This window comes from Arachis ipaensis, chromosome B8, assembly GCF_059453495.1.
Source record: "Arachis ipaensis isolate K30076 ecotype BB chromosome B8, ASM5945349v1, whole genome shotgun sequence".
In the NCBI taxonomy this organism is placed as follows: Eukaryota; Viridiplantae; Streptophyta; class Magnoliopsida; order Fabales; family Fabaceae; genus Arachis; species Arachis ipaensis.
This window is the reverse complement of record NC_142443.1, coordinates 118488881-118560969: the sequence shown is the minus strand read 5'-3', so window position 1 is coordinate 118560969 and position 72089 is coordinate 118488881. Positions and strand designations below refer to the sequence as shown.

Genomic DNA, 72089 nt, shown 5'->3' with positions numbered 1-72089 from the left:
TGTCAGATTGGCTTTTTAACCAACAGATGAGACTCATCAGCCATAGGACAGGCATGCATCATATGCATCTATGTGTTTGTTTGGTGTGCTTTGTTTGAAATGCCTAACTAATTGCATAAACTACTTTCTACCTATTTATCTGTTGTATCTAAATCTTAATTGTCATTTCCTTGCGTGTAATATCTGTGTTTGAAACAAATGATTCCAGTGGTAGTTGGAAGGTTCGGAGGAGTTAGAAAGGGGAGTATTAGATAGAATGAAGATCCTTAGTTAGTTGCCTAACCTAATTTTGGTTTATCTATGTTTTTATAAGATTAAATCATATGTCGAAAGTTCTAGGATCGCCTTCGGCCTTCCCCACACATTATATGTTGGAGATGTGGGCACTGTTACCATGCTGAGAACCTCTGGTTCTCACCTTATACATATTTTGTGGTTTTCAGATGCAGGACGTGAGGTACCTTGCTGAGGTATTCTGGAAGCTTCTTACAGCGAAGATCTTTTGTATTTTGGACTCTACTTTTAGTTATTATGTTTTTATGTAGACACTTATTATTTTCACCAATTATGTATATGATGTATTACTCCTCTTAGAGGTTACTTTAGAGAATTCGGTTATGAAAACTGTATTTTGTGCAGATTTGGGGACTCTCTCTTGTACATATGTATATATGCTTATGTGCTTTGGCCGGTTTATCTTCACGAACCGAGTCAGAAGCTTTGTTATTTGTATCTTGGAACTCCTTAACATATAACTATGTTCAGCTTACTCTTATCTTGTTTCGGTTACGCTATTGTTGACGTGAATGTTGCGCCTTTTTGATTTAACGCTTTTGCTTTAACTTTTCATCAAAGGCTCCTAAATAAAACTTTTTTCAACTATATATATATATATATATATAATTTTACTTTTAGAGGTCGTAATACCTAACCACCTCTGTTTTATGACTTAAACATAAGACTCTGTGTGGTAGGGTGTTACATTGTTGGCAACAAGATGCACTTCTAGATGAAAAGAATGAATGTTTTCTTGAATATCAGCCGATTTTCATCTCCATCCACACTCATTTTCAACAATTTTTTTTTGTTAAAAATGATAAAAAAAATCGTTGAATCTTTCGATAGTCTCCTTTTGCTCTTCAGTAATATTTTTATTTATAAGTTTTTTTAGAAAACAATCTCCTATAATAGCACCGAAATAGGTTAACAACACCTAAAAATAATAACACAAAAATTTACCATTTGCATTTAAACCCACAACATCCCTTATCTTTGTAGGGATGATCTTGATATTCCCATACTGTGTGTTTAAGAAGATTTTATATAAATCGAAGGAACGAGCTTGTTCCATTAACAGATTGTCGGCGACATTTAAGCTAGGGATATGGCTCAAAGCACCATATCCCATTTTATCCACAAGAGCTTTCTTCTCTACACTTATTTTATTGAATATCTCAAATATTATTCTTGTAGAGCACCACAAATCGTGAGTTTTCTGCAAAGAATTAAAAAGTATGTTATATAATATATTTATGCAAAAACTGAGTTAATATATATATATATATATATATATATATATATATATATATATATATATATATATATATATTGGTGCTACTTTTTTGGATATTCTTTGTGACACCCTACCAGACAGAGCTTTACACTTAGGATGTAAAACAGAGGTGGCAAGGCACTACGACCTCTAAAAGTAAAACATATATATATATATATATATATATATATATATATAGTTAAAAAGGGTTTATATCTAGGAGTCTTTTGAAGGAAAGTTAATCAAAAGCGTTAAATAGAAAAGGGCATCACTCTCGTAAGCGATAAACGTAAACTGAATAGAATACGAGTAAAACGAAACATAAATACATAAAAGAAGCCTTTCAAGGATACAGATAATAAAGCTCTTTGACTCGGCTCGCAAAGTTTAAACCGGCTAAAGCATACATATATATATATATATATATACAAGATAAAACCCCAAAGGCCCAAAAGACAGCTTACAGAACTTGTTTCTCCAAAAATCGACCTCTAGGAGGGATATAACATGATATTTATATACACTGGAGATATTTAACTATGTACATATGTATCTAAACCAAAATGAAACCCCAAACAGGTAGAGTTCTTCACTTGCAGAAAGCTTCCAGTATGCCCCAGCGAGGTGCCTCAGGTCCTGCATCTGAAAACCACAAAATATGTATGGGATAAGAACCGGAGGTTCTCAGCATAGTAACAGTACCCACATAACTAACATATAAGGTCCCGGGAAAGCCAAAGGCGATCCTAGAACTCCGACACTTAGATTATAAAACTTAAAGATTTAACGCGGAAAACCATTAACGGGGGTGGTCCTCTAAGGTTCTAAACTTAATCAAAATGTAATAAAACCCTCAAATCCCCCGCCTTTCTGCCAATCCTCCAACTCCGGTGTACAGACAAGCAAAATAGACGAAACAAGCACATATAGAAAGCATATATAACAAGTAGGCAATTAGCAATTAGCATGAATAAACAACTAAGGAAGCCAAGACAATTCACACTCAAACAACACATACAAATACACATGATGCATACCTTTTCTACTGGTCGTGAGCTCACGCATCGGTTACTTTGCCAGAACTCGATACATCCGGTAGCTAACTCGGATATCGTCCTCTTAAAAACCAGTGGGCGATACACCACCACAAACCCCACTTGGCGGGCAGTACACCACCACAAACCTCGCAAGATCTTCAATTGGGAAAACAACACACATGTGGGTGGTAAACCATCTCAAACCCTACAAAGCATTTTCTTTTAAAAACATGTGGGCGGTAAACCACCACGAACCTCACAAAGCATTTTCATTTAAAAATATGTGGGTGGTAAACCACTATAAACCCCATATAACATTCACTTTGAAAAACACATGCGGGCGGTACACCACCACGAACCCCACATGACATCTCGACACTGGGCAACCGATAAACCACCACGAACCTTGCTAGGTCAATACTCAAAACAATTTCATTTTCAAATTCATTATAACTCATTCATTCATATCATATTCATCACATACATATCACCTTTCTGCACTTCTCATTTCCTAACTCATTATGTCTCAAGCCTTTTTCACTCCCAAGTTACGCTTCCTTTCAAACTTCATTTTGTCACTAAACACACAACCAAGGTTAAGGGGCTAAAAGAGTAAAAATAGAGGTTTAGAAGTTCGATATCATGTTTAAATCACCAAGTACATGTTGCTGAAAAATAGGGTGTGTACGTACGCACACTTGTGTGCATGCGCACACTTGTACAAAGTTTTAAAGGTATGCATACGCACCAGGGTGTGCGGACGCAATCAACAGCAAGCATGTCTATGTGTGTACGTACGCACCATAGTGTGCGTATGCACACTTGCTGAAAACCACAGGGTGTGTGTGGGCACACCACTTGTACGTACGCACAAGCCAAAACACAGCTCATGTTCGGCACGTGCGCATAGCAGTGTGCATACGCACAGAAACCAGAAGTTTTGGTTTTGCTGTAACTTTAAGAAAATCCAATTTTTGTACCCAATTTTCGACGTCCACAACTTCCTCTAAAAATTTCATTTTCAACAAAATTTATACCATTTTAAAGCTCTTAAGACCATCTTTAATTTGAAATAAATTTCATTCCAATCCAAAATTTGAGGCTCCAGTTATGGACCGTCAAAGTTCGTTAAAATCATGTTTTTCACAAAAATTCACAAGGATTTTAAACCTCAATTTTCACTACAATACAATTTCAATCCTGTTCAAAACTTACCAAACCATATCAAACCAAGCCCAAACATTCCTCACACACCAATTTTATCCGATATCACACCAATTTCACATATATAAAAACTCCACACAATAATTTATTTCCAACAACAACATAAAACATGCCTAATACCATCCTATATCATACCCCTCACCTTCATACAAACCAATTAGGTTCAATTCTCTTCCACACCACCCAACAATCATATAACATAACTCATTACTTTTTATCAAACATCATAATTATCATTGTTCAACACATACTCAAAGTCAATTCTCAACATTCCCATTTTCAATCCCAACAATCTAAAATTATGCAACACAAATCATCAATACCTTTGTCAATCATCAAAATCATCAATCATCACACAAGTTCATGATAACTCAACATTTACTTTAAGGTCACTAACCCCTAATCATATATGCATGCTTCAACCTATCTTATGATTATCTAGCCTATGTTTTCATAAGATATTACATTTTAGTTACGAGAAACCAAAACTATACGTTGGCCGATTTCTCGTTAATGCACGGAACACCTCACAATAAACCGCACCACAAGCTTCCAAGATTCCAAAACCTCAACAACGAAACTCAACCTCCAAAACTTGATCTCAAGCTTCCAAATCCTCACTTTGACTCCAAACAATAAGCAATTCTCAATCTAACATCACAATTATCACTATAATCAATATAAAGTTCACTAATTCCACATTTCACAAAGGGTTTGAGGGTGCTTACTGATAAACCACTATTTTATGGTTTATCTTGTGCTCAATTGAGTGGATTTTATCAATCTTTCATATACTTATTCATACTAATTGCATGGTTTTACTTTTTTCTTCCGGATTTTGTGCTATGATTGAAAACATGCTTCTTTGGGCTTTAAATTTGCTATGTTTAATCCTCTCTTATTACCATTTGATGCCTTGATATGTGTGTTAAGTGTTTTCAGAGATTACAGGTCAGGAATGGCTTAGAGTATGGAAAGGAAGCATGCAAAAGTGGAAGGAATACAAGAAGTTGAAGGAATTGCTAAGCTGTCCAGCCTGACCTCTTCGCACTCAAACGGTCATAACTTGAGCTACAGAGGTCCAAATGAGGCAATTTCAGTTGCGTTAGAAAGCTAACATCCGAGGCTTCAAAATGATATATAATTTTCCATAGTTGCTCTGAAAAAAGTGACGCGCACGTGTGGTTTCACGCACACACGTGGATCTGCACAAATCAGCGACTTGCAGTGGCAAAATTCGCCCCCGTCAATTTCTGGGCTATTTCTGGCCCAGTTTCGGCCCAGAAAACACAGATTAGAGGCTATAAAGTGGGGAAATCTATTCATTCATAGAACAACTTTCATAATTCACAATTTTAGGTTTTAGATGTAGTTTCTAGAGAGAGAGGCTCTCTCCTCTCTCTTAGGATTTAGGATTAGGATTTCTCTTAAAGGTTAGGTTTACTTCTTCTTCATTCCAGGTTCAATATTCCTTTAGTTTATGTTCCCTTCTACTTTTATTTATTCTAGTACTTTGGTTTATCTATTTCTCTTGGTAATTACTTATTTAGCCAAATTGTCTTATGAACTCTCCATGTTAGTATTGATTTTCTTAATTGATACATATTGAGGTATTTCAGATTATGATTGCTTTTCTTCTATTTATGTTATTGATGCTTCCAATTTAATTTATATTTTTCCCCTTTGCTTTGGTTAAGTAATTGGTGACACTTGAGTTATCAAACTCAGCTGTTGATTGAAAATTAGAATTTGCTGATTGATTTGGATCCCTTTAAAGCTAGTCTTTCCATAGGAGTTAATTAGGACTTGAGGAATCAAATTGATTAGTCCACTTGACTTTCCTTTATTTAGTAAGGGTTAACTAAGTGGGAGTAATAAACAATTCTTATCACACCTGATAAGGATAACTAGGATGGGATTTCCAGTTCTTATACCTTGCACTGGTGTTCATGATAATTAATTTACTTCATTATTAATTTATTTCCTTGTTCCCTATTTCAAAAAACCCAAAAATATACCTTTTCCCATAACCAATAATAAACACACTTTCCTGCAATTCCTTGAGAGACGACCCGAGGTTTTAATACTTCGGTTATCAATTTTATTGGGTTTGCTTAAGTGACAACCAAAACTTTTGTACGAAAGGATTCTCTGTTAGTTTAGAAGCTATACTTACAATGTGATTATTTTTATAAAATTCTTTACTGGCAGAAGTCCATTGGTCACTTACCTTTCTCACGCATCAAGGGAGCAAAATCCAATAATTTTCTCAAGTTATTTCAAGCCTATAACATCAAAGAATAAAAAATCTCAACACCCACATATTGAATTTTCGAAATTGGGGGGACAAAATTTGAAACTAAAAATGTAACCTCCATACCAAATTACTTACTAGGATTTGTAAAGGATTTGGAGACGATTGCGTGGCTGCTGACGGCTCGTCAATCGAAGTTCTGGATCAAAAGATATGTGAGATTGAAGGTGAGATTAGGTTTTTGAGCTCTTGCCCCTTCCCTTTCATGGAGTTTAGCGTGTTTTTGTTTTGAGGAGGAGGAAGAAGAGCTGAGCTTTCTTCATTAAATGAGAATTGGTTGGGTCTTGGGCCCATTATGGGCCCGGTTCCCTCGATTCGGCCCGTTCGGCCCAATCTTGGGCCAAATTCTTTAAAATTAGTGTCAAAATTTTTATTTTAATTAGCTCTATCTCATTAAACTATAAAATTCCATTTTCTAATTTTTCTAATTAATAATTAATTTATTAGCTAATTATTTACTAATTTTACAGGTTTTACATCTTACCCACCTAATTTAGAATTTTGTCCCCAAAATTTAACTACTTACGAATAAGTGCGGTTAGTCCTTCCTCATCCCAATTCAAATCCTCCGATATGCTCCTCCATTCTGACTTGACTCTCATGTCACTTTTACTAATGAAACCTCTTATCTTCGGAGTTCCTAAATATTGACACTGTCAATCCTAATTGAAGTCATTTGAAACAATATATCTTTTTTAATTAAACTGGTTCAAGTTCCAGGACATAAGTTGCATGGGGAAATATACTTCTGAATCTGCGAGGCAAGGAATACGTTGCGTAGGTTCAAAAGATAAGGTATTAAAATTGCTTGGTATACCACTAGTTCAATTTGTTCTAACACATCAGATGGCCCAACGCACCTCGGGTTAAGCTTTCATTAGGTTGATTGCTCATTTGTTATCAGTCATCGAAGTAGTTTTCAAGAATACATAGTTTTACCCCTTTTTGACTCTCTAGGTTCTCCCTTTTTCGTATTCGCATAACTTATCTATTGGCTTTGTACAATTATAATCTCAACTTGATTTTGCCTAATCTTTTCTTCGTTGTCTCGGCTCTCGACTTGGGACTTAGAATACTTATCCCTCATCTTCTAACATGTCAGATATCCAGTCACACGCGCTGCCATGTCATTCATCATTCCGGACCACTCAAACATATCTAATTAAAATCATAATACATCTTAATAATTCTTGGATGAATCGAAATCCACTCTTGATAGCCTCAGATAATGGTTTACGCCTCCGTTTTTGGCACTAGGCATATTAATCTTTTCTTATACTTCCAAATCCGTTTCCTCATTCTTCCAAGTTTCCTTCTTTGTCTCTCTCAATCTCTTCTTGATTCCTCTTTGTTTACCAGACTTCAACATCCTTGGTAGCTTTCTATCGTCATGTTACACTTTCCATATCTCATTTTTACTACATTTCTTAGTTGCAATGGATTTAGTCCGACACCTCCAGCTACACTCTCAATATCTAGCTTAGGCTCCAACTTACCTAGCATCCCTTCCTCCGGAATTTACATTCATGAATTTCTCAGAAATTTCTTGCTTAGGGCGTCCGCTACTACCTCCCGATGTTGCATCAGTACGCATCTTAAGTCCTCCAATAACACATCGCACTAATTTCCTAAATAGTTGATTAGGTTCAAGTGATACAAGCATTGGCAGTAAGGTTAATATTCCTTTCATTGTTTAAAAGCCCTCATCGCATTCAAACGTCCTTAAAAAAGGTACATCCTAACGTGTGAATTTAACCACAGGTAATACGGTCGGTAAGAACTAAAGCTCTAAAACTCCTCTTGATGCGCATATTTACACTCCTCATCTCTCATGTTCCGAATTCTTGATCTAAGGAACTAGCATCATGATGATTATATCAAGGAATTATACGAGGTGTCAACTAATTTCGAGTTGATTTCGAAAAGGATTTTAATCTTAAAAGTGATCAAATAACGCAATGGTGTTTACTAGATGGTGCACGAAATTGTGATCATCAATGGCGCCAACAACTTGGTACGCACAATTGTAATCTCAACTCTTTATCACAACTCCGCACAACTAACCAGCAAGTGCACTGGGTCGTCCAAGTAATACCTTACGTGAGTAAGGGTCGATCCCACGGAGACTGTCAGCTTGAAGCAAGCTATGGTCATCTTGTAAATCTCAGTCAGGCGGATTTAAATGGTTATGGAGGATTGATAATTAAAAGATGAATAAAACATAAAATAAAGATAGAGATACTTATGTAATTCATTGGTGAGAATTTTAGATAAGCGTATGAAGATGCTTTGTTCCTTCTGAACCTCTGCTTTCCTATTGCCTTCTTCCAATCATTCATACTCCCTTCCATGGCAAGCTTTATGTTGGGCATCACCGTTGTCAATGGCTACTTCCCGTCCTCTCAGTGAAAATGTTCTACGCACGCTGTCACCGCACGGCTAATCATCTGTCGGTTCTCGATCATGTTGGAATAGGATCCATTGATCCTTTTGCGTCTGTCACACGCCCAACACTCGCGAGTTTGAATCTCGTTACAGTCATCTCTTCCCAGATCCTACTCAGAATACCACAGACAAGGTTTAGACGTTTCAGATCTCAGGAATGGCCGCCAATAATTCTAGCCTATACCACGAAGGTTCTAATCTTAGATTAGAAACCCAAGAGATACACATTCAAACTTGTTTGCATGTAGAACGGAAGTGGTTGTCAGGCACGCGTTCATAGGTGAGAATGGTGATGAGTGTCACATAATCATCACATTCATCATGTTCTTGTGTGCGAATGAATATCTTAGAGAAGAAGTAGGCGTGAATTGAATAGAAAAACAGTAGTACTTTGTATTAATTCATGAAGAACAGCAGAGCTCCACACCTTAATCTATAGTGTGTAGAAACTCCACCGTTGAAAATACAAAAGTGATAATGGTGGTCATTGGCTTCGGCCCCAGAGAGGGAACCTGAAGAACCAAGATTGATCCGAAGATGAAAATACAATAGCAAAAGGTCCTATTTATAGAAAACTAGTAGCCTAGGGTTACAGAAATAAGTAATTAATGCAGAAATCTTCTTCCGGGCCCACTTGGTATGTGCTTGGGCTGAGCATTGAAGCTTCCATGTATAGAGACTTTTCTTGGAGTTAAACGCCAGCTTTTGTGCCAGTTTGGGCGTTTAACTCCAACTTTTGAGCCAGTTCTGGCGTTTTGACGCCAGAATTCTTAAGCTAACTTGGAACGCCGGTTTGGGCCATCAAATCTTGAGCAAAGTATGGACTATTATATATTTCTGGAAAGCCCAGGATGTCTACTTTACAACACAATTGAGAGCGCGCCAATTGGGCTTTTGTATCTCCAGAAAATCTACTTCGAGTTCAGGGAGGTCAGAATCCAACAGCATTTGCAGTCCTTTTTCAGCCTCTGAATCAGATTTTTGCTCAGGTCCCTCAATTTCAGCTAGAAAATACCTGAAATCACAGAAAAATACACAAACTCATTGTAAAGTCCAGACATGTGATTTTTAAATAAAAACTAATAAAAACATAATAAAAACTAGCTAAAACATACTAAAAATATACTAAAAACAATGCCAAAAAGTGTATAAATTATCCGCTCATCACAACACCAAACTTAAATTGTTGCTCGTCCCCAAGCAACTGAAAATCAAATAGGATAAAAAGAAGAGAATATACAATGAATTCCAAAAATATCTATGAAGATCAGTATTAATTAGATGAGTGGGGCTTTTAGCTTTTTGCTTCTGAACAGTTTTGACATCTCACTTTATCCTTTGGAGTTCAGAATGATTGGCTTCTATAGGAACTCAGAATCCAGATAGTGTTATTGATTCTCTTAGTTAAGTATGTTGATTCTTGAACACAGCTACTTTATGAGTCTTAGCCGTGACCCTAAGCATTTTGTTTTCCAGTATTACCACCAGATACATAAATGCCACAGACACATAACTGGGTGAACATTTTCTGATTGTGACTCAGCTTTGCTAGAGTCCCCAATTAGAGGTGTCCAGAGCTCTTAAGCACACTCTTTTTGATTTGGACCACGACTTTAACCGCTCCGTCTCAAGTTTTCACTTGACACCTTCACGCCACAAGCACATGGTTAGGGACAGCTTGGTTTAGCCGCTTAGGCCAGGATTTCATTCCTGTGGGCCCTCCTATCCACTTATGCTCAAAGCCTTGGATCCTTTTTATTTTACCCTTGCCTTTTGATTTAAAGGGCTATTGGCTTTTTTTGCTTGCTTTTTCTCTCTCTTTTTTTTTGTATTCACTGCTTTTTCTTACTTCAAGAACCAATTTGATGATTTTTCAGATTATCAAATAACATTTCTCCTTTTTCTATCATTCTTTCAAGAGCCAACAATTTTAACATTCATGAATCAACAATATCAAAAATATGCACTGTTCAAGCATTCATTCAGAAAGACTGAAGTATTGCCACCACATCAAAATAATTAATCTGTTATAAAATTCGAAATTTATGCACTTCTTTTTCTTTTTCATTAAAAACATTTTTCATTTAAGAAAGGTGATGGATTCATTTTTATTGCTTTAAAGCATAGACACTTAGACACTAGTGATTATGTAATAAAGACACAAACATAACTAAGCATAAAAAATTAGAAAAACAGAAAATAAAGAACAAGGAGATTAAAGAACGGGTCCACCTTAGTGATGGCGGCTTGTTCTTCCTCTTGAAGATCTAATGGAGTGCTTGAGCTCTTCAATGTCTCTTCTTTGCCTTTGTTGCTCCTCTCTCATGACTCTTTGGTCTTCTGGTGTTGTTGCCGGACCAAAAACATGGCACTGTTGTTGCCAAAAACAAAGAAGATGATAATTTATCCCCGGCAATGGCGCCAAAAACTTGGTATGCGAAATTGTTACTCAGGTTGTAAAATTTGTTGTTCGTTCTCTCCCTGGCAATGGCTCCAAAAACGTGTGCACAATACCATGGTCCAAACATAACTTCACAACTTCGCGCAACTAACCAGCAAGTGCACTGGGTCGTCCAAGTAATAAAACCTTACATGAGTAAGGGTCGATCCCACAGAGATTGTTGGTATGAAGCAAGCTATGGTCACCTTGTAAATCTCAGTCAGGCAGATAATAATTGATTATGGAGTTTTCGAAAATAAATAATAAATAAATAGAAAATAAAGATAGAAATACTTATGTAATTCATTGGTGGGAATTTCAGATAAGCGTATAGAGATGCTTTCGTTCTTCTAAACTTCTGCTTTCCTGCTGTCTTCATCCAATCAGTCCTACTCCTTTCCATGGCAAACTTTATGTAAGGGCATCACCGTTGTCAATGGCTACATCCCATCCTCTTGTGAAAAAGGTCCAAATGCTCTGTCACAGCACGGCTAATCATCTGAGGTTCTCGATCATACTAGAATAGGATTCACCCTCCTTTTGCATCTGTCACTACGCCCAGCACTCGCGAGTTTGAAGTTCGTCACAGTCATTCAATCCCTGAATCCTACACGGAATACCACAGACAAGGTTTAGACTTTTCGGATTCTCATGAATGCCGCCATCAATTTAGCTTATACCACGAAGATTCTGATTAAGAGATCCAAGAGATACTCATTCAATCTAAGGTGGAACGGAAGTGGTTGTCAGGCACGCGTTCGTGGGAGAATGATGATGATTGTCACGTTTATCACATTCATATTGAAGTACGAATGAATATCTTAGAAGCGGAATAAGTTGAATTGAATAGAAAAACAGTAGTACTTTGCATTAATTCATGAGGAACAGCAGAGCTCCACACCTTAATCTATGGAGTGTAGAAACTCTACCGTTGAAAATACATAAGTGATGAAGGTTCGGACATGGCTGAGAGGCCAGCCCCCAACGTTATCAATATGATCCTAAAGATGAACTAAAAATCATAAGATGCTCAAAAAGACTAGTAAAAAGTTCTATTTATACTAAACTAGTTACTAGGGTTTACAGAAATAAGTAATTGATGTATAAATCCACTTCCGGGGCCCACTTGGTGTGTGCTTGGGCTGAGCTTGAAGTTTACACGTGCAGAGGCTTCTTCTGGAATTGAACGCCAAGTTGTAACGTGTTTTTGGCGTTCAACTCTGGTTCGTGACGTGTTTCTGGCGTTTAACTCCAGACTGCAGCGCAGAACTGGCGTTCAACGCCCTTTTGCATCGTCTAAACTCGGCCAAAGTATAGACTATTATATATTTCTGGAAAGCCCTGGATGTCTACTTTCCAACGCAATTGGAAGCGCGCCATTTGGAGTTTTGTAGCTCCATAAAATCCACTTTGAGTGCAGGGAGGTCAGAATCCAACAGCATCAGCAGTCCTTCTTCAACCTCTGAATCTGATTTTTGCTCAAGTCCCTCAATTTCAGCCAGAAAATACCTGAAATCATAGAAAAACACACAAACTCATAGTAAAGTCTAGAAATGTGAATTTAACATGAAAACTAATAAAAACATCCCTAAAAGTAACTAGATCCTACTAAAAACATACTAAAAACAATGCCAAAAAGCGTATAAATTATCCGCTTATCATCTTCTCTAATTTCATGAAGGAGGATAGAATGTTCTTGGTGCTCCACCCTTAGTTGTCCCATGTTGGAACTTAATTCTCCTAGGGAGGTGTTGATTTTCTCCCAATAGTTTTGTGGAGGAAAATGCATCCCTTGAGGCATCTCAGGGATTTCATGGTGAGGAATTTCCTCATGTCCATGAGTGGGATCTCTTGTTTGCTCCATCCTTTTCTTAGTGATGGGCTTATCCTCATCAATGAGGATGTCTTCCTCTATGTCAATTCTAGCTGAATTGCAGAGGTGACAAATGAGATGAGGGAAGGCTAACGTTGCCAAAGTAGAGGACTTGTCCGCTACCTTGTAGAGTTCTTGGGATATAACTTCATGAACTTCTACTTCCTCCCTAATCATGATGCTATGGATCATGATAGCTCGGTCTATAGTAACTTCAGACCGGTTGCTAGTGGGAATGATTGAGCGTTGGATGAACTCCAACCATCCCCTAGCCATGGGCTTGAGGTCATGCCTTCTTAGTTGAACCGGCTTCCCTCTTGAATCTCTTTTCCATTGAGCGCCCTCTTCACAGATGTCTATGAGGACTTGGTCCAACTATTGATCAAAGTTGACCCTTCTAGTGTAGGGGTGTGCATCTCCTTGCATCATGGGCAAGTTGAATGCCACCCTTACATTCTCCAGACTAAAATCTAAGCATTTCCTCCGAACCATTGTAAGCCAATTCTTTGGGTCTGGGTTCACACTTTAATCATGGTTCTTGGTGATCCATGCATTGGCATAGAACTCTTGAACCATTAAGATTCTGACTTGTTGAATGAGGTTGGTGAGAACTTCCCAACCTCTTCTTCGAATCTCATGTCGGATCTCCGGATATTCACCCTTTTTGAGTTTGAAAGGGACCTCGGGGATCATCTTCTTCTTGGCCACAACTTCATAGAAGTGGTTTTGATGCACCCTTGAGAGGAATCTCTCCATCTTCCATGACTCAGAGGTGGAAGCTTTTGCCTTCCCTTTCCTCTTTCTAGAGGTTTCTCCGGCCTTAGGCGCCATAAATGGTTATGGAAAAACAAAAAGCAATGCTTTTACCACACCAAACTTAGAAGGTCTGCTCATCCTCGAGCAAAAGAAGAAAGAAGAGAGTAGAAGAAGAAGAAATAGAGGAGATGGAGGGGGCTTAGTGTTTCGGCCAAGGGGGTGAAGTGGTATGTATGTTGTGTGAAAATGAAGGAGTGAAAATGGGTTTATATAGGAGTGGAGAGGGGGGTATGGTTCGGCTATTAGGGGTGGGTTTGGGTGGAAAAGTGGTTTGAATTTGAATGGTGAGGTAGGTGGGGTTTTATGAAGGATGGATGTGAGTGGTGAAGAGAATGGTGGGATTTGATAGGTGAGGGGTTTTTGGGGAAGAGGTATTGAGGTGATTGGTGAATGGGTGAAGAAGAGAGAGAGAGGTGGGGTAGGTAGGGATCTTATAGGGTCCACAGATCCTGAGGTGTCAAGGATATCTCATCCCTGCACCAAGTGGCGTGCAAAAATGCCCTTTTCTGCCAATCCTGGCATTAAACGCTAGGCTGCTGCCCATTTTTGGCATTTAACACCAGCTTCTTGCCCATTCCTGGCGTTAAACGCCAGTCTGGTGCCCATTTCTGGCATTAAACGCCTAGAATGGTGCCAGACTGGGCGTTTAACACCCATTCTGCTACCCTCACTGGCGTTTAACGCGTATATTTACACTCCTCATCTCTCATGTTCCGAATTCTTGCTCTAAGGAACTAGCATCATGATGATTATATCAAGGAATTATACGAGGTGTCAACTAATTTCGAGTTGATTTCGAAAAGGATTTTAATCTTAAAAGTGATCAAATAACGCAATGGTGTTTACTAGATGGTTCACGAAATTGTGATCATCAATGGCGCCAACAACTTGGTACGCACAATTTTAATCTCAACTCTTTATCACAACTCCACACAACTAACCAGCAAGTGCACTGGGTCGTCCAAGTAATACCTTACGTGAGTAAGGGTCGATCCCACGGAGACTGTCGGCTTGAAGCAAGCTATGGTCATCTTGTAAATCTCAGTCAGGCGGATTCAAATGGTTATGGAGGATTGATAATTAAAAGATGAATAAAACATAAAATAAAGATAGAGATACTTATGTAATTCATTGGTGAGAATTTCAGATAAGCGTATGAAGATGCTTTGTTCCTCCTGAACCTCTGCTTTCCCATTGCCTTCTTCCAATCATTCATACTCCCTTCCATGGCAAGCTTTATGTTGGGCATCACCGTTGTCAATGGCTATTTCCCGTCCTCTCAGTGAAAATGTTCTACGTACGCTGTCACTGCATGGCTAATTATCTGTCGGTTCTCGATCATGTTGGAATAGGATCCATTGATCCTTTTGCGTCTGTCACACGCCCAACACTCGCGAGTTTGAAACTCGTCACAGTCATCCCTTCCCAGATCCTACTCAGAATACCACAGACAAGGTTTAGACGTTCCGGATCTCAGGAATAGCTGCCAATAATTCTAGCCTATACCACGAAGGTTCTAATCTTAGATTAGAAACCCAAGAGATACACATTCAAGCTTGTTTGCATGTAGAACGGAAGTGGTTGTCAGGCACGCATTCATAGGTGAGAATGGTGATGAGTGTCACATAATCATCACATTCATAATGTTCTTGTGTGCGAATGAATATCTTAGAGAAGAAGTAGGCGTGAATTGAATAGAAAAACAGTAGTACTTTGTATTAATTCATGAAGAACAGCAGAGCTCCACACCTTAATCTATGGTGTGTAGAAACTCCACCGTTGAAAATACAAAAGTGATAATGGTGGTCATTGTCTTCAGCCCCAGAGAGGGAACCTGAAGAACCAAGATTGATCCAAAGATGAAAATACAATAGAAAAAGGTCCTATTTATAGAAAACTAGTAGCTTAGGGTTACATAAATAAGTAATTAATGCAAAAATCTTCTTCCGGGCCCACTTGGTGTGTGCTTAGGCTGAGCATTGAAGCTTCCATGTGTAGAGACTTTTCTTGGAGTTAAACGCCAGCTTTTGTGCCAGTTTGGGCATTTAACTCCAGCTTTTGAGCCAGTTCTGGCGTTTTGACGCCAGAATTCTTAAGCTAACTTGGAACGCCAGTTTGGGCCATCAAATCTTGGGCAAAGTATGAACTATTATATATTGCTGGAAAGCCCAGGATGTCTACTTTCCAACGCAATTGAGAGCGCGCGAATTGGGCTTCTGTAGCTCCAAAAAATCTACTTTGAGTGCAGGGAGGTCCGAATCCAACAGCATCTGCAGTCCTTTTTCAGCCTCTGAATCAGGTTTTTGCTCAGGTCCCTCAATTTCAGCCAGAAAATACCTGAAATCACAGAAAAACACACAAACTCATAGTAAATTCCAGAAATGTGATTTTTAAATAAAAACTAATAAAAACATAATAAAAACTAACTAAAACATACTAAAAATATACTAAAAATAATGCCAAAAAGCGTATAAATTATCCGCTCATCACTAGAAAGCAAGGTTACGAAGAAGAGCACTAAACTCACAGTAAGTTTTAAAAATTCATGGATCATTTTGTTCATATCGCAACTTGGTCAAGCTCACCTCTGAAGGGACAGATTCATGTGCATTAGGAATGAAATTCAGAGAATGATCAAACCATCGTTCAGGAATAAATCTGAAATAGCACCCTGACACAACTTCTAGAAAAAGGGATGGGTTGAGTCATGAAGATTTATTGACACAAAGTCTATTGTAAAAATTAATTTGAACATTTAAAACAACCCAGTGATACGTGGTACGTTGATAGCCCGTACAAACCACCCCACGGCAAGGAAAGGGAATTTCAAGTTTAACCGCTATAAGTTAAGAAATTAGTATCTGCGCATTCTAGTCATTAGTAAAGCCTGACACTTTTAGCTCAAACTCCTCATCTCCGTCATAAGCTAAAACTAATTGCGGCATCCCAGTATCATAATAAGCAATTAAATATAATTTAGATTAGCAATTTCATGATTACCTCCACCTGGTGATTATGCCCAATCAGCGTCTTGAGTTCTTCTGTGGGAATAGTCCCTAGAGATATGACCTGGCATCCCACACTTGTAACACAGTCCTAAACCCTTTCGGCATGGCCCATTCGGGTGGAAACTTCCACACCTTTGACACCTAATATCCTCTGAGTAATTAGTTACTTGCTTCCCTCTATCATTCCCTCGGTAGCTACCACTCTTCTTAAACTCTTGGCCCCTCGGTGGAAAGTTTCTACCCTGATCCCTCCTAACAAAGGCTTAATGGTCATCCTTATCCAAAGCTACCTTTCTCACACAATCCTCAGCAACTCGGCTCTTGTTTACCAATTCAGAGAAAGTTTGAATCTCCATAGGCCTAACTGAGCTTAGAATGTCACTCCGGAGTCTTCCTTCATATTTGATACATTTCCACTCCTCAAAGTCTCTCGGAGCACCCTAAAAGATTTGGAAAAACTGGCATAATTCTTCAAATTTATTTGTGTATTCCGCAACAGACATTTGACCTTGTTTTAACTGCAGCAGCTCAAGATCTTTAGCATTTTTAACTGAATTAGGAAAGTATTTTTTGTAGAACTCGGTCCAAAACACACCCCAAGATATCGCAGCGCTGTCTGGTGGTAGAATACGTCATGTCCCCTGCCACCAATATTGGGCTTCACCCTGTAATTGGTAGGTCGCGAACTCCACCTATTGTTCCTCGGAAACCTGCTGAGCTTGCAAGGCCCATCCATTGCTTGGAGCCAATTATCAGTCTCAGTAGGGTTTGTGGTCCCCCTGAAGGTTGGAGGATGCACCTTCAGAAAAGTAGCAAGCGTCATTGATGAGGCGCAGAAGTTGGTGAATTAAAAATTATTAAAATAGTTACGTTGCAAGTATAGTTCTTAACTCACCGAAAATCTGCCTATCAATTTAGAAATATGTCACAGAGAGTTTAAATTAAAAATTACTGGGAGTTGGAGTTCCAGGTCGTCTCCCAATGAGTTGCAGAAAAGTGTGCTATTTTATTAATCAGATGTTCCAAGAAGTTGAGTTAAGTAGAGGGAAAATTAAATTGAGGAAATTTAAATAATATGAATAAAAGCCTTGACTGGGAGTTGATTAGTTGGAATCTCTATTGTTGATGGGATGATTTCAAGATTAATTTATAATTAATGGTTGTTCTGTTTAGTTATCCTTTACTAAGTAAAGGAAAGTTAAACAAGTTGGAATGCTAGATCTGTTCACGAGTTGCAACCCACTTAGTTCAAAGGAATTGGTGTTAGTGATTAGATAACAATCCAACAGTTAACCCAATTACAATTTTTCTTTCAATCCTTCCAACTCAAGAGTTCCTTTCAATCAACTCCCCATCAAGTGAGGGAACTACTCACTCATTGTAAATAATAAATCCATAACACATGAAAGGGAATTAAAAGAAGACATGATTATTGGAATGGAAAATAAATTAAAATGGAAGAAATAATCCTTGTATTAAATAATCATGAAAGTATTCAAATAACAAAATTGAACAAAGCAAAGAACATGGAAGAATAAAACCAAGTTAAGAGAACGAACTAGAATGACGAAGTCTTGATGAGGAAATAACTCTTCTCAATGTTCCAATGCTAAGACCAATTGAAAATTCAAATTCTAAAACCTAGAGAGAGAAACCTAAAGGAGTAAAACTAGATCTAAAAACTGTCTACTGTGTAGAATGAATGCTCTCTTTTGTTTCTGCATATTCTCTGGCTCTAGTCTGCTGTTCCGGGCCGAAAACTGGGTCGAAAATAAGGTCCAAAATCGCCCCCAGCGAATTCTGCAGATTATGCAGATCGCACATGTTACGCGATCGCGTCATCCATGCGGACGCGTCATTCGCGCTTTTCCTTGCCACGCGTTCGCGTCGTCCACGCTACCGCGTCGTCTGAGCTTTTCCAATCCGCGCGGCCGCGTGAGCCATGCGGCCGCGTCACTGCAATTTGCTCTCCTTTGCGCGGTTGCGTGAGTCATGCGACCGCGTCACTTCTCGCTGGTTATCTCCTCAAATTCTTGTGTTCCTTCAATTTTTGCTAGCTTCCTTTCCAATCTCCAACTCATTCATGCCCTATAAAGTCTGAAACACTCAACACACAGATCACGGCATCGAATGGAATAAAGGAGAATTAAAAATACATAATTAAAGTCTCTAGGAAGCAGTTTTCAAACATGTTATAAATTCAGGAAGGAATTATAATTTCATGCTAATTTAATGAATAAGCGGGTAAGGATCATGATAAAACCACACAATTAAACACAATATAAACCATAAAATAGTGGTTTATCAGTCATCGGCCCCTCTTCACCGTTGTTCCTATTCCCAGAATTCATTTAATTTCCCAACGCTTTAGCTGTCGCCTGCATAGCCGCAGCCATGTTTCCCAAGGCAGCCATAAAGTCCACAAAGTCATTTCCCTCAATTTCAGGGTTCGCATTACCTATTCTACCTCTACCTCACCCCTGACCGCGGTCGTGAGTCGCCATCTGGTCCTGTTCACACCAAACAAGTGTTATCAAGGTGATCAATCTCAATATCGCAAGTCTAGAGCTTTAAAGTTCCAAATGCAAGCTCATGAACATTCATGCCCCATATATCAGTTAGATATCCTAATTTAGCATGTATACACACATATAGAGTATGCATAGAAGCATAGTCAAATATATATATATATATATATATATAGTTGGAAAGGGTTTATATCTAGGAGCCTTTTGAAGGAAAGTTAATCAAAAGCGTTAAATAGAAAAGCGCATCACTCTTGTAAGCGATAAACGTAAATCGGATAGGATACGAGTAAAACAAAAGATAAATACATAAAAGAAGCCTTCCAAAGATATAGATAACAAAGCTCTTGACTCGGCTCACGATTTTTAAACCGGCCAGAGCATATATATATATATACAAGATAAAACCCCAAAGGCCGAAAAGATAGCTTACAGAACCTATTTCTCCAAAAATCGTCCTTTAGGAGGGACATAACATGATATTTATGTACACTGAAGATATATAACTATGTACATATGCATCTAAACCGAAATGAAACCCCAAACAGGTAGAGTTCTTCACTTGCAGAAAGCTTACAGTATGCCTCAGCGAGATGCCTCACATCCTGCGTCTGAAAACCACAAAATATGTATGGGATGAGAACTGGAGGTTCTCAGCATAGTAACGGTGCCCACATAACTAACATATAAGGTCCTGGAAAAGCCGAAGGCGATCCTAGAACTCCGACATATAAATTATAAAACTTAAAGATTTAAAGCAGAAAACCGTTAACGGGGTGGTCCTCTAAGGTTCTAAACTTAATCAAAATGTACTAAAACCCTCAAATCCTCCGCCTTTCCTCTAATCCTCTAACTCCGGTGCACAGACAAGCAAAACAGACGAATCAAGCACATACAAAAAGCATATATAACAAGTAGGCAATTAGCAATTAGCATGAATAAACAACTAAGCAAGCCAAGACAATGCACACTCAAACAAAATATACAAATGCATATGATGCAAGCCTTTCCTACTGGCCGTGAGCTCACGTGTCGGTTACTTTGCAAGAACCCGACACATTCGATAGTTAACTCGGATATCGACCTCTTGAAAACCAGTGGGGGGTACACCACCACGAACCATACCTGACGGGCGGTACACCACCACGAACCTCGCAAGATCTGCAACTGGAAAAACAACACACATGTGGGCGGTAAACCACCTCGAACCCCACAAAGCATTTTCATTTAAAAATATTCGGGCGGTAAACCACCACAAACCCCACATAACATTCTCCTTTAAAAACACATGTGGGTGGTACACCACCACGAACCACATGATATCTCGACACCGGGCAAGCGGTAAACCACCATGAACCTTGCCAGGTCAATGCTCAAAACAATTTCATTTTCAAATTCATTATAACTCATTCATATCATATCATATTCATCATATACATATCACCTTTTTGCACTTCTCATTTCCTAACTCTTTATGTCTCAAGCCTTTTTCACTCCCAAGTTACCCTTCCTTCCAAACTTCATTTTATCACTAAACATACAACTAAAATTTAGGGGCTAAAAGAGTAAAAATATAGGTTTAGAAGTTTGAAACTATGTTTAAATCACCAAGTACATGTTGCTAAAAAACAGGGTGTGTGCGTACGCACACTTGTGTGCGTGCGCACACTTGTACAAACTTTTAAAGGTATGCATATGCACCAGGGTGCGCGGACGCAATCAACAGCAAGCATGTCTATGTGTGTGCATACGCACCATAGTGTGCGTAGGCACACTTGCTGAAAACCACAGGGTGTACGTGTGCACACTGCTTGTGCGTACACATAAGCTAAAACACAGCTCCTGTTCGGCGCGTGCGCATAGTAGTGTGTGTATGCACACAAACCAAAAGTTCTGGTTTTGCTGTAACTTTGTGAAAATCCAATTTTTGTACCCAATTTCTTACGTCCATAACTTCCTCTACAAAATAAATTTATACCCCATTTTGAAGCTCTTAAGACCATCTTTAATTTGAAACAAATTTTATTCCAATCCAAAATTTGAGGCTCCAGCTATGGACTGGCAAAGTTCGTTAAAATCAAGTTTTTCACCAAAATTCACAAGGATTTTAAACCTCAATTTCACTACAATACAATTTCAATCCTTTGTAAAACTTACCAAACCATATCAGACCAATCCCAAACATTCCTCACAGATGAATTTTACCCGATATCACACCAATTTCACATATATAATAACTCCCACACAATAATTCATTTCCAACAACAACATAAAACATGCCTAATACCATCTTATATCATACCCCTTACCTCGATACAAACCAATTATGTTCAATTCTCTTCCACACCACCCAACTATCATATAACATAACTCATTACTTTTTATCAAACAATAAAAAATTATGCAACACAAATCACCAATACCTTTGTGAATCATCAAAATCATCAATCATCACCCAAGTTCATGATAACTCAACATTTACTTTAAGGTCACTAACCCCTAATCATACATGCATGCTTCAACCTATCTTATGATTATCTAGCCTATGTTTTCACAGGACATTACATTTTAGTTACGAGAAATCGAAACTATACTTTGGCCGATTCCTCGTTAATGCACAGAACACCTCACAATAAACCGCACCGCAAGCTTCCAAGATTCCAAAACCTCACCAACAAAACCTAGCCTCCAAAACTTGATCTCAAGCTTCCAAATCATCACTTTGACTCCAAACAATAATCAATTCTCAATCTAACATCATAATTATCACTATAATCAATATGAAGTTCACTAATTCCACATTTCACAAAGAGTTTGAGAGTGGTTACCTTTTTCATGCATCAAGGGAGAAAAACCCAATAATTTCCTCAAGTTAGTTCAAGCCTATAACATCAAAGAATAAAAAATCTCAACACCCACACATTGAATTTTTGAAATTGGAAGGAGGAAATTCGAAACTAAAAATGTAACCTCCATACCAAATTACTTAATGAGCTTTGTAGAGGATTCTGAGAGAAATGTATGGCCGCTGACGGTTCGTCAATCGGAGCTCCGAATCAAAAGATGCTCCGAATAAAAAGATATGTGAGATTGAAGGTGAGGTTAGGTTTTTGAGCTCTTGCCCCTTCCCTTTCATGGAGTTTAGCGTGTTTTTATTTTGAGGAAGAAGAAATGAGCTCTTTTCATTAAATGAGAATTGGTTGGGCCTTGGGCCCACTATGGGCCCGGTTCCTTTGATTTGGCCCGTTCGACCCAATTTTGGGCCAAATTTTTTAAAATTAGTGTTAAAATTCTTATTTTAATTAGCTCTATCTTATTAAACTATAAAATTCTATTTTCTAATTTTCTTATTAAAATTAATTTATTAGCTAATTATTTACTAATTTTGCGAATTTTACATTCTTTTTAGTAATTTTTGTCATTATCATTTTTGCTGTAAAGAATAAAAAATTTAGTTAATAGATAATATCATAAAATTTAAATAATAATGACACCGAAAATACTTAATGATAGAACAACATAAACTCAATTCAAAATAAGTACACAAACAAGACTCAATCAACCACAAAAATATCCAAATCAATTTTGGATAAGGAAAAGTCATCATTATGCCTTATTATAACAAATCCAAGTCAATGAGATCAAGTACAATACATTTAACAAAGAATAACACCGAAAACACTTAATGATGATATCACACAAATTCAATTCAAAACAAGCATACACACAAGACTCAATCAATTACAAAACATATCCAAATCAATTTTGGATAAAAAAAGTCATCAATATACCATAAATGACACCAAAATAACTACAACTGTCTTATATGACCTAATTATAACAAATCTAAGTCAATGAGACAAAGTACACCACATTTAACTCAGAATGACACCAAAAGCACTTAATCATAACAACATACAAACTCAATTCAACACAAGCACACAAACAAGACCCAATCAACCACAAAAACATATCCAAATTAATTTTGGATAAAAAAAAGTCATCAATATGCCTTAAATGATATCAAAACCACTACAACTATCTTATATGACCTAATTATAACAAATCAAAGTCAATGAGACCAAGTATACCATATTTAACTCAGAATGACACTAAAAGCACTTAATGATAACGACACATAAACTCAATTTAAAACAAGCATACAAAAAAATATAATCAACCACAAAAATACATCCAAATTAATTTTGGATAAGAAAAAGTCATTATTAATCTTAAATGACACCAGAACCACTATAACTATCTTATATGACCTAGTTATAACAAATTCAAGTCAATGATACAAAGTACACTATGTTTAACTTAGAATAACACCGAAAGAACTTAATAATGACAATATACAAACTCTTATAAAAAAATAATAATATACAAACTCAATTCAAAACAAGTATATAAACAAGACCCAATCAACCATAACAACACATCTAAATCAATTTTGGATAAGGAAAATTCATCAATATGCCTTAAATGATACCAGAACTACTACAACTATCTTATATGACTTAACGATAACAAATCCAAGTCAACGAGACAAGTACATCATGTTTAACTCAAAATAACACCGAAAGCACTTACTGATGACAACACACAAATGCAATTCAAAACAAGCACACACACAAGACTCAATCAACCACAAAAATACATGCATGTAAATTATAAATCCAAAAAAAGTCATCAATATAAGTTAGCTAACACCGAACTAGCACAGTTATTACATAATCAACACTATAAAGAAAACTACTTTTCATAGCTTCTCTTTTTTCACTAGAACACAAATTGAATATACTAAATGCTCATAGAAAAACAAGTTCGTAGACATGAATCAATCAACCAAAAAATATATGCATGTCAATTTTAAATCCAAAAAACTCATCAATATGCATTAGATAACACCGAAATAGTATAGTTATCACAAAATCAACATTATAAAGAGAATTATTGTTCATAATTTCTACTTTATAACGAGAACATGAGATATGAATCTTCTAAATACATAGAAATATAAATATCTAGTATTTTGCGAGAGAATACGTGAGAGAGTAAAAAGTAAACAAAAATCAATTATTTAAATTCTCATTATATATAATAATACTTTTTTGGGTGTTTCTTGTTGAAGATTTGAAATCTATCACAAAGAATTTCTCTAAATTTTTATTGAGATTTTGAGAATGATTTAAAGTTTTTGTATTGGAGTGAACGATTTAAGAAACTATTGTTTTTGGAATATATTCATATTAAAGAGTATAATGTGTGAAACGTTTGCATCAATGGCAGGATGATTAATATTAAAACAAATAAAATATTTAACGATTAATGCATCCTAGAAGGATAAAACCAAAGACATTATCTTCCTTCGTCGTCATCTTGACAAAGTATTAAAAAATAAATATCTCACAATAAAAGATCCTGCATATCTATGGATGAACTTTAAAGAAAGGTATAATCATTAAAACATAGTGATACTTCCTCAAACCCGAGTGGACGCACTTGCGTCTACAGGATTTTAAATTCATAAATGAATACAATTAAGCAATTGTTCATACCCTGGCCCAAATATAAGGCCAGGCCCAATAAGGATAACAGGGCCAACCTTAAAAGGTGGCCCTCCATCCCCTACCCGACCTCTTTGAAGAGGTCGGGCACCAACTAAGGAACCCGGCTTCCCTTATCCGACACAGCAAGGTCACTGCTTCTAGAAAGTAGTATCTAATTCTCTACCTCTACCTAAACGATAGGCTCCAACAAACTCCTAAGACATAAGATAAGATAGAACTACCGCCACTAGGGAAGTCATCAAACTCTACTATAAATATACTGGCACCCCCAGGTATAACTTACGTTCTACTCTACTAAAAACCTGCTCAAAGCCCTTGCTGACTTAAGTATCAGAGTCTCTTGCAGGTACCACCCACAACCTCCTCACGAGGAATTCGAACAAGCGGCACCTCAGCATCACAAGTCGGATGCTGCCACTCTAAGGGACCTGGACCTCACGTTCAGGCCTAAACTGACGTTTTAGGTAACCCTTGGAACATTGACGCCGTTGCCGGGGACCTGGAATCCATCCAACAACGATGGCGGACAACTAACATGATTATGGCCATACGATATCGAATCTGAAGGTGAGCCCCAACCTGAGGGCAACACTATTATACTACCACCACCACCTCAACCACAGAGTCCACAAGGAGAAAGACTAGCAACCAACCTTCGACCAAGGCAAGTGCATTCGAAAGTTTGTTTTTGTGAGGAAGAAGAACCACCCCCCAGACGGCCAAAATACTGGGCCTCGTTTGGGGTCGGCGAAACCGACTAGAGCAACTTGAGTACCAGGCAGAAAGGTAGCAAGAGGCTGAACGAGAGCTGCAGAGAGAGGTAAAGCAACAAAAGGAACTAGAGGAAAAGCTCTAGAAGTTGGAAATCGATCTCCGAAACCGAACTAGTTGGTCAGACCGGGACAACAGTCTCCTAGGAGAAGAAGACCCATTCTTTGAAAGAGATCATGCAAGCCAGAGTCCCAAGAAACTTCAAAATCCCCGACATGAACCTCTACGATGGGACAACTGACGCCAGGCACCATCTCAGCATCTTTAAGAGCAGAATGTACCTAGCAGGTGCCTCGGATGCCACCGTTGTAAAGCGTTTCCGACCACTCTAACCAAAGCGGCCATGAAGTGGTTCGACATTTTATCCCCCAGATCGGTAACTAGCTTTGACGACCTATCCTGAAAGTTCTTAACTAGGTTCTTTATTCAGAAAGATAAACCCAAACACACACCTAGCCTATTAGAAGTCAAACAAGAGGTCAGAAAAACTCTCCGCAACTACATAGAAAGATTCAACAAGGCATGCCTAAAAATCCCGAGCCTGCCCAAGAAAGCTATAATCATGGGGTTGGTCAACGACCTCAAAGAAGGCCCCTTCTGCTAATCAATTTCCAAGCGACATCCAGGTTTTCTGAATGATATTCAAGAAAGGGCGGAGGAGTACATTAAAATGGAGGAGAATTCCCGACTCAAGGAACCTCTAGCCCGACCAAACCCGCCTGACCAATCCCACAAAAAAGATAAAGAACCTAAGAGGAAAGAAGAGCAGAGCACAGAGAAGCCCTGGAAATACCACAATTACACCCCCTTAGAGTCTCCCTAGTAGACGTTTATCGAGAGGGATGCCACACAGAGAAGCTTCCCCTCCACGTCCGATCAAACACAAAAAGGGAGGGAGTCGAACAGAGTAATACGAATACCACAAGCTCTATGGACACCTAGCCAACGAAAGCTGCAACGTAAAAACGTCATGGAAAAGCTGGTAAGAGAAGGTCGATAAGACATATACCTAACTAACAGATCGGATGATCCAAGGAAGAGAAGGAGGGATGAAGAGGAAGGATGACAAGAACATTCACCTCAAACCCCAGAGTGACATGTGCACATGATCAATGGAGGGTTTGCTGGGGGAAGGATGTCAAAGTCTTCCCGGAAAAGGCACCTTAAGAAGGTCTATCAAGTCCGGGAAGGAATTAAATCTCCCGACTTGCCGACCATTTCATTCACCAAGCAAGACGCCGAAGGAATAACACCTGGACACGACGACCCAGTGGTGATAACAATAATCCTAGCAAACGCCAAACTCCACAGGACCCTCATCGACCAGGGAAGCTCAGCGAATATTTTATTTAAATCCGCTTTCGACAAACTCGGGCTGGAAGTAAGGGATCTAACGGCCTACCCAGACAGCTTGTTCAGGTTAAAGGACACACCAATCCAACCCCTCGAGTACATCCCCCTGTATACCACCTTTGAGAAGAGCACGAGGTCAAAGACACTGATCATAGATTACATCATTGTCAATGATAACTCGGCATACAATGCTCTCATAGGTCAGACCACTCTGAATCGACTTGCGGTTGTTGTCTCAACACCTCACCTCTGTATGAAGTTCCCCACAACAGAAGGAGTTGCCACCATCAAGGGAAACCAAAGGCTAGCACGAAAGTGCTATAACGAAAGCCTCAACCTGAAAGGGAGCCCAAGGGGCAAGGAGATCAACACAATCGAGTTGGGAGGAATCCGAACTCGGGAAGATCTCTGCCCCCAACCTGGAGGCAAGACGGAAGAAATACAGATCAGGGACTACCCAAGCAAAACCACCAATATAGGGGTCAACCTGGAGGGAGACCTTAAGAAATAGCTCGTGGATCTTCTTAGGAAAAATACCAACCTCTTCGCATGGAAGGCCTCGAACATGCCAGGTATAGATCCTGACCTGATGTCCCACAGATTGGCAGTATACCCGGGCTCCCGACCTGTCCAGCAAAAATGTTGGAAGCTCGGGCCCGAAAGGACACAGGCCGTAGAAGAGAAAGTACAGGCCCTACTAGAGGCAGGGTTCATAAGAGAAGTGAAATACCAGCTATGGCTAGCCAACATCGTTTTGGTGAAAAAGAAAAACAGGAAATGGAGGATGTGTGTCGACTACATGACCTACCTCAACAAGCTTTGCCCCAAAGATCCTTACCCCCTTCCCAGCATCGACGCTCTGGTTGACTCAGCCTCAGGCTGTAGATATCTATCCTTTATGGATGTATATTCGGGATACAACCAAATCCCAATGCACAAACCAGATCAAGAAAAAACCTCGTTCATAACCCCAAAGGTAAACTATTGCTACATAGTAATGCCTTTTGGATTGAAGAACACAGGGGCTACATACCAGGGACTGATGAATAAAGTATTTTCCTCCCACATAGGAAAACTCATGGAGGTCTACGTAGATGACATGCTCGTCAAAACCAAAGAGAGCGCAACACTGCTATCTGACCTCTCTGAGGTTTTCGACACCATAAGAAAGCACGTAATGAGGATGAACCTTTGAAATGCACCTTTGCGGTAGAAGCCGGGAAGTTCTTAGGCTTCATGCTCACCCAAAGGGACATCGAGGCAAACCCAGACAAATGCCAAGCCATTCTCAACATGAAGATCCTGACCTGTGTCAAAGAAGTCCAGCAGCTAAACGGTAGATTAGCAGCTCTGTCTAGGTTCCTAGCAGGATCAGCCCTGAAATCACTTCCCCTCTACTCCATCTTAAGGAAGGACAAGCAATTTGAGTGGATTCCAGAATGTGAATAAGCCTTCCAAGACTTCAAAGCCTTCCTGGGATAACCACCTATTCTTGCCTGACCTATAAAAGGGGAAGAGCTCGTCCTATACCTTGCAGTAGCAAGTCAGGCCATAGCCTTAGCCCTGGTACGAGAAGAAGATAAGGGACAACAACTTTTCTATTTCATCAGCAAAGCCTTACAGGTGGCAGAGCTAAACTACCAAAAGATAGAAAAGTTTTCTTATGCCCTCATCCTTACATCTCGGAGGCTCTGACCCCACTTTCAGGCATACACCATCAAAATCCTCACCAACCAGCTAATGAAGCACATCCTGCAAAAGACAAACTTAGCAGGTCAGATGTTACAATGGGTAGTGGAGCTGTCTGAGTTCGACCTAAAATATGAGACTCGGATAGCAATCAAGTCGTAATACCTTGCTAACTTTATTGTTGAATACACTGAAAGCCCAGGAGACCCGACCACACAGAGCCTATACGTAGACGGGTCATCAAACAAAGCGGGAAGTAGGGCTGGCGTCATTCTAGAAAGTGACCCAGGAACTTAGATAGAGTTATCCTTAAGGTTCGACTTTCCTGCCTCCAACAACCAAGCAGAGTATGAAACCTTACTCGCTGGCCTGAAGCTGGCTAAAGAAGTGGGAGCTGAAAAGCTAGTAGTGTTCAACGATTCACAGGTAATCACCTCCCAAATCAACAGAACCTACCAAGCCAAAGACCCCACCATGAACAAGTATTTAGAAATAACCTGAGAATAACTGGCGTACTTCGAAAAGAGCGACATTAAGCACATAAATTGGGAATTCAACTCCTGGGCTGATACCCTCTCAAAATTAGCTAGCACCAAGTCAAGGAGCAACAACAAGAGTCTCGTCTAAGAAACCTTACAAACACCATCAATCTTGAAAGAGGAGGACAATTCAGAACCAGAGGCGTTAGCCATATCCAATCAAAATTTAGGGTGGATGACCCCATAGTCAATTACCTCAAATTTGACACATTGCCCGAGAACGAAAAGGAAGCTAGAAGACTTATCAAAGAGGCACAAAACTATACGCTAGTCCATAATGTTTTATACAAATGAGGAATCTCAACACCTCTCTTAAAATATGTACCAACCCCTAACACAAAAGAAGTATTGGAGGAGGTACACAGTGACATCTGCGGCAACCACCTGATAGCTCGGTCACTAGCTAAAAAGGTGATTTGAGCCGATTTCTTTGGCCAACCTCACAGAGGGAAGCGATCGAGTTCGTCAAAAGGTGCCCACCTCGTCAAAAACACGCCAACTTTCATGTCGCTCCGCCCGAGGAGCTAATTAGTATAACCTCACCATGGCCATTTGCGAAATGGAGGGTCTCGATCTACTCGGATCATTCCCACAAGCCCCAGGATAAGTCAAATACCTCATAGTAGGGATTGACTATTTCACTAAATGTATCGAGGCGAAACCCCTAGCAACCATCATTGCCCAAAGAAGTCAAAAATTCCTGTACAAGAATATTGTCACAAGGTTCGGAGTCTCCCACTCCATCACCATGGACAACAGAACCCAATTCACTAACTCCACCTTCCGAAACCTGGTGGCCGACTTAAAAATCAAACGCCAATTCACTTCAGTAGAACACCCTCAGGCTAATGGACAGGCTAAAGCAGCCAACAAAGTCATATTGGCCAGATTGAAGTGCCGACTACAAGATGCCAAGGGAGCTTGGGCTGACGAGCTCCCTTAAGTCTTATGGGCATACTAGACTACCCCACACACTCCACGATAGGGGAATCACCTTTCCAACTTGCTTAAGGAATGGAGGCCATGATTCCAATAGAAGTTACCGAAGAATCACCTAAGGTAATATAATGAAGGAGCCAACACCCAGGCACAAAAAGATGAGCTCAACTTCCTCACAGAAGTTCGAGAAAGAGCTCGGATTAGGGAGGAAGCTCTAAAGCAAAGGATGGCTCTAAGATACAACTAAAAGGTGGTCAAAAGGAACTTCAGCACCAACAACCTCATCCTAATCTGGAATGAATTAGGGTGCAAAAGTCGGGGGAATGAAAGTTGGCCGCTAATTGGAAAGGACCTTACAAGATAACAGAGGTCCTAGGCAAAGGTTACTACAAAGTGTCCGACCTCCAAGGGGTAGGAGCTCACGAGGTCTTGGCACGCATGTAACCTAAGAAGGTAGTATAGTTAGAAAGCGAACCTCATGTGAAGGTGTACTCTTCTTTCCCATTTTAGGATTTTTAATGAGGCACCAGCACAAGGGCTAGCGGTACCCAACCCCCAGATTCCTGTAAAGAAGCTCTCTACCTTCTAATAAAAGACCTATCTTATTTTTTCCATCTCTACTCCTTTAAAAAGTTTCCTGTCTGAAGACGCATTAATTTAAGCTTGACAAACTGCAAAAATCATTGTCGGACCTAAAGAAGGTCGACAAGATAAAGCGACGAGGTCTAAATTAATGTAAGAAGTTAAATAAATAGCTCGTATAAAGCAATATCAATGAGATCGGATGAAAAACAAGCAGTAAAATTAACTTACTAAAGGCCAACCACTTGAGGTCGGACCTATGAAAGGAAATTGTTCCGAGGGTTACCTGAAACTGTAGGTCGATCCCGGACGAGATCTGAGTTGGTGGTTGGAGCTGACGTGTCCAACTTGTTGGATTTTGTGATGATATTGATCCTTCGTCACCGGTGGGTGGTAGTAACTGCAAGAGACTCCGATGCTTAAGTTAGCACGTGCTTTAGGCAGGTTTTTAGTAGAATCAGAGTATGAGTTATACTTGGGTGCTCCAGTGTATTTATAATGGTGTAAGATAGTTATCTTATCTTATCTTTGAGTGGGGTCATCTTATCTTTAAGGGGAACCGCCTTTATCTTTCTAGGCTTTAATTGCCTTTAGATTTGGGCTGGGTTCCTTCATTTGGGCCCTCTTTGGGCTCTTCTGGCGATTTGGCCGAGCTCTTTCAGAAGAGGTCGGGTAACCCCGACCTGAAGAGGTCGGTCGACTTGTCTCCAATCAGCTCGAGTCGTACAGCTCGACCCAAGGCAGGAACAGTGCCCTTGCTTGAGCTCGGTCTTTCTTTTGAGGTCATGTTTTTGCTAGAGTTTGACCCCTTCTTTTGGAAAAGTCGAGCTCGAGCATTTTGTCGATTTTGCCGTAGAGTCTTCATTTAGTAGCTTGAATGCGGACCGTTTTCTCACTTCTTTTAACTGCATCGTGCGTTGCGCTTTCCTAGGGAATGTGTGAAGGCTTTTAAGGGCTCATTAATTCCTTTTCACCTTCTTCCCTCTTTCTTATTTCATTTTTGAATTTTCAGTTTCTCCCTTCTTCACCTTTTATCGTAACTTCCTCCTTCTCTTAGACCTTCGTGCTCCTTTTTCTTTCCTCGAAAGGGTGCTTGTTGGCTTTTGTTCTAGCCATTACTTCCATCTTCGATCGGTTATCGTTCCTCCTCCACTGCAGGTTGGTCTGTTTTTTCCTCTCTTTTTTGCTTTTCACGCTATTTCTGCTTATGTTGTTTTTGGCTTTAAGAAGTTTTGATATTGTTTGAATTCATAGAAGGTTTACATCTTTCTCTGTGTTTGTTTGCGTCTGATTTACCGCTATACTATGTGCTCTGAGGGTTTTCTCGATTTGCATGAGTCGCCATTTTGTCTGAAAAGGATTTTTCGATCTTTTTCTGTTTGAAGCTTGAAGTAGTGAACTGTTGATTTAAAAAAGGTTGAATCTTTGATGATTTCTTGCAGGGTCTATTTGATGTTTGATGGTTTGCTTGTCTTGTATGGCCTGGGTGATTTCTTTTATATTTGACAAAAAATCCTTTTGTTGATAGTCTGTAAAAAGGTCGTAGCTTTTGAAGACTTTGTTGTGAATTTGTGACTTTCTTGTGGAGTGTCGCTGTCAAAGGAGGTTTGTTTTCTTGTTTGAGAGATTTCAGGTTATAGACTGTAGATTTTCCTTTTTCTCGTGGGCTCTTACTTTCTTGTTGCCTCCAAAGGGTGCCCTTGGACCTTAAACCCTAAACCCTTGGACCTTAAACCCTAAACCCTTGTTGCCTCCATGTTATTGCTTGAGTTACCTTCCATATTTGTCCGAGCTGCTCCCCTATTTGCCCGAGTTTGTTTGGTTAGTAACCTGTTTTTCTTTTTTCTTTTTGTAGGACTAGTTGACCCATGTCTTCTCGCAAAAATATTATCGAGACGTCCTCTAAAGTCCCTGAGGGCATGTCTGACTGGCTGGACTCCCTCGTCTTGATGTGCGTTTCGGTGGTTAATTCTGAATACTGCGTGCAGCTTAGGAAACATCACAGGATTTGTAGTAGTAGAGATCAGGAGAAGAACTACGAGTTGGTAGCGCCTGACCTCGATGAGAGGGTTTGTTTTCCTTCTTTGACCCAGGGGGAACGCCCCTTCTTTTTTGCTTATGACTACTTTTTTAGCCAAATGAACATTACCCTTCCCTTTACCTCCTTCGAGATAGATTTGTTGTGGTCGTGTAATATAGCTCCCTCCCAGCTTCATCCGAATTCATGGGGCTTCATTAAGATCTTTCAGTTGTTGTGTTAAGAATTTGATGTCAAGCCTTCTCAAACTCCCTTTCTTTACCTCTTTGTTTTGACTAAGCCTGGGATTTCTACAAAAAAGAAGGCTTCGTGGGTTTCTTTCTGATCTGCCCAAGGAAAGAAAGTGTTTTCTATGTATGATGAGTCCTTTAGGGATTTTAAGAACTATTATTTCAAGGTCCGAGCTGTTGAGGGAGCTCGGCCTTTTTTCTTAGAGTCGAATAATGAACGTGCCTTCCCTTTATGCTGGCAGAAGAATGTTGTAGTATCTAGGTATTCGTGGGAGATGCTAGATGAGATCGAGCAGGCCTTTGTGAATGTGCTGGAGGAGAATTGGGGGCAGCCTCCCCATCTCGACACAAAGAAGTTTTTAGGGAACCCCTCACTTCTCCGAGTTGAACTGGGTAGTTTGCCAATTTCTTTTGAGTTCTTCTTTGTTTATTTGTTTGTTTTGTCGACCTGTACCTTTCTTTTTTGTGACTTTGATTTTGCTGATTTCCCTTTCAGAGATGTTGAAGAATACAGACTCTATGAAGGCCTTTAAGAAGGCAAGGAAAGCAACCGCGGCTCAGAACATCTCGGCCCAGGCTGTGGGGGAAGGTTCTTCTCAGGTTCCCCCTAAGAAACCGTCCTCCAGCGGTCCTGGGCCAAGGAAGGTTATCCCTACTCCTCAGGTCTATTTGGCTGATCCTCCCCGATCAACTTCTGGTGCTACCTCTTCTCCCACTACTGGCCCTCCTCCAAAAAGACAGAGAGCTGTTAAACCCTTTGATTTGGATGCCCCAGATTTTGATGCTGTGGGTTTTGTCGATCATCAAATTGCTCCTTATAGTGTTATTCCTACGGATGATGTATCCATTCTCCACCATCTGGACTTCATTACCCGAAGTAGCATTAAGATGGCGCACATGGGAGCAGCCTTATTCCAAACTGCCCAGGATGCTCTGGTTCATGCGACAAAGGCTTTTATGGACGAGGCCAAGTTGGAGTACGATAGGATCAAAGGTTTGAAGGAGGAACTTGAGGTAAAGGTGGTCAAGCTGGAGAAAGATTTGGAGAATAAGAAGAATCGGGCTACTACTGCGGTGGCTTCTGCAAATTTGGCTGAGGAGATGGTGCAGCAGCATAAGGAGAGCTATGTCCAGACTTATGGTGAGCTGATTGAGGTCAGGGAGAGGTTGGAATCTGCTCAGGCTGATTATACCGAGCTTCCGGGCCATCTCATGGGCAGTGTGACTACTGCTTATGAGAATTTGAAGGCTCAGTTCCGAGTTCTCGCTCTCGAGCTCGACCTGGCTCTCTTCAGTTTGGACAATATTGTGGAGAATGGTAAGATCGTCCCTGCCCCAGATGAAGATGATGACGACGTAATCCCTCCTCCTGCGCCAACAGTCAAAGCTTCTGTTGCCCCGACTTCTCCATCTCCTGCAGCTGAGGTCAACCATCCCGAGTCGGATCCTGATGTTCAGATCCTGAACCGGCTGGATAGAACCGTTGATGCCGTCCCGCTTGCGACTCATCCTCCTTCACCTCGAGATGCCGCCACTGGGGAGTCTTTGCATCCTTTGTAGTTTCTGTTTTGTTTTTGTATCTTTTATAACCCGGCTTGTGGGTCTTTGAACTCTAGTCTCTGTAGCTCGTAGTTGTTTGACTTTGACATTTTAGTTGCTTTTCTTAGCAACTTTATTTAGGAAAACAAATGCTTTTGAACTCTTGGGGTCGTCTTTCGGGTGACCTTCTGAGCCTTTACTATAGTAGCTTTTCTTCTTGATATGTTTGTTCGTAGCTTTTCGGCATTTTCAGGAATTTTTAGAGCGTTGGGGTCTTGCTGTCCGACCTCTTTTGTGTTTGTTTATTTCCTGCTTTGGTCAAAGTGACCTTTTGAGGCTAGCTTTGTTCGACTATTCTTTTTAGTATTCTCATAGAACACTTTGTGAATTGATTTTGGTGAGGTCGTGGCCTTCTTTGGGTCGAGTTGTGTTCCTTCTAGCGCATGCCTTCTATTGGTCAACTTCTTTCGTCGAGTTATTTCTAGTAATCCATTTTTAATTGAGCCTATCGGGGTCTCTTTTTACGGATTTACTTGTCGCTTTAATCTGATTGGTCCGATTTTTTCACGTCGGTCCTTTTCGAGTTATTTTTAGTAATCTATTTTTAGTTGGACCTCACTGGGTTTCTTTTTATGGATTACTTTTTATAACTTTGTAGCTTTAATCGGCTTGGGCCGACTTCTTCATGTCGGTCCCTTCTAAGTTATTTCTAGTACTCCATTTTTAGAGCTGGTCATGCCTCTTTTCTATGGATTACTTTTTTTATAACTTGTGTCACTTTAATTAGTCTGGTCTGACTTCTTTTATGTCGGTTCATCCTAAGTTATTTTTAGCAATCCATTTTTTCTCAGACCTCGTCAAGCCTCTTTCTATGGATCGCTTTTCATAACTTTTTGTCGCTTTGGTCGATTGGTCCGACTTCTTCATGTCGGTCCGTCCCAAGTTATTTTTAGTAATCTATTTTAATGGGTTACTTTTTATAACTTCTTGCATTGATCTGTTTTTATCGCTTTTTCATCTTGCCGATTTTGTAGAAATCGGGCGGTGAGTTTGATTCTCACTTGGCCGATCTTGTCGAAGTCGGGCGATGAATTTGATTTTCATCGTGATCGGGTGGTGAATTTGGTTTTCACCTTGCTGACCTGTAGCTTTATAATCGGGCGATGAATTTTTTGCGTTCAGATTAATGCGTCTTGATAGTAGGATTTTGTAGAGAATCTGAAAAGTTTTATTCAAATAGAAAAATAGACATTTTCCAAAAAATATATACATGTGGGTGCTTACCCTTTTAAGTCAGGTAATTTTGCAGATCTTGGTTTGGCACCTCGTTAAAAAACCTTTTTAGGAAAAAGAGTGCACCTTGTCCTAAGATCTTTTTATTAGCTCCTAACTGTAATACCTTCTTAGGTTGCAGGCGTGCCATGACCTTGGTAGCTCTCGCCCTTCAAGTTCGGACACCCTGTAGTACCCTTTTCCCAGTACCTCTGTGACTCGGTAGGGTCCTTTCCAGTTAGCTGCTAACTTTCCTTCTCCTGGTCGACCTGTTCCGATGTTATTTCGGATTAGGATGAGATCGTTATTGGCGAAACTTCGCCGAAATACTTTCTGGTTGTATTTGGAGGCCATTCGATGTTTTAAAGGTTCCTCCCTGATCCGAGCTCTCTCTCGGATTTCTGGAAGTAGGTCGAGCTCTTTCCTTTGATTTTGGGAGTTGACCTCTTCGTTGTAGTGGATCATTCTGGGGGATCCTTCCTCGACCTCTACTGGGATCATTGCCTCCACTCCATAAGCCAATCGAAAGGGTGATTCCCCAGTTGTAGAGTGTGGGGTTGTCCGATATGCCCATAAGACTTGTGGGAGCTCTTCAGCCCATGCTCCTTTTGCATCCTATAGTCTCCGTTTTAACCCGGCTAGTATGACTTTATTGGCAGCTTCTGCTTGTCCATTAGCCTAGGGGTGTTCTACGGATGTGAATTAGTATTTTATTTTCAAGTCAGCCACCAACTTCCTAAAACCCGCATCTGTGAATTGTGTGCCATTGTCTGTGGTGATGGAATGGAAAACCCCAAATCTTGTGATAATGTTTCTGTATAAGAATTTCCGACTTCTCTGAGCTGTGGCATTAGCTAGGGGCTCTGCCTCAATCCACTTTGTGAAATAATCTACCCCTACGATGAGGAACTTGACCTGTCCCGATCCTTGGGAGAAGGGTCTGAGGAGGTCGAGTCCCCATTTTGCAAATGGCCAAGGTGATGTTATGCTGATGAGTTCCTCTGGTGGGGCGATGTGGAAGTTGGCATGTTTCTGATATGGTGGGCATGTCTTAACGAAATCATTGGCTTCTTTTTGTAACGTCGGCCAAAAGAATTCGGCTCGGAGTACTTTTTTGGTGAGAGCTCGTGCTCCGAGATGGTTGCCACATATGCCACTGTGTTTCTCTTCCAAGACCTCTTTTGTGTTAGAGGTCGGCACAAATTTTAATAGGGGTGTTGAAATCTCTCTCTTGTATAGGATGTTGTTTATGATGGTGTAGTATTGTTCTTCTTGTCTTAGTCTCCTTGCCTCCTTCTTATCTGTAGGGAGTGTCTCCGACTTGAGGTAGTTGATTATGGGTGTCATCCATCCAGGATCTTGTCCTGATATGGCTAGGACCTTTTCTTCCCCCGAGATTGATGGGCTTTGCAGTACTTCCTGGATGAGACTTCTATTATTGCCCCCTGGTTTGGTACTGGCTAATTTTGAGAGTGCATCAGCTCGGTCATTCTGTTCTCGAGGTCTGTAGCGGACCTCATACTCCCCGAGCTGTCCGAGCTGTTCCCTGGTTTTGTCCAGGTATTTTTTCATGATAGAGTCCTTAGCTTGGTAGCTCCCTTCTATTTGTGAGGTGACGACTTGCGAATCGCTGAAGATGATAAGCTTTTGAACTCCAACCTCCTTAGCTAGCCTCAAACCAGCTAGCAATGCTTCGTATTTGGCCTGGTTGTTTGATGCAGGGAACTCAAATTTTAGGGAGAGTTCGATTTGGTTTCCCTGATCACTTTCTATTATCACACCTACACCACTCCTAGTTTTGTTTGAAGAGCCGTCTACAAAAAGATTCCATTTTGTAGGAATTTCAGGGGTGTCAGTGTACTCAGCAATGAAGTCAGCCAAATATTGAGACTTGATTGCCATTCGAGCTTCATAACGAAGATCAAACTCGGATAGCTCGATTGCCCACTGCAGGATTCTTCCAGCTAAGTCTGTCTTCTATAGAATGCCTTTTATGGGCTGGTTGGTCCAGACCTTGATGGTGTGAGCTTGAAAATATGGACGGAGTCGTCGAGAGGTTAGTATGAGAGCATAGGCAAACTTTTCTATTTTTTGGTAGTTCAGTTCGGACCCTTGTAGGGCTTTGCTGATGAAGTAGATGGGTTGTTGTCCACTTTTGTCCTCTCTGACTAGTGCTGAGGCTATTGCCCGATTTCCTACTGCGAGGTATAATACAAGTGGTTCTCCTTCCCATGGTCGAGTTAGAATATATGGTTGTCCCAGGAACCTTTTGAAATCCTGAAAAGCCTCGCACTCCGTTGTCCATTCAAACCTCTTTCCTTTCCTTAAGGTGGCATGGAAGGGGAGAGATCTTATGGCCAATCTAGCCAGAAATCTGGACAAGGCTGCCAGTCTTTCATTGAGTTGTTGTACCTCTTTGACGCAGGTCGGACTCTTCATGTCCAATATGGCCCGGCATTTATCCGGGTTTGCCTCAATTCCTCGTTGTGTTAACATGAAACCCAGGAATTTGCCAGCTTCTACTGCAAAGGTACATTTTGCAGGGTTAAGTCGCATGCCATGCCTTCTTATGGTACCGAAGACTTGGGCGAGGTCGGCCAGTAATGACTCCTCACTTTGTGTTTTTACCAACATGTCATCCACATATACCTCCATGAGTTCCCCGATATGGTCTGTGAAGACTTTGTTCATTAATCTTTGGTAGGTAGCTCCTGCATTTTTTAGTCTAAATGGCATGACCACATAACAGTAGTTTGCTTTTGGGGTTAGGAATGAGGTCTTTTCTTGATCAGGTGGATACATTGGGATTTGATTGTATCCTGAATAAGCGTCCATGAACGAGAGGTACTTGTATCCGGAGGAGGCATCCACTAGAGTGTCGATATTTGGGAGTGGATAGGGATCTTTTGGGCAGGCTTTGTTGAGATCGGTGTAGTCGGTGCACATCCGTCACTTCCCATTTGATTTTTTCACCAAGACAACATTAGCTAGCCATAGCGGGTATTTGACTTCTCTTATGAATCCTGCCTCCAGTGAAGTTCGTACCTGTTCTTCCACAGCTTGGGATCTTTCAGGTTCGAGTTTTCTACGTTTCTATTGTACTGGCTGAGATCCTGGGTATACTGCCAGCTTGTGGCACATTAGTTTGGGGTCTATTCCCGGCATGTCTGCTGTCTTCCATTCGTAGAGGTCGGCATTATCCCTTAAAAACTGAATCAGAGGCTCCTTTACATCTCCATTTAAGGTTGCCCCAATATTTGTTGTTTTGTCTAGGGCATCTCTAACGATTAGATTCTGGCCAGTAAAGAATTTTATAAAAATAATCACGTTGTAGGTATAGCTTCTAAACCAACAGAGAATCCTTTTGTACAAAAACTTTGGTTGTCACTTAAGCAAACCCAATAAAATTTATAACCGAAGTATTTAAACCTCAGGTTGTCTCTCAAGGAATTGTAGGGAAGTATGATTTATTATTGGTTATGAAAAAAGTATCTTTTTGGGTTTTTGAAATAGGGAATAGGAAAATAAATTGGCAAGGAAGTAAATTAATACTAGAAAAACTCTTGGCAAGGTATGAGAACTGGAAATCCCATCCTAGTTATCCTTATCAGGTGTGATGAGAATTGTTATTGCTCCCACTTAGTTAACCCTTACTAAATAAAGGAAAGTCGAGTGGACTAATCAACTTGATTCCTCAAGTCCTAGTCAACTCCTATGGAAAGACTAGCTTTAGAGGAATCCAAATCAATCAGCAAATTCCAATTTTCAATCAACAGCTGAGTTTGATAACTCAAGTGTCACCAATTACTCAACCAAAGCAAAAAGGGAAAAAGCTAAATTATTTATATCATAAATGGAAGAAAATAATCATAAATCTGAAATACCTCAAATTGCATTTAAACATAAATTCAAATCTAACATTGGAAGGTTCATAAGCCAATTTGGCAACATAAGTAATTAACAAGTAAAAGCATTAGAATAAATAAAAGTAGAAGAGAAACATAAGTTAAAGGAACATTGAACCTGGAATTGGAGAAAACGAAGGAATCCTAATCCTAAAATCTAAGAGAAATCCTAATCCTAAATCCTAAGAGAGAGGAGAGAGCCTTTCTCTCTAGAAACTACATCTAAAACTTAAAATTGTGAATATGAAAGTTGTATGAATGAATGAATTGATTCCCCCACTTTATAGCCTCTAATCTGTGTTTTCTGGGCCGAAAACTGGGTCAAGAATAGCCCAAAAGTTGCCGGGGCGATTTCTGATAAGTCCAGCACGCGGCAAAGTAACGCGTGAGCGTCGTCCACGCGTGAGCGTGGATTGGATTTTTGCCAGGTCACGCGTGCGCGTGATCCACGCATTCGTGGCGCCTATCTTCAGGGCAGATATGGCAAATTATATATCCTTGTGAAGCTCTGGTCTTTTCAACGCAACTAAAACCGCCTCATTTGGACCTCTGTAGCTCAAGTTATAATTGTTTGAGTGCGAAGAGGTCAGGCTGGACAGCTTTAGCAATTCCTTCAGCTTCTTGTATTCCTTCCACTTTTGCATGCTTCCTTTCCATCCTCTGAGCCATTCCTGCCCTGTAAACCCTGAAATCACTTAACACACATATCATGGCATCGAATGGTAATAATAGAGGATTAATATTAGCAAATATAAGGCCAAAGAAGCATGTTTTCAATCATAGCACAAAATCAGGAAGGAAAACGTAAAACATGCAAATTGTATGAATAAGTATGAGAATAATGGATAAAATCCACTAGATTAAGTACAGGATAAACCCTAAAAATGGGGTTTATCAATCTCTGATCTGGACTTTTTCTATCTCGCCCTCAGGTTGTGGACGAAGTTCTTCCCGACCTCGAACTCCACCGAGCTCGATGGTGTGGATTTCTTCTCTTTTGCCCCTGAGGTTCAGACTTTCGTTGTAACAGCATCGCGCTATTTTCTGGTCTCCTGTTATCGTAGCGATCCCCTCTGGAGTTGGAAATTTCATGCATAGATGTGGAGTCGAAACTACTGCGGCGAGCTGATTCAGTGTTGTCCGACCTATCAGGGCGTTGTAGGCTGAGCTTACGTCGACTACGATGTAGTCTATATTGAGTGTCCTTGATCAGGTTCCCTTTCCGAAAGTTGTGTGTAGCGAGATATATCCAAGTGGTTGGATTGGAGTGTCTCCTAGTCCAAACAATATGTTCAGATATGCTCTGACCTCTTTTTCTTGTAGGCCAAGTTTGTCGAAGGCAGATTTAAACAAGATATCCACCGAGCTTCCTTGGTCTACCAGTGTGCGGTGGAGATTAGCTTTGGCCAATATGATAGTAATAACCATGGGATCGTCATGTCCCGGGATGATGCCTGCTGTGTTTTCTTGGGTAAAAGTAATAGTAGGGAGGTCGGATGATTCTTCTCATTCTCCAACGTGATATACTTCTTTAAGGTGCCTTTTGCGAGATAATTTTGAGATCCCGCCGCCTGCGAATCCTCCGTTTATCATATGAACGTGCCTTTTCGGGGTGTGGGGTGGTCGTTCAGTTCGTCCGACCTCTTTGTCCCTTCTTCTCTTTCTGGGCTCATCCGATTTGTTGGCTAAGTATCGATCTAGTCGTCCCTCTCTTACCAGTTTTTCTATGACATTTTTAAGTCGAAGTATACGTTGGTAGGATGTCCATAGATTCGGTGGTATTCACAGTATTCTGTTCGATTTCCTCCGCATTTTTTTCTTTTGATTGGGCGAGGTGGCGGGATCTTCTCGGTGTGGCACACTTCTCTGTAAACATCCACAAGAGACACCCGAAAAGGGGTGTAATTGTGGTATTTTTTGAGCTTCTCTCCATGTTGATTTTCTTTTTTCTTGGACTCTTTATCCTTATCTCGAGAGGAGTAGGAGAATCCAGATTTTGAAGTCTCTCCTAGTCGAGAGTTTTCCTCCATGATGATATACTTCTCTGCCCGTTCTTGCACTTCATTTAAAGATGTTGGATGCTTTTTTTATATGGAGTAACTAAAAGGTCCTTCTTGTAGTCCATTAATGAGACCCATGATGGCTGCTTCTGTTGGTAGACTTTGTATGTCCAAGCATGCTTTGTTGAATCTTTCCATGTAGTTTCGAAGACTTTCCCGATCTCCTTGTTTGATTCCTAATAGGCTCGGAGCGTGTTTGGCTTTGTCCTTCTAGATGGAGAATCTAGCAAGAAACTTTTTGGCTAAGTCATCAAAATTTGTGATCGATCTGGGAGGCAGAGTGTCGAACCACTTAATTGCTGTCTTTGTTAGGGTGGTCGAGAAGGCTTTACAACAAATCACGTCCGAGGCGTCGGTGAGATACATTCTACTTCTGAAATTGCTGACATGATGGCTTGGGTCTGATGTGCCATCGTATGGGGTCATGTCGGGGGCTTTGAAGTCCTTTGGGACTTTGGCTTTCATGATCTCTTTGGTGAATGGGTCTTGATCTTTGTGGGGGCTATCTTCATGACTGGATCGAGTAGTCTTAGTTTTGAGATTGGCTTCGAGTTTTAGGAGCTTGTCCTCTAACTCTTGGTGTCGCCTTGGTTCCCTTCGAAGATCCTTCTCGGCCTCTCGTTGATGCTCGGCTTCTTTTTCGAGTTGTTTAAGGCGGTCTTGAGCTTGTAGTGCCTCCGCAATTTCTGTACTTGGTGAGTTTTTGTCTTTATTTGGTTGAGGTGTATCTTTTGGTGTGGTGTCCGTGTTTTTGTGCGGCATCCTATTCTCTAGATCAGAGTCGTGATCGTTGTCAAGGTTGTCCGCCATGATGATGGGATGACTTCCAGGTCCCCCGCAACGGCGCCAATGTTCCGAGGGTTACCTGAAACTGTAGGTCGATCCCGGACGAGATCTGAGTTGGTGGTCGGAGCTGACGTATCCGACTTGTTGGATTTGGTGATGATACTGATTCTTCGTCACCGGTGGGTGGTGGTACCTGCAAGAGACTCCGATGCTTAAGTTAGCACGTGCTTTAGGCAGGTTTTTAGTAGAATCAGAGTATGAGTTATACCTGGGTGCTCCAGTGTATTTATAATGGTGTGGAGTGACCTTTTCTGGAGATAAGATAGTTATCTTATCTTATCTTTGAGTGGGGTCATCTTATCTTTAAGGGGAACCGCCTTTATCTTTCTAGGCTTTAATTGCCTTTAGATTTGGGCTGGGTTCCTTCATTTGGGCCCTCTTTGGGCTCTTCTGGCGATTTGGCCAAGCTCTTTCAAAAGAGGTCGGGTAACCTCGACCTGAAGAAGCCGGTCGACTTGTCTCCAATCAGCCCGGGTTGTACAGCTCGACCCAGGGTAGGAACAGAAATTCAACGACTTAATAAACAAAAAACAAAAACCTAGCTACGTCTTAAAAAGCAAAAAGGTTTAAATCAAGCACTATTTACAAAAGTTGCAAATGATAGTCGATAATAAAGAGTTCAAATCGAACACCAACTATTACAAAATTAAAGTGTCAAAAGACCCACAAGTCGGGACATTCCGAAAAGATAAACTAAAGGAAAATCAAACGGGGTTGAGGTTCTCGCCCGTCACAGCATCCTTGGCAGGGGGAGAGGGGGGGAAGAACAGTAACCGAAACAACCTCGATGATCTCAGGAGATGAAGGGGAAGCTTCCATGTTGACGACCTCAGGCTAAGGCTTAGCTCGGACCTCGGACGCAGAAGGAGCCTGGTGCACGAAATTGTGATCTCAGACAACGGCGCCAGGAACTCTGTACGCACGTCTTAATAAATCGTTTTTCATTCACAACTTCGATACAACTAACCAGCAAGTGCACTGGGTCGTCCAAGTAATAAACCTTACGTGAGTAAGGGTCGATCCCATGGAGATTGTTGGTATGAAGCAAGCTATGGTCACCTTGTAAATCTCAGTCAGACGGATATCAAATAGTTATGGAGTTTTCGAATATTAATAATAAATAGAAAATAAGGATAGAAATACTTATGTAATTCATTAGTTAGAATTTCAGATAAGCGTATAGAGATGCATTCGTTCCTCTGAACATCTGCTTTCCTGCTGTCTTCATCCAATAAATCTTACTCCTTTCCATGGCTGGCTTTATTTAAGGACATCACCGTTGTCAATGGCTACATCCCATCCTCTTGTGAAAATGGTCCAAATGCTCTGTCACAGCACGGCTAATCATCTGAGGTTCTCGATCATACTGGAATAGGATTCACCCTCCTTTTGCGTCTGTCACTACGCCCAGCACTCGCGAGTTTGAAGCTCGTCACAGTCATTCAATCCCTGAATCCTACTCGGAATACCACAGACAAGGTTTAGACTTTCCGGATTCTCATGAATGCCGCCATCAATCTAGCTTACACCACGAAGATTCTGATTAAGAGATCTAAGAGATACTCATTCAATCTAAGGTAGAACGGAAGTGGTTGTCAGGCACGCGTTCATAGGGAATGATGATGATTGTCACGTTCATCACATTCATGTTGAAGTGCGAATGAATATCTTAGAAGCGGAATAAGTTGAATTGAATAGAAAACAGTAGTACTTTGCATTAATTCATGAGGAACAGCAGAGCTCCACACCTTAATCTATGGAGTGTAGAAACTCTACCGTTGAAAATACATAAGTGAAAGGTTCAGACATGGCCGAATGGCCAGCCCCCAAAACGTGATCACAGGATCAAAAATACAATCCAGGATGTCTAATACAATAGTAAACAGTCCTATTTATACTAAACTAGTTACTAGGGTTTACAGAAGTAAGTAATTGATGCATAAATCCACTTCCGGGGCCCACTTGGTGTGTGCTTGGGCTGAGCTTGAATGTTACATGTGTAGAGGCTCTTTCTGGAGTTGAATGCCAGGTTGTAACGTATTTCTGGCATTCAACTCTGGTTTGTGACTTGTTTCTGGCGTTTAACTCCAGACAGCAGCGTAGAACTGGCGTTCAACGCCCTTTTACGTCATCTAAACTCGGCCAAAGTATGGACTATTATACATTGCTGGAAAGCCCTGGATGTCTACTTTCCAACGCAATTGGAAACGCACCATTTTGAGTTCTATAGCTCCATAAAATCTACTTTGAGTGCAGGGAGGTCAGAATCCAACAGCATCAGCAGTCCTTCTTCAACCTCTGAGTCTGATTTTTGCTCAAGTCCCTCAATTTCAGCCAGAAAATACCTGAAATCACAGAAAAACACACAAACTCATAGTAAAGTCCAGAAATGTGAATTTAACATAAAAACTAATAAAAGCATCCCTAAAAGTAACTAGATTCTACTAAAAACATACTAAAAACAATGCCAAAAAGCGTATAAATTATCCGCTCATCAGAGCCTAACCAGCCTTAGGGTCGGACATGGGCACCTTCTCATCCTCGTCCGGGGCTGGAACAATCTTCCCGTCCACAATGACATTGTCAATACTAAACAAAGAAAGGTCAAGGTCGGGGGTTAGGACAGGAACTTGGGCCTTTAATTCTCATACATTTCAGCCACACCCCCAACCACATGCTCCTGAAGCTCGGCATAATCATCCTGGGCTGCCTTCATATCCTCAGGCATATCGATCAACTCCCCGTAAACCCGAGAATAACTCTCCTTGGCCTTTTCCTTCATCTCCTCCGCCTTGGCTGCTCGAGAACGGGCCATCTCCAAGTCCGACTCCAACTTAGCATTTTTCTCCTCCAACTCGGCCTTCAACCCATTCAACCTCTCCACATTAGCTCGAGTAGAGTTCAAAAAGGCCTGAGAAGCGTGAAGAGGAGACCTTTTCAGCTCTTTTGCCAAAGCAGTATTCACCCCTACCATATGAATGCAGTTACGTGTCATATGCAGGAGGTGGTTCAAAATAGACACATCATCCATTGATATCTGACTGTTAGACAGGATATGCTTCTCGCTCCAAGCAAAGCCGTTGAAGTCCTTATGATTAATACTCAACTCCCTAGTGGTCTTCTGCCTCTTAGGGGTTGGCTCGGATGGAGACAGGGACAACGGCACGCCCGAACTCTCTAACAGCGTATCAGGAGAGACTAAATAAACATGGGGAATCGGAATGACTTTCCTTTGAAAGGGCAAACCAGAACTCGGTTTCTTAGGAGGAGGTCGGGAAGAGGAGTCCTCAGTCTCTTGGCTCTGGAGATTGTGGGCGGTAATCGAATTTTTCGTGTTACGCAGGAATCTCATAGAGGAAGATTTCGAAGCCATGTCTGAAAAGAGAAAAGATTCACAAATACATGAGTTATGATCACAAACATATAGCATCAACATAATCAGAAAATCCAGAGGTCGGAAACTACATAACTCGAACCGGAGAAGATTGGGGTCCCCTAAGAATCTCTTCGTGTCTAAATGAGGAGCTCGATCCCAGCACTCTTCCAAAACACCAACAAAAGCTTGTTTGACCTCATCTAAGCTATCTATACTATATTTTGTCACTACAAGGTTCTCTTGCCAAAAAAGGGGAAAGGAAGGTTCATCGCTCTCATCCAAGAAAAAAGGTCGGACATCCTCCACTGCCTGAACCTTAAAGTAATAGTTCTTAAAGTCATGAAAGGACTCATCAAAATTAGAAAAGACGTTCTTACCATGAACAGCACGGAAGGAGACCCAAGAAGCCTTCCCCTTCTGCGACCCATGCTTGGTCAAGACGAACAAATAAAGGAAAATGCTAACAGAAGGTCGAACATCCAACTCCCGACAAAGGAGCTGGAAAATCTCCAAAAATGCCCAAGAATTAGGGTGAAGCTGGGAAGGGGCTACGTTATAAGACCAGAGGATCTCCGTCTCAAAATTGGTAAAAGGAAGAGTGATACCCAGTGACGATCCGAACTTTCTGCCGGTAAAGAAATTTATAAAATTAATCGCGTTGCAAGTATAGTTTCTAAACCAATAGAGAATCCTTTCGTACAAAAGTTTGGTTGTCATAAGTAACAAAACCCAATAAAATTTATAACCGAAGTATTTAAACCTCAAGTCGTATCTCAAGGAATCGCAGGGAAGTATGATTTATTATTGGTTATGGAAAATAAATGTATATTTTTGGGTTTTTGAAATAGAGAACAAGTAATTTAAATGACAAAAAAATAAATTAATAATTATAAAGACTCTTGGCAAGGTATGAGAACTGGAAATCCCATCCTAGTTATCCTTATCAGGTGTGATGAGAATTGTTGTTTCTCCCACTTAGTTAACCCTTACTAAATAAAGGAAAGTCAAGTGGACCAATTAACTTGATTCCTCAAGGCCTAGTCAACTCCTGTGAAAAGACTAGCTTTAGAGGGATCCAAATCAATCAGCAGTTTCCAATTCTCAATCAACTGCTGAGTTTGACAACTCAAGTGTTACTAATTACTTAACCAAAGCCAAAAGGGAAAAATCTAAATTATTTATATCATAAATAGAATAAAACAATCATAAATCTAAAATACCTCAAATTGTATTAAATAGAATATTCAAATCTAACATAAAGAGTTCATAAGCCAATTTGGCAACATAAGTAATTAACAAGTAAACGCATTAGAATAATTAAAAGTAGAAGAGAATATAAAATTAAAGTAAGGGAACATTGAACCTGGAATGAAGAAATAACCATAAACTAAGAGAAATCCTAATTCTAAAACCTAAGAGAGAGGAGAGAGCTTCTCTCTCTAAAAAACTACATCTAAAACCTAAAATTGTGAATTATGAAAGTTGTATAAACTGTGTCTATTGATTCCCCCATTCTCCAGCTTCTATTCTGTGTTTCTGGGCTTGGATTTGGGCCGAAAAAGAGTCCAGAAATCGCTGGGGTCGACTTCTGCAATTTTCTGCATGTGGCGTTCGTCACGCATGCGCGTGGGTCATGCATGCGCGTCATTTAGAGATTTTCCTTGTCACGGGTACGCGTCAGTCACACGTACGCGTCGCTTGCGTTTTGTGTTAGGCACGCGTCCGCGTCGTCCATGCGTGCGCGTCGCTTCCATTTTCTTTAAAACTCCATTTTGTGCATTCCTTCCATTTTTGCGTGTTTCCTTTCTGTCCTCTAAGCCATTCCTATCCTATGAAGCCTGAAATTACTTAATACACAGATCACGGTATCGAATGGTAATAAATGATAATTAAAATAAATATTTTCAAAGCATAGAAAACATGTTTTTACACATATCATAGAATAAGGAAGGAATTATAAAACCATGCAATTTATATGAATAAGTGGGTGAAAAATTGATAAAAATACTCAATTGAGTACAAGATAAATCATAAAATAGTGGTTTATCACCCAGTCTGACGAAAAAACAATCATAAGCATAGAAAAAAGGGCGCTCCGAGCTGTCCAAAGGAGGGAAGCAAACCCTCTCTTCAGAGTCGGGAATGACTAGCTCGTAATTCTTCTCATCCTCCCTATTGACACATATTCTATGATGCCTACGAAACTCGTCACAGAACTCCCTATCCACTATGGTTACACAAGAAAGAACTACAGTATCTACCCAGTTACGGAGGCCAGGAGGAACCTTAGTGGACATTTTCGTTAGAACCTTACGAGACATAAAGGTACACCTACAAATACAATAGCAAAAGAGATCGTTACTACAAACAACCGGAACAGGGGCAAAGAGGTCGGGCAAAACCCTAAAAAATCAAAGACAACCTCTTTTAAAAGAGAAACATGTTCAAACCAAAAGGTGCCCCTCTCATGCAAACATCACAGCATTATAGTGACCTTTGGGGACAACACAGACAATCAAAGTAAACCAGCCACTTCTCAAAGTTCATAGAAAGCCAAAGCAAAGGGACCTTTTTTTTAAATAGTAATCAAACGAAAATAGAACCTCCAAAAGGCAGCAAGTCAAAACAAAAAACTTCTTCAGAAGATGCAGTGAATCACCATAAAAAAAACAAGCACATCAAAACCACTACCAACATTCACCAAAATCATTCAAAGTAATAAATAAAGCAAGCAAAAAATGTGAAAACCATTAAAACACTAACCTGGAAAGAAGATGAAAAAGGGTGTGTCAAACAACGATATCGCGAACGCTCCTCTTCAAGAAGAAGGGCACGTCAAGCAGCGGTATCACGAACGTACCTCTCCAAGAAGGAAGCTTCTGAGGAACCCAAGAAAGAGAAAATCTTGGAAGCAAAGATAATCAAAAGGCAAAAAAGTTCTTTCACAAAGGAAAATGGGAAGAGAGAAAGAGTCGCAGAAATGGAGAAAAGAAGAAGAAGAAGATACACCAAGTTTTTATAAGGACAGCAAGGAATAACGAGCCCAATAACTGAGCTTTAAAATTGTATGCAAGAATCAAGAAAACTCTCGCACCAATCTATCCCCTCATTTAAAGCGAGGCAACGTTTAAATTTTCAAACCAACAAATAGCCGGCTGCCTGACCTCCGCGAAAATAAAAAAAGTCTGATGTATCCAACAGAAGTCACGAAATGCTTGAGCATGACTTTACAAAAGATCGGGACTCAGGCAGGAGCACTGTTCATATCCTGGCCCAAACATAAGGTCAGGCCCAATAAGAATAAAAGGGTCAACCTTAGAAGGTGACCCTCCATCCCCTACCCGACCTCTTTGAAGAGGTCGGGCACCAACTAGGGAGCACATCTCCCTTTATCTGAAACGGCAAGGTCACTGCTTCTAGAAACCAGTAACTAAATCTCTATCTCTACCTAAAAGATAAGCTCCAACAAACTCCTAAGACATAAGATAAGATAGAACTACTGCCACCAGAGAAGTCATCAAACTCTACTATAAATACACTGGCACTCCCAGGTATAACTCACGTTCTACCCTACTAAAAAACTACTTAAAGTCCTTGCTGACTTAAGCATCAGAGTTTCTTGCAGGTACCACCCCCAACCTCCTCACGAGAAATTTGGACAAGTGGCACCTCAGCATCACAAGTCGGACGCTGCCACTCTAAGGGACCTGGACCTCACGTTCAGGCCCAAATCGATGTTTCGGGTATTTCGAATTACCTCACGAATGAAATTATGTAGAAAAAAAGATAACTAATAATGACATGTTAGAGAAAACTTTCTTAACCTTCCATACCTCGAATGTGCTCCTACAGCAGCAGTATCAAAAAAAAAAAATTTTAAAAATATTCTGATTTAATTCCGTGCTTTCTTGTTGTTGAACGTAACAATGAAGTACTTTTAATAAATCATGAAGCGCGCTCAACTGGCACCGCACCATTTTCTGAAGCAAATGCGGCAAATCATAATCCTAGAAGAGATAAATGGCAAGGTTTTCGTAACCAAAAAAATTATGGAAGGAAGAAAAATTATGTTCACAAGAAAGGATCTTACCAGAAGTGGGATAAAGAAAGAAATAATGGGCAAAGTAAATCAACAGAGGATAAAATGTTTCCATTGTAGTGGAAAGGGCCATTGGTCGCAAACCTATCGTACCCCAAGGCACCTAGTTGATCTTTATCAAGCATCCTTGAAAAAGGATGATAAAGGAAAGGAGACGAATTTTGTTTCAAAGGATGTTGCTGAAAATTACACCATTCATTATGAAGTATCTGATTTTCTTTAAGGATCTTGAATGAAATATTGGTTATTTGATCAATGATGGAAAATTTTAATATTTAGGTTTGTTATGTATTTATGTAAATAAATAAAATATAAAAAATTTCTTGTTAAGTTTTATTCCCTATGTATTTGAATTTCAAGTATGATGTATATAAATAATGTTTAATAAAATATTTATATTTATGTTTATAAATTTTAAAATCACTAAATGTGTCAAGTTCTAAAATAATAATAATAATAGTAATAATAATAATAATAATAATAATAATAATAATAATAATAATAAAATTTTAGTATATGAACTATTTTTATGTACAGTACCTTTTAGAAAAATAATTAGGAATACAATTTTACTGCACATGTACTGCTACTCATTTGATTATTATTATTTGTCTTTCAAGAAAATGGCAAGGACATATAATGAAGATGTTTGCCTTGCGGATAGTGTAAGTTCGCATACCATTCTCAAAAGTAATAAATATTTTACTCATCTTGTACCAAAAGAAGAATATGTTAATACTATTATTGGCTCAGACAATGTGATAGATGGCTTCGGAAGAGCTATAATTTTATTTCCCAGAGGAACAAAATTCATAATAAATAATGCACTATTGTCTACTAAATCTCTAAGAAACTTGTTGAGTTTTAAAGATAATCACCGAAATTGATGTCATATTGAAACAATGAATGAGAAAAATCATGAGTACTTATGTATCACAACTCATGATTCAAATAAAAAAGTTATATTAAAAAAGTTATCCTCACTTTTTTCTAGGTTATATTATACTAAAATTAGTGCAATTGAATTACATGCCATTGTAAATCAGAAGTTTACTAGCCCAAATGAATTTATAATTTGGCATGATTGATTGAGATATCCTAGAACAACCATGATGCGGAGAATTATTGAAAATTTTCATGGACTTTCACTGAAGAACTAGAAGATTCTTAAATCCAGTGAAATTTGTTGTGCTGCATGTTTTAGGAAAAGTTAATTTTAAGGCCATCACCAGTAAATATTGGATTTAAGTCTCTGCTTGGGGAGCTTGTCATTTTACATGCTGCAGCACTTATTCGATTGAGGCCAACAAGTTACCATCAATTCTCTCCTCTGCAATTAGCTTTTGGCCAGCAACCAAAAATGGGACCCCAAAGAAAATTGAAATATTATGCTGGATATAATTCTCCCTCTATAGTAAGGTATTTTGAGATATAAATAGGAGATATGTTTAAAGCTTGATTTGCAGATTGTCATTTTGATTAAGCAAAATTTCTAACATTAGGGGAAGAGAACAAGCTTCTTGAAAAAGAACTTAGTTGGAATACATCATCCTTGATGCATTTAAATTCTCGATCAGGGCAATGTGAACTAGAAGTTCAAAAGATTATATATTTACAAAGAATAGTAAATGAATTTCTTGATGCATTTTTTGATACGAAAAGGATAACCAAATCCTACATACCAGCTAAAAATGCTCCAATTTGAATTGGTGTCCCAGTCGAACATATCAGAAGCGTGGTGGATTTGTTGGTTTTAAAGACAAAAATCCTCCAAAAAAAGAGGTAAATACTATTCCTATTGAAAAATATAAAGACATAGTAAAGACACCTACAGTTGTCTAAAATTCTGATATAATTTTGACACCAGAAGACGTTTAGGTACCTGAAAATTCTGAAAATTATGAAAATAACGTGATTTCAATAAATTATGGCTTTAAGGAGAAAAATGGAACCGAAATAAAATAATTATCAATGAAATATTTGCATATAATGTGGCATTACACATTATGCATGAAAGTAAGGATCTTGAACCAAGAATAGCCGAAGAATGTCGACAAAGGAATGATTGGCCGAAATGGAAAGAAGCCATGAAGGCTGAGTTAGACTCACTTGCAAAGCGTGAAGTCTTTGGACCTGTAGTCCGTACACCAGAAGATGTAAAACCTGTTGGATACAGATGAGTATTTGTGAGAAAATGTAATGAGAAAAATGAAGTTATACGCTACAAAGCTCGACTTGTGGCACAAGGTTTTTCACAAAGGCCCAATATAGATTACGAAGAAACATATTCTCCCGTAGTAGATGTAATAACATTGCGTTATTTGGTCAGTTTATCCGCATACCATAAGCTACATCATATGCATCTAATGGATGTAGTGACAGCTTATTTATACGAATCATTAGATCTTGATATCTATTTGAAAATATTTGAAGAACTAAAGATATTTAAACCATCCAATGAATATTTGCAGGGGTTGTACTCAGTCAAATTGCAAATATCTTTATATGGTCTAAAGCAATCTGGACGAATGTGGTATAATTGTCTTGCTGAGTATTTGGCAAAAAATGAATTCAAGAATGATGATATCTGCCCATGTGTTTTCATAAAGAAATCTGCATCTGGATTCATTATAATTGCTGTATACGTTGATGATTTAAATATTATTGGAATCCTTGAAGAGATTCCAACAATTATAAAATCTCTAAAAAAAGAGTTTGAGATAAAAGATTTTGGAAAGACTAAATTTTGTCTCAGCCTACAGATCAAGCATACAAAAAATGGGATTTTTATTCATCAAACAACATACATAGAAAAGATCTTTAAGAGATTTTATATGGATAAGTCACATCCATTAAGTATCCCAATGATTGTAAGGTCTTTGGATGTGAAAAATGATCAATTCCGTCCTAAAGAAGAAAATGAAGATATCCTTGATCTTGAAGCACCATATTTCAATACAGTTGGAGCACTAATATATCTTGCTAATAATACTCGACCTGATATATTATTTATTGTGAATTTACTAGCAATGTCTAGTTCCTCTCCAACCAGAAGATATTGGAATGAAATTAAACAAGTTTTTTTATATCTTCATGGAACAGTTGATATGTGTTTATTTTATCCATATGAATCCAAGTCACAATTAGTTGGCTATGCCGATGCAGGATACTTATCTGATCCACACAAAAGAAGATCTCAAACAGGATACCTATTCATATATGGTGATACAGTTATATCATGGAGGTCCACGAAACAGACGATAGCAGTGACATCCTCTAATCATGTTGAAATACTAGCGATACATGAAGCAAGTCGAGAGTGCTTTTGGCTAAGGAGTTTAATCCAATATATTCTATCATCTTGTGGACTGACTGATAGAAAAATAGCTCCAACTATTCGATTTGAAAATAATACAACATGCATTACTCAACTTAAGGGTGGATACATCAAAGGTGATAGAACAAAGTATATTTCTCCGAAATTCTTCTTCACTCATGATCTTCAAAATCAAGGAACAATTGATGTCCAACAGATCCGCTCAAGCGATAATCTGACAGATTCATTTACAAAGTCACTTCCAAAATCCTCCTTTAGAAAATTGGTACATCAAATTAGGATGTGCCGATTTCGAGATATTAAATAATGTCGTCAAGAGGGGAGACTATACTCTTTTTTCCTTGGTCAGGTTTTTTTCCATTGGAATTTTTCTTGACAAGATTTTTAATGAGACAGTCTTATCACAAAGGATATTGTATTCTTTTTTCTCCACTAAAGTTTTTTTTCCATTGAATTTTTCTTTAGTAAGATTTTAATGAGACATAATCCTAAATAGACATCCAAAGGAAGTGTTGTGATAAGAATAGTTATTTGAATGCTCATTTATGATTGGTGATTCCATATTCTCAAGATATAATAAATTTAATAAAATTTGAAAATGTAACCTTTTATACGTATATAAATAGGAGGTTAAATCTCAGTTAATAACACATAGCAACAACAACAAAACACTCGTCTCTCTCTCTATGTTGCCCTATATAATCATATAATATATATATGAATCATCTATATTATATTGAGATAATAACATTAGTGAATATTAACACTAAATTTTTTTATTTATACCTCTTTATTTTATAATTATTTTCTCTTTTTTATTTATTTATTTTACAATATTAACAACTTTTTTGTGCGATAAACTAGTTTATTTCTCAAAACAAAAAATGTTTTTGTCATTTTTAATCAAAAGGTACTTACACCTGAAATCCTTCAACATGATTACTTCGAGCAACCTACCACGTAAGGCCACGTGATCATATGACAAATCAAACTGACATACTTACAAACACAAGATAGGAAATAAAGAAAGAACATGACCTTGGTAGGTTGCTGGTACCATTTCGAAGCTAAAACAAAACATAGTCTCTCTTTCTATCTATGCAGTATTTACCATCCATCCAAATCCTAGCTTCAAGCCTCCAATCTCTGCTCATATTTCTATTCCTATATCTTTATTGTTCCCACCACCCATCCAACACAACACCACCCCTTTAATTAATCAATTAATTCATTTTTTGAGTGGCTGCAAAACCCCACGTGCTTTCCCTCCTTACTTTTTGCCCCGCCCCTTATTCTTCTTTCCACCTCTTTTCTCAATCCGTAGTAATCACCTTCGAGGTTTAGGGTTTTGTTCCTCAACATCACGTTTCGCTCAATTTTCAAACATATATTTATTTTTTTATTTTTCTGTCTCCGCCATGTCTAGGAGGTGGGATATCGATTATCACTGTCTCTATATGGTCAATTGATTATGAATTTTCATCTGAAGTTCGTTGATTCGATTGTTTTGCTTTGGTTATTGTTATTGATTGAATGATTGTTGTTATAATCTATTTTTCTTGATGGGTAAAAGTTTTGTTTATATGGGGTCAGTTCATAATAGATACATAAACTCTTTTGGTTGTTGCGACAAAAATATAAAATTTTTCTGTACCTGAGACAGAAAATTTTGTACCATTTTCTGTCTCTCCCTCTTATATTTTGTCTTCCCAATCATCAGAATTAAGGAAACAAGAGTACAAGGTACAATCATGGAGTTTTTTTATTTTGACTTTTGTTGGATTCAATTCATTAAGTGGGGACTAAACAAGTTATGATTTTTTAGCCTGTCATTCAGTAGAGAATCAATAAAAGTAAATTTGTTCGGAGGTGTTAGTTTAGCTTTGTGTTTGTTTCAATCAAGGTGTGATTAGTGATCATGATGATTTTCGTTACCTTGGTATGTACGGGCTCTGTTTCTTGTTAATTTGCTGTCTTTTTTATGCCTATGCAACTTGGTGACTCTTATAATTTCTGTAACTTCCTATCTTTTGAAATCCTCTAGGGTTCTTTGTAAATTCTTTGCTCATGGAGCATGTCTGAAAGGGGAGCATTGTGAATATTCTCATGACTGGAATGATCCTCCGAATTTGGTGATACAAGCTCTCCTTTTGTGATACAATGATCCTCCAGTTCATGGTGGTTGATTTATTTTTGTCTGATCATTTGTGCTTGTTTTCTTATTGTGACAGATATGCACATTTTATCAGAAAGGAGTCTGTGCTTATGGTAGTCGTTGCAGATATGATCATGTCAAAGTTTCTCGACCACAATCCTCGACGGCTTCTTCCTCAATAACTGAACAACGGCCCCTGGTTTCAGATGATGTTGTATTTGGTAATATTGGAATTACATCAAATGGTATTGCTGCAGCTCCTGAGTTTTCTCCTTCCAGAAGTCCTTCCCTTATTCCCAGCATACCTGCTTGGAATCAAGAACAGCAGCAGTATCATGAATTTGTAGGGGACGATGATGTTCGTCAATCTAGAATTACTTCACCTGCTGAGATTCCAATCTGTTCATTTGCTGCGGCTGGCAACTGTCCACGAGGGGAAACTTGTCCTCATATCCATGGAGATTTGTGTAGTACTTGTGGAAAAAACTGCTTGCATCCTTTTCGACCTGAGGAAAGAGCAGAACATATGAAGAGTTGTGAAAATAAGCAAAAGCATCTTGAGGCATTGAAACGTAGTCAAGAAATTGAATGCAGTGTGTGCCTTGAGCGTGTTCTTTCAAAGCCTACTGCAGCAGAACGAAAGTTTGGGCTGTTATCTGAATGTGACCATCCGTTCTGCATATCATGTATTAGAAATTGGCGTAGTAGCAACCCAACATTGGGGATGGATGTCAATAGTACATTGAGGGCATGTCCTATCTGTCGCAAGCTATCTTACTTTGTCATTCCAAGTGTCATTTGGTATTCTACACATGAAGAAAAAATGGAAATCGTTGACAGCTACAAGGCAAAGCTCAAGTAATTTCCTAATCACTTGCCAAAGTTTCTTATATCTTGTTTTTCTTTTCTATTTCAATTGTAACATGATATAATCATGACTTGGAATTCATGCATAGAGCCTGCTGAAGATGGCCGTAATACTTACCTCTATATCTTCACTATCAAACAATTAAAAAAAAAATGAAAAACAAAAGTAAGCTGAGTGGAGAACCATAGTTTTTCTAATATTTCTATGTTTTTGGTTGTGATTTGCAGGTCCATAGATTGCAAACATTTTGACTTTGGCGATGGGAACTGTCCTTTTGGAACCAGTTGTTTCTACAAGGTGATACATGAATATAAATACACTCTTATTTTGAGTGAACTACTAGGCTCGTTTTAGTTTCTCAAAAACAAAAAAGAACTCTCATTTCAGTCTACAGTATATTTGAAACATTATTTGATCTTTGGACATTATTACATGAAATTGGTACATGAATGCAAATTTTTTGAACTCAAAATAGTTGAAAAGGTACTGCTTTTACAACCATGTTAAAATTGATGCTTGATTGGTGAGTAAAAGGCATCTTTTAAAAATTGGCAGCAGCCTAATTGTGTTTTATGTCTCAATTACAGCATGCATATAGAGATGGTCGGCTTGAGGAGGTAGTTCTGCGACATCTTGGAGCTGCAGATGGCGATACAGTGATTGCCAAAGATATCAGGTTGCTTTTGTGCTCCTTTATTGTTCTATAGTTTATGGCCTTCTTCTTTCTGACTTTAGATTCCTTTCTGTTATGTTTTTGTTCATTTACTAACTAAATACATGATGATATCAGGCTGTCAGATTTCCTAGCTAGCATGCATTTACAATGAAGGTGGTGCTCATATGTTTTAGGGTAAGTTACTAACTTCTGATTCCTTTTGCTTAAAACTTTTGTATGTGGATCCATACTAATTTTTGTTAGTGTCTTTGGTTCATTGTGGCGAATATTTCGATAAAGTTTATATTCCTAGTTTAGTCATGTTATTTAAGGGAATAAGGTCTCAACTTGTTTCCTTTCTTTATGATAGATTCTAGTTCTGAGGAGGATGATTTTTGTTATTTGAAGAAAAAGTAGAAACACCATACTACAATAAGCTCTTATTGAGACCTGCTCCCTCCCAAACTTCCTTCATTACAAGATATTCAACTCCTCACTTTAAATAACAACACCCACATGCATTTTATTCATTACTATGAGAAACTACCAACATATGGAAGCCACCCCAAAACTGCACACATGCTTCAATGTTAATCCCATTTTACTGTCCTGCTTATCTCCTATTCTTTCCTATCTCTACTAATTTTAACATTTGTAATAGGCGAATGCCCATCAGTTTATTTCCTTGAAATATAATTTTCTTGGTACTAGAAGGCTTACAATGAGGTTAATACCTTTGACTATGGTAGTTGTCCAGTTAACACCTGCTACCAAACTCCAAAAGAACCCATCATCATTAAATTATTATGATTGTGTCTTTATCTCCATAATAATTCTTCATTGCATCTTTGTGCTATTGCTTTTCCATGATTCTCTTTCCAGAATTCCAGCAAATGCTTTCCAATTTTCTAGTATGCTCTTTTAGGATTTCATCTTTGATGAAACTCTTATGTATATTGTATTATTTTCAAATGATGAGAGTGCAAATGATAAAGCTAGATCTCTCACCCCCAATAAGTAATTATGCATCGTACAATCATACTGCTGGTAACATATCTTCATACAATCAGTAATTCCAGTGGTGACATCTCATTCCTCTGGCAATCATCTGGCATTATTATCTCTTACTACAATTATTCTGCCTTTGTGCTGATGACTATTCTGGTAGTGAAATCCCTACCCTACCATTCTGGTTATCATTTGTCATTGACAATGACCCTAGGTTGCTTGATAACTCAAATATCAGCCACCCCTTGCTCCACAAAAAGCACAATGCCAGTTTCCATTTTCTTTTCCAATGTTATTTATTTTCTTATAATATTTTCAACCAAACATGAGAGCTAAAATACAATGACATAATACTAGAAGCGAAAATCTATGATTGGGTTTCAATATAAAATATGATGGTTTAGGATCAGGGGAGGAGAAGAGAGGGACTATAAGAGGAGGGATTATAAATTACAGAGAGATATTGAAGTGGTGTGTAATAATTGTGATATAAATGTCTTAAAACACATTTAATCATGTGGTACTGTACTAGTAGTAGTACATGCTTAAGTTCACTATGGTAATAGCCCAATTTAAACAAGTAAACAGTAAACACATCTGTAAATATAATGGAATAAAGAAACTGTTGCTCATTGTTTTCTCAATTAGACGACTAATTGATTTCACAATGTAATCTAAAGATGTTCTGTAGTAATCTTGTTATAATTTCTACCTCAAACAGAAGACACACTTGCAGACATATCACTTCCTTTCATTGTTCTTTCATTTTTTATTTTCCAAACTCCTTGATGACTCTCAAATACCTTGCTCAAATGTTATGAACACTTAGCAGTGTGGATAGAAATGTTGTCAGGTATATATATTATTCTCCTTTTGTTGTTTTAATTGCCTCTGCTTCTGCTCTATTATGTCTGCAGGATACTTGCATAAAAATGGCATGCTTCAATGTCAAAGGTTTTTTAGTGTTGCAAGTCGAACAACTTTTGTTCTATGGTAGGTACTGTGGTTAACCCGAGTTTTCCTGATTAGAAATCGTGTTGAGTGCTTGAACTTTATTTTAGATTTATCATGATGTTTGTTTGGTGGCTAAAGTATATGCAGCTAAGTATGATTCTTGCTTATATTCTGATAATATCAGGTATTATGCACATTTTTTCTCTTTGATGCCCTTACCACAAGCAAACACTCCAAGAATAGATAAATCCCTGAAAACTTGTTTCTTTTTAGTGTGTTGTGGTTCTGTTGCCATTTTCATCATACACTATGTGTTAGGAACTTGGGTATTATGGGGTGCCCAAAGTCCCAACATTGGATAGCATGAGATGCTTGAGGTTGTATTTAAGGAGTGTGGTACTTCCTCTTGACAACTAGCTTTTAAGGTGTGGTTTTCTACTTTCCTTAGATGCTTAACAATGGTATTAGAACCCTGAAAAGGGCTACCTATAGGCTTGGATTAAGATAAATACCGAATGCTGATAGCCAATAGCGTGAAGCCGCTGTGGATGTCGGCTCTCCAAGGGCAGTGTATTTTTAGGAACTTCGGTATTATGGGGTGGATGTTGTATTTAAGGAGAGTGGTTCTCCCTTAACTAGCTTTTGAGTGTGGTTTTTCACTTTCCTTAGATACTTAACACTATATCAATATTGGTATTATTGAGTGTGGTTTTTCACTCTCCTTAGATACTTAACACTATATCAATATTGGTATTATTTACGGATTGAGAAAGTATCATGGCTGCATTGGTAGCCTGCTAAGTTGATTGCAATACATGAATGCTAGGTTCTTCTGCTATGCTAAATATTGCAGAAATGAGGATATTGTGTCAGACAAGGGGACACAAATAACAAGACAGGATGGTATGAATGCATTCCTTCCATGAAAAAGATAGTAGTCACTCACTAGATGATTTGGACATTTCTAGAAAAGGTTTATAGAAGCCTCATTAAGGAGAGCGGCTTAGATAGAAGCGTAATCCAATAGCTAGTGGGAGATAGATCTACGAAAATCATAAGGAAAATTATCAAAACACATCTAGGATTTAATCATGTAATGCGGTACATGATAGGGTATTGTGGCATCATTTGATAAATATAGCTGACCTCTTCCAGTGGGCAAAGCTTAGTTGTGTTTTAACAAAATAGAATAGTAGGTTTTAGTAGTCCAAAGTAACCAAAGAAGTTACAAGCTTAATGGAGTCTTAATTCCATTATATAATCTGATACATATCTTGTTGATAATAAAAAAATAGAGAAAAAAAGAGGGTAAAAAATTCAGGTATTCAAGCTTGCTGCAGATTAATGAGAGAGTTCTGTTGCATGAAAAGTTTGTTTTAAACCGAAACAAGACTCGATCTGACTGTTGGCTATGTAGAAGTTGCAATAGTAATTGCACTGAATGACTGAATTTTCTTGAAAGTTCATGTATGTCTTGGTTCAAAGCAGTGAATCAGTTATCATACAACCTGTTGGGATTCTAGGCCTTCACATGATTGCTATTCTAATATTATTTGATTCCCAAATTATGGTTAAGAGCAGGCCTATGGTGAGTCACATGTAGCTTGGGAAAATTGCATTGTGTTTCTACTTGTCATATTAAATGTTTTACAGCTTTTACTGTTGGGTTTGATAATTTCCTGGGACTGGTATGTGTATATTGCATAGTAGCTTCAGAAAGGTTGTATTTAGGAGAATTTAAGGGTGTAGAATTTTCATTTTCAGTGTTATTTTCGTGCAACCTGTCTTCTCTTTTCTTCAATATCAAGATTGGGATTGGGGTTTCTCACCCAAACCCTTTGTTTAATTTTGGTTCTTAGTTTCTCGTCGTGGTTGTAATAATATTGTCATAACATAAATGTTGCTAAAAGTTATTTTTTGTGTAATTTCAGTGAAGTACCTGATAAAAAGGCGGTGGTGCATTCTTTGTTGTAATAAAGGCATATGTTAAATGATATATGGACATACATGCTTTTACAAGGGTGTAGTCTTCAACATTATAAATCAAAGTATGTATTGATGGGGTTATACATTATGCATTGTGATGAGGTTTCCCTGTCATCATTATTGAGATGATGAGATGTGTATTGCATAATGGATTTTCCTCCTGGGTGACATTGCACCAAGTGCCTTGGGAAAAGGGATATATGGTTTCATTTGAATTTTAGAATTAAAACTGTAATATTTATAATAATTTTGATTTTGTTTTCAATTTCAATTATTTTAAAATTGGAATGCATTTAGCACCTAAATTGAGTATATTACATAATTAGAACTGTAAATATCAGATTTAATTACTGAAATGTGTGATTTTAACTCATATAAGCACTAATCCATGTCAATTTATTTGTGGCGTTATAATATTAACACATAGAAGGTGGACTGAAAGAAAGTAAATAATGGTAGATGAATTCCAAAGAATAAAGATTGTCACTAGCAAAAAAGAAAACCCGAGTGAAGAGTAGAATAAAGTTGGAATATAATGTGCAGCGAAGCACTGGTAGGAAAATGCAAATGGAAGTGAAGTGACATGCATAATTTATAGGCTGTATTGCGTCTTTCTCGTTTAAGGCTGAGTTTGATTTAGGGTGTTTAACGTTTTTTGAAACATTTCCTTTTTGTATTGGTTATTTTTTCCCTCTCTAAATGCACATCTTAAAACCACGTCTATGTGAAGCTTGAAGTTTTATCTTCAGCATTTATTTTATGGTGCATTCTATGGTGTAGAAATGAAATTGTTTCTACATGTGTAGAAGGATATGTGTCAATACATTAGTAGTTCATGTTGATGGCTCTTGGATAGGGAAGAATTAATTAGACTACACAATTGTTGATTCATTAGACCCACAAAAAAAAGAGAGTGTATGACATTGTATTTGTGCCATAGAGACAATTTATTAGATTTTTTTATTTTAATAAATTGAATAAATATTTTATTTATTAAAATAAATAATTTAAAAAATTATTACCATGTAGACGAGATATATGTATTTATAAATATAAAAATATATTTTATAAAAATAATAAAAAATATTAATAATTTAAATTAGACCAAATTCTTAAAAATAGAACATTTCAATTAATATAGAAGGTGGACGATCTTAACCGTACTACTTCCATCCACTGACGTTTTTTATTAGAATTTACACTAAATCAATTCAAATAATAACAAGGCGGGATTCGAACCCCCACTTGCTTAAGCAAATTAGTGAGCTAACCACTAGACCAAGTTCATTAATTAGTTAGTTAAAACCGACTATTTCTTCTGTTATTTTGAAACTGCTCATCTTTTCTATTATTTGAAACTACTTATCTTTCTTATTATTTGAAATATTCTATTTTTAAGAGTTTGATTTAATTTAAATTATTAATATTTTTTATTATTTTCAAAAATTATATTTTTATATTTATAAATACACATATCTCGTTTACACTATAAACGAGATAATTTTTTATGTATCTCGTTTACAGTAAGGAGATATATGAAAATTGAAAAAAATACACATATCTCGATACGGGTAAAATTATCTCGTTTACAGTATAAACAAGATAAGAGATGCTGATGTATTTCCTAATAATTTTTAAAATTATTTATTTCAGAAAATAAAATATTTATTTAATTTATTAAAATAAAAAATTCCCACATATTATTTGATTTATTGTTAATAAATATGTGTATCACTAATCAAATTAGAATTAAGTCCATTAGATGAAAAAAATTTTGAAAAAAAAATAATATTTTTTTAATATTAACCAAAATATTTTTTATAGAATTTAAAAAAGAAAAAGATCTGGAGACTAACTTACTTTCACTCTTAAAATTATTACTATTAAAAACAAAAGAATGTATAATTTAAGTAATAGGTAATTACTATTCATTTACTGTGGTTAACAAATTTAATTTGTTTTTATAATTTATATGTCCTAAATATATTACTAATTATTTTTATATTTTTAATATTTTACATGTTTTAATTTATAAATTGAATTGATAATTTACTATTATTAAAGGTATTCCATTTTTTTAGAAGAAAATATTTAACTTTGAACAAAAGACTAAATTAGAACGATATAAAATATTTTAGACAAAAATAAAATATTACAATCGAAAACGTTAAAGATAAAATTAAATAAAATAAAAAATTAGAGATAGTTTAAAACAAATTACAGACATCAAAGACAAAAGTATATTTTACCTTATTATTAAATATTTGAAAATAAATAACAATTTACAATTGAAAAAATATTATTTTGGTCCATAATATTTGAACTAAGTTCTAATTTTATCCTTAATATTTGAAATATTTTATTTTTATCTAAAATATTTTATATCGTTCTAATTTAGTCTTTTGTTCAAAGTTAAATATTTTCTTCTAAAAAAATGGGATACCTTTAATAATAGTAAATTATCAATTCAATTTATAAATTAAAACATGTAAAATATTATAAATATAAAAATAATTAGTAATATATTTAGGACATATAAATTATAAAAACAAATTAAATTTGTTAACCACGGTAAATGAATAGTAATTACTTATTACTTAAATTATACATTCTTTCGTTTTTAATAGTAATAATTTTAAGAGTGAAAGTAAGTTAGTCTCCAGATCTTTTTCTTTTTTAAATTCTATAAAAAATATTTTGATTAATATTAAAAAAATATTATTTTTTTTTCAAAATTTTTTTCATCTAATGGACTTATTAATTCTAATTTGATTAGTGACACATATTTATTAACAATAAATCAAATAATATGTGAGAATTTTTTATTTTAATAAATTAAATAAATATTTTATTTTCTGAAATAAATAATTTTAAAAATTATTAGAAAAATACATCAGCATCTCTTATCTTGTTTATACTATAAACGAGATAATTTTACTCGTATCGAGATATGTGTATTTTTTCAATTTTCATATATCTCCTTACTGTAAACGAGATATATAAAAAATTATCTCGTTTATAGTGTAAACGAGATATGTGTATTTATAAATATAAAAATATAATTTTTGAAAATAATAAAAAATATTAATAATTTAAATTAAATCAAACTCTTAAAAATAGAATATTTCAAATAATAAGAAAGATAAGCAGTTTCAAATAATAGAAAAGATGAACAGTTTCAAAATAACAGAAGAAATAGGCGGTTTTAACTAACTAATTAATGAACTTGGTCTAGTGGTTAGCTCACTAGTTTTCTTAAACAAGTGTTGGGGGTTCGAATCCAGCCTTGTTATTATTTGAATTGATTTAGTGTAAATTCTAATGAAAAACGTCAGTAGATGGAAGTAGTACGGTTAAGATCGTCCACCTTCTATATTAATTGAAATGTTCTATTTTTAAAAATTTGGTCTAATTTAAATTATTAATATTTTTTATTATTTTTATAAAATATATTTTTATATTTATAAATACATGTATCTCGTCTACATGGTAATAATTTTTTAAATTATTTATTTTAATAAATAAAATATTTATTCAATTTATTAAAAATAAAAAAATCTAATAGGTTGTCTCTATGGCACAAATACAATGTCACACACTCTCTTTCTTTTTGTGGGTCCAATGAATCAACAATTGTGTAGTCTAATTAATTCTTCCCTATCAAAGAACCATCAATATGAACTACTAATATATTGACACATATCCTTCTACACATGTAGAAACAATTTCATTTCTACACCATAGAATGCACCTTATTTTATTATTGTTAGACAATTAGTTAAAAAAAATTATTTCTTCTTCTACTAATTTTGTCCTTTATATATTCTTTTTCTAAAAAAGAGCACAAAAAATAATTTACCTTCACATTTGTCCTTTATTTTCGTATAATATATGTTATTTTTTTTATGTTGTAATCTCTTTAATACTCAGATATTTCATATATATAATTGTATTTTTTTTATAAAATTATTATTGTTTCATGTTTATATGAGTTCTTTTCTTTTATTTTTTATTGTACTTTATGAAATTTTTTTATATTTTGCTTGAAAATATATAAAATTTGTAATTGTAATTTTTATATATTATGCTTATTATTATAATTTTGTTATAATATGAATTATTGATTCCGTCAAAAAGGATAAAGTAAACAAAAAATTAACTATAACTAACAATAGAGTCATAAGTAATGAAAATTTATAGTCTAAAATAATACTAAATAAAAGCACACTGAGAATATTAAAAAAATTATGGAATCTTTTCTTTTTTTATTTTGGAAAATTTGTCATTGTAATTTTTGTGCATTGTTTATCATTGTAATTTTTTATAATATAAATTATTAATCCTATTATAAAAGACAAATTAAATAAAAAATTAACCATAAGTAATAAGTTGAAGTTCAAAATAGTATTAAGAATAAGAGTATTGAGAATATATGTAAAATATTAATAATATTTATTTAAATATCTAAAATAAAATGATAGGATAATAGAAAAAAGATATTTAATTCATGTCTCTTTTAAGTATTTTTTTTATCTAAAAATAATTTTAGGTATTGTAATCCAAACAACATTTATTTTAGGGTTAAGTACTTTTTCATCCCTAAAGTCTTAGGTCAAAATCAAAATTGTCCTTAACCTTTTTTTCTTATTAATTTCATTCTCTACGTTAGAAATCGTTTTAAAATTATTCTTTTCACAAAAAAATAATAATTCTTAGACGATTTTATCCTTAAACAAAAATAAAAAAAAGTAACTATACATCCAAGTCTTTTTATAAACAAAGTCCACTCAATTTAAACAATAATACTTAAAATAATGCTAGTCATAATTGATTTTTGTTGTATTAAACTAACTTTGTTGAACTTAAAAAGACTTGGGAATAAAAAATTCCTCTCCCACCACCCTCTCTCTCTCTCTCTCTCTCTCTCTCTCTCTCTCTCTCTCTCTCTCTCTCTCTCTCTCTCTCTCTCTCTCTCTCTCTCTCTCTCTCTCTCTCTCTCTCTCTCTCTCTCTCTCTCTCTCTCTCTCTCTCTCTCTCTCATCACAACACCAACTACCCCTTTATCTAAACAACAACAACAATTGTAATATCCAAAAGAGGGAGAGAAAAAAAAAGAAGTAGGGGTGAGCACGGGTAGCGGGTATCCGATTACCCGTCCGAGCCCGAACCAAACCAATTAAATTGGTTCTGAAACTAACGGGTAATCGGGTCCAACCCGAACCAAATCGATGGCTTATGTTAGTGATTGGTTCGGGTATCGATTTTGGGAGTGCGAAACCCGAACCAACTCGCGAATCCGATCATATATTAATTAAATAAAAAATAAAAATATATATATGACTTTTCCATTAGACAATGATTATTCATTATTAATATGTTTGGATTTTAATGAGTTTAGTTTTTAATGTATTTGGTGTTTAATATGTTTGGATTATTTCTATTGATGTTACATGTTTATTGTACCTGTTGAATTTTTAAGATAAAAATTTGGTTTTTTTTATGATTTTCAAAGTCATCGGGTACCCAATTACCCGAACTGAACCAATCCGTTCTTAATCGGTTTGGTTTGGTTCGGGTACATGTACAAGAAAATGTAAATCCGAACTAAACCGAACCAATTATATTTTGATCGGTTCGGTTCTAATTTTACCATAAACCCGGACCAAACCGACCCGTGCTCACCCCTAAGAAGAAGGAAGGGGTTAGCAAATCGCATGATTTTCACGTGACCCCTCCCCCATTAAATTAATTTTCCTTCCTCCCAAAACCTTTGTAACACCCTAATTAGCCTAAACTTTACCTCACGTCGTAAAGCAAAGGTTAATCAGAGATTACGACAGTTCTAAGCTCATACATAATATATATATATATATATATATATATATATATATATATATATATATATATATATATTGAGCTTGTAGGGGTTGATCTTGTATTGGTTGATCTTGTATTGGTAAAGAAGGATCTTGTAAAGGCTGAGGGTCAGGTTGTATTGTTTGGATATTTATTACTTGTATTTGTGATTGTATAGCATGTAGACGTATCATACTTTGAACATGAAAATAATGTATCCTTCTAACATGATGAATACGTTTATTCTTAATATTTTCTCTAAGGGTTTTTATCGATTTTATGGTTTTGGTTTGTTGTAGTAACTTTATAGTTTTAATAATTCTCTTGTTTATCTTCTTTATTTCTACGTTTAATTCTGAAGATTCATTTATTAATTCTCTTATTTTCCCTCTTATTGCCATGACTCTTGTTTTCATTCTTCTTCTAACAAGCTTTAAAGAATTTAGCCTTTTTTGAAACTCTTTCATGTTATAAGAATAGAAATAATAACTAAGAGAATAAAGAAATTATAAGAAAAGAAAGCATAAGATAGTAAGCTTACAGAGATGAACTTGTACTATTATTGCTTGCAAAGTTGATACAAACTTGATAATGATTACAAATATTGAGAGAATATATGAAGTAAGAAGATTTAAGAGTAGAGAGAATCCTTGAGCTTTCAAGTATGTGATGATCATGAATGAAGGAGACCTTTGGTATTTATAGACCCCAAGTGATCACTGTTTGGGTACTATTTGCCGACAGTACTGTTTGCTTTTACTATTTGCCGACATTTACTGTTTTGCCGACTGTTTGCTTTTACTGTTTGCCGACATTTACTGTTTTACTTTTACTTTTTACTTTTATACTTTTTTTTTTACAGAGATCATCTTTCTTTTATGATTGGGCTTTTACATGGATTTCATATAGTTCTTACTACATTTCAAATGGATCTTGAAAATCTTGATAATAGTGGGCTGAGCTGGACTGTACCTCTTCGTCTTCTCCAAGAGGTACTGTTTGTATTGCTTGTAGAGAGCTTTGAATATCTTCTTCCGAGGTTGCCGCTGCTAGGGCTGCCATAATTTGTCGCTTCTGTGCTAAGAATTGAGTTTCTTTTTTATATGCTATTTGTTCATTGGTGGCGCTTGAGGCTGTTGTTGCTGGACGCTTTTGTGATGTTGATAACCATTGATCAATAGCTCTTTTACTCAGCAGATTTATATCATATTTATTCCACCATTTTATTTTTATTATTCTTACCAAATATTGTATGCTTGAACATTCTTCATATGCTGCTGAATCATATTCCCAGGTCATAATCCAGCTTATTCCCATGGCTGCTATAAATGAAATGAATTTATACTCTTGTAAGAATGATGACTTGCTTTTAAAATATTCATACGCCATACTGGCTTCTTTTGGGAAGAAGGCTTCTATTGGTCCAAAATTCTGGAACCATGATTGGAACCATTTGGAAAATTGTAATGAGATCCCTTTTCTGAACCATATGAACCAAGAATGGGGACTTGGTGATAGGAATAAGATATGGTTCCATGCTTCTTGGTAATCATAATAGGTATAGTTCTGAGGTTCGAATTTCAGAGAGAAGCTTTTAGACTGATATGGGGGTATTTCCCACTCTTGTAGAGATAGTATTTTCATGATTTTTATTTTTGAATAAACGGGCTGTTTTGTATTAGAGTCTCTATAATGTGTTAATTCAATAGATCCGGTGTCTACTAATATGAATTTATAGAATTTTTGGGTTTTTTGTGGGTTAATAGGAATGTAATGAAAGGTATTTGGGAAAATAGTCTTGTATAGGGTTTTTCTATCTTTTTTGAACCATTCTTTTTCAATGGTTAATATTTTAATAGGATTGGGCTTTTCATAGTAAGGAAACTGTTCTTTCAAGGGTTGAGTGTTATAGAGATCTGATGGTTGTAATAATGTGAATTTGTTATTAGTAGTAATTAAAGAGCTCTTAGAAGGTAATGATGATGATGATGATGCTTTTACAACCTGTGACATAGTCATAGGTCTTAATGATAATGGTTTTGCTGGTACAGGGGTAATAGGTAATTTTGTTTCTTTTACTTAGTCAAAAGGTTGACCATAATCTTCACTGGAGGCTGGTTTTTGTTCCATCTTTTTCCTGCAAAAACTCTCTAGTAAGAAAGTCAGGAAGTGAATTTAATTCTCCTTTTATATGTTCAATAGTAAAATCAAAACATGATAGAATAGCTTGCCATCTAGCAAATATTTGTTTTGAAACCAGATTTTTGACATCATTTTCTAAAACATTTGGGGCTGCTTTACAATCAGTTCTGATTAAGAATGTTTTGTTAAATAAATCTTCTTGAAATTTTGAAACACATAATACTATGGCAAGTATTTCTTTTTTGACTGTTGGGTAATTCTTTTGAGCCTGGTTCCAAATTCCCGAATGATACTTTACTATTTGCTCTTTCGAACTGTTAGGAGGTAATTGTTTAAGAATTTCTCCATATCCTAATTCTGATGCATCTGTTTCTACAATTAATTTAGCCGATGGATCTAATATATTTATACAAGGTATTTCTTTTATTGCATTTTTTATCTTTATTATTATGGAAGTCATTTCTTTTGTCCATGGAGGTGGATTTTTTCTTAATCTCTTATAAAGGGGCTCGCATGTGACTCTTATTCCAGGTAGGAATTCTGCTACATAATTTAAACATCCCAAAAATCTTTGGAGTTGTTTTTTGTCAATTATTTCATTTGGAAATTTGTTTGCAAATTCTATAGCTCTTTTAATAGGTACTATGGTTCCTTGATAAATTTCATATCCTAAAAACCTTACTCTAGTTGTAAAAATTTTCATTTTCTTTTCTGATAAAACTAATCCTTGTTCTTTTATAATATTCATAAATTTTTCTAGATGATATATATGCTGCTTTATTCCTTTTGAGTATACTAATACGTCATCAAGATATACTATGGTAAAGTCTATATGTGGGTAAAATATATTATTCATTATTTCTTGGAATTCGCTTGGAGCATTTTTTAATCCTTGAGGCATTACATTCCATTCATAATGTCCAAAGGGTACTATAAAAGCTGTTTTATATCTATCTTCCTCTTTTACAGCGATTTGATAATATCCTGATTTTAAATCAAATTTTGAAAAGATATTTGCTTTATTTAATCTTTTAATTAAATCACTTTTATTTGGTAAGGGATATCTAATCCATTTTAATACCTTGTTTAGAGGTTTATAATTGATAACTAACCTTGGAGCACCTCTTTCTATTTCAGATGCTTTCATCACATAAAAGCCTGTACAGCTCCAGGGTGATTTTGAAGGTCTTATTAGTCCCTTATCTAGATATTCTTGTATTTCTTTTTTACAATATTCTAGATACTCTTTGTTCATATGTATTGGTTTTGCCTTTGTTGGTATATCTTTTTCATTAAACCCATCCTCATATGGTAAAGATATTTCATGTAATTTTCTATGTTGAAAAGCTGTAGGGTTTAGACTACATAATTCTTTCTTAATTTTTCCTTCAATTGCTTTTATTTTATCTTGTATTTCTGGAGTTTGTAATTGTTCTTCTATTCTTTTATGTATAACTTCCTGGTTTAAATAGTTAATTTGTCTTGTCTTTCTTTCTATAATATTAATTTGGAGTGGTAGATTTAGAATTTCTTCTTGGCTTAAACAATTAACTTGTTTTGTTTCTGTTTCCATAACTCTAACTTGTGTAGATAGGTGTTGTAACATATTGAGCTCATGTTGTTTTGGTCTAGTGAGAAATTCGAAATGAACAGGATGATTTGGGATTCGTGTACAGGTTATTCCGTCGATATCGACATTAAAGAGATATAATAATAAAGTAAAAGGATTTCCTAATATAACTTGATGAGATATATTTCTTGCCAGAAAAAATGTAGTGGCAAAACATACTCTATTTTTACAAATTTTTGCTTTAGATAATTTATAATCTATAGTCATCGTATCATTTTCAGCCATTAGGACTCTTTCTGTAGTTTTTTCATAATATTTTGTAGGTATTAATCCTTCTTGTATACAATTAACATCAGCTCCTGAATCTACCATAGCTATAAAATCAAATTTTTCTTCTCCTGCTATTAATGTTATCGTAGTAAACCATTTTTGTCTTACTAATAAAGTTAGTACATTTATGTAATTTTCTGTACCTAAGTTAATATAATTCTCGGGAATTGTTATGTTACTAATTTCCTCTGGTTTTTTATCATTATTTTGTAAAGTTTGTTCTTGGATTTTTATTATATTTTCTCCTTCTATTTTTAGTAATCTATAATCCATATTAATATTTTGTTGTTTTAATTCTGAAACTTCTCTTTTTAACTTTTTTATTTCCTCTTTGAGAGAATTAAGGGAAACTTTTTCCTGCGGGTTTTTAAACCGATCATAAATTTCTTTTATTTCTGTTGGTCTTATTTCTTGTTTACTTTCTTCTTCTTTTTTAACTAATTCAGCTAATTGTTTTATGAAATCATCTCTTAATGGAGTATCTTCTAACCTGTCTATTATTTTGACTAGTGTAGAGGTTTGTTCCCTAGTTAAAATATTTACAGATTTTTCACAATTTCTACAGTTACATAATCCTATTCCTAAACAATTATTTTGTTCTTCTTTTCCACTATTTCCTTCTGAGCTTTCTTCTTCTGTCATAAGATCTAATTGTTGTATAAAATAATCTTCAGTTTCAGAAGAATCTTCATAAATTGATTCTTCTTCTGATTCTGAATTGATTAATATTGCTGTCAATGCATGTTTAATCTCTTTATTTTCTATTTTATTTATTTTCTGTTCTGTTGTACACTTATTAGCATAATGCCCTTGTTTTTTACATTTCCAACATGTCACTTGTTTTTTCTTGTTAGAAGATTTAGGTTTTCCTTTAGGAGTTTTATGGAATTTTTTATAATATTTTTGTTCATAATAAAGGGGTTTGTCTATATTATATTTAGATTTTTTATAAAATTTTTTCTTTTTAATTTTATGCTGTCCACTAGGTGCTTTTTCAGGAGTTATTCCATATTGATAACAAAAAGTGCCAAGCTCTCTTTTTCCCGTGATACTTTCTTGTTTTATTTTCTGTTGTATCTTGGTATCTGTGCATATTTCTATACCTATTTGTACTATTATATTATGCAATTGTCCAAAAGTTAATGATTCATAAGGAATCTGGGTCCCAAACTGTATTTGTAAT

At 37.1% G+C, this 72089-nt stretch overlaps 2 protein-coding genes across 3 annotated transcripts; both read left to right on the top strand.

Annotated features, from left to right (window-relative positions):
• The first annotated feature begins 26683 nt into the window (after positions 1–26683).
• Positions 26684–27442, top strand: LOC148549402 (uncharacterized). The gene has a single exon (XM_088495739.1). The coding sequence runs from the start codon at positions 26684–26686 to the stop codon at positions 27440–27442; it is 759 nt and encodes a 252-aa protein (XP_088351865.1).
• A 26955-nt stretch (positions 27443–54397) lies between these two features.
• Positions 54398–61290, top strand: LOC107613342 (zinc finger (CCCH-type/C3HC4-type RING finger) family protein). 2 transcript variants are annotated; one of them, XR_001614005.3, is made up of 8 exons: positions 54398–54811; positions 55427–55514; positions 55614–56395; positions 56633–56702; positions 56993–57081; positions 57196–57255; positions 58986–59061; positions 60954–61290. XR_001614005.3 is itself a non-coding variant. In XM_016315303.3 (7 exons), exons 1-6 carry the CDS (start codon positions 54801–54803, stop codon positions 57230–57232), a joined length of 1077 nt encoding a protein of 358 aa, XP_016170789.1. In that variant the 5' UTR covers positions 54434–54800; the 3' UTR covers positions 57233–57255; positions 60954–61290. The 2 variants fall into 2 exon arrangements, 1 of the variants encoding a protein (XP_016170789.1); XM_016315303.3 differs by lacking the exon at positions 58986–59061 and having other exon boundaries at positions 54434–54811.
• Positions 61291–72089: the final 10799 nt, after the last annotated feature.

Excerpts from the sequence above, each read along its gene's own strand:
- LOC107613342 (XM_016315303.3), top strand. Across the intron at positions 56,703-56,992 it reads GAACCAGTTGTTTCTACAAG|CATGCATATAGAGATGGTCG; the intron begins GTGATACATGAA and ends TCTCAATTACAG. Across the intron at positions 57,082-57,195 it reads GTGATTGCCAAAGATATCAG|GCTGTCAGATTTCCTAGCTA; the intron begins GTTGCTTTTGTG and ends TGATGATATCAG.
- LOC148549402 (XM_088495739.1), top strand. The coding sequence starts at position 26,684 with ATGATCAATGGAGGGTTTGCTGGGGGAAGGATGTCAAAGTCTTCCCGG.